The 72,089-nt window shown below is 38.2% G+C and overlaps 3 protein-coding genes across 3 annotated transcripts; 2 read left to right on the plus strand and 1 right to left on the minus strand.

Annotated features, from left to right (window-relative positions):
* The first annotated feature begins 9,929 nt into the window (after nt 1–9,929).
* LOC145773717 (uncharacterized) lies at nt 9,930–12,387 on the plus strand. Its single transcript, XM_082584851.1, has one exon. It carries the CDS (start codon nt 9,930–9,932, stop codon nt 12,210–12,212), a length of 2,283 nt encoding a protein of 760 aa, XP_082440977.1. The 3' UTR covers nt 12,213–12,387.
* A 12,591-nt stretch (nt 12,388–24,978) lies between these two features.
* On the minus strand, nt 24,979–43,008 carry LOC145774314 (uncharacterized). Its single transcript, XM_082585529.1, has 18 exons — nt 42,790–43,008; nt 40,992–41,076; nt 40,586–40,608; nt 38,367–38,501; nt 37,657–37,772; nt 37,241–37,544; nt 37,029–37,104; nt 36,637–36,715; nt 35,749–35,862; nt 33,843–33,969; nt 31,719–31,978; nt 31,089–31,189; nt 30,224–30,343; nt 29,096–29,185; nt 28,582–28,721; nt 28,209–28,407; nt 26,993–28,000; nt 24,979–26,792 (listed from the first exon to the last, which is right to left on the minus strand). The coding sequence occupies exons 1-18, from the start codon at nt 42,910–42,912 to the stop codon at nt 26,416–26,418; spliced, it is 3,477 nt and encodes a 1,158-aa protein (XP_082441655.1). The 5' UTR covers nt 42,913–43,008; the 3' UTR covers nt 24,979–26,415.
* Nucleotides 43,009–59,265: 16,257 nt separating this feature from the next.
* Nucleotides 59,266–71,470, plus strand: LOC145774282 (negative elongation factor E-like). The gene is made up of 8 exons (XM_082585484.1): nt 59,266–59,425; nt 64,501–64,602; nt 65,885–66,079; nt 66,554–66,661; nt 67,817–67,922; nt 69,720–69,825; nt 70,241–70,398; nt 70,735–71,470. The coding sequence occupies exons 1-8, from the start codon at nt 59,357–59,359 to the stop codon at nt 70,809–70,811; spliced, it is 921 nt and encodes a 306-aa protein (XP_082441610.1). The 5' UTR covers nt 59,266–59,356; the 3' UTR covers nt 70,812–71,470.
* Nucleotides 71,471–72,089: the final 619 nt, after the last annotated feature.

Genomic DNA, 72,089 nt, shown 5'->3' on the forward strand with positions numbered 1-72,089 from the left:
AGTGTTGTAATGATGGATATTATTTAAATCATTAAAATAAGCACTAAAACAACCAGGTAAAAGTCCACTTTTATATTTGTGCATAAAATTGGCATACCGGTAGGCTACTCAATTTCAATTAAGTCATTAAGCTTGGGAACATCAAATTTAACATATAATAAATTTACTGGGGTATGTCTGGGGTAACATAAACTTGCTCTAAGAGCTTTATTTTGAATAATTTCTATGGGATGTAAAATAGATTTATCAGCTCTACCCCAATTTATTAGTGAATATTGTAAATGAGATTGAAAAAGAGAAAAATAAACAACACGCAGTGTACCGTACTAAGTGGTACAAAATGTCTGAGCTTATATAAAATTCCACAAGTTTTATTTAGCTATGTGCGAAGACAAGTTAAATGTGATTTCCATGATAGCTTGTTGTCAAGGGTAACACCAAGATATTTAATTGAATCTAAACTTGTTGAATAGGATTTCCATTAATACTTAGGGTAATTGAAAGGATTTGGCTTTGAGAGAATTTTTACATATTATCATGTATGCAGTTTTTGAATAGTTAATTGAGAGTAGAGATGTACCGATACCAATATTTTGGCCGATACCGATCCCGATACCGATATCACTTTTTTAGGCCGATACTGATACCGATATTTTGGCCGATACTTTGGTGTTACAAAAAGAAGCAATTTTGGTATTTGCAAGGAATTATATCAAATGCTAAGTTTTACCTTATTTGCATAAAACTCTTAAAAAAAGCTTTCAATTGGCATAATTTATTAAAGATTCAAGAATCCAATCTCAACCGCATTGCTGTGTCATAATAGTAGGTTTTAGTAATGAAAGGCCACCGTAATTGAGGATTGGGGTATAAGGGAAGAAACATTACCGTAGCCTACATCATAATTGGGGTTTCTGAAAAAAAGTGTTTGCGCAAACTCTCCAAATAGGCTATCATCATTGATAATAAGATGTAAAATGTAAACCAAGTGATTTGTGTAGTCGTACAAAAACTATTCGACAAGTAATGTGCAACCTAAGGGCGCTTTTCGTTTGGTTGAAAATAGAGATGTACCGATATATCGGTATCGGCATCGGTATCGGCAAAATTTGGCCGATACTGTGGCCGATACTAAACGTGTGAAAAAAGGCGTTTTCTGCGGATTTTCTGCAGAAGCAAAGATATAGATTTTTTAAAGTAGTAACTAACGTCAATGTCGTCACATTGAAGTAGAAAAATAACACCCTGATCAAATTTTTGATACCTCACACTCCCATGACTTCATGGGCGCACCTTTTGGCATTGTTTGCTTACAGTGATTCTTTCACTCAAACAAAACGTTTTGTTTCAGCAGTTTTGCGTTGTTCGATTCTTAAGTTGTGAAGGAGACTCAATTTCTCCAATATTTATCATTTGTGTTTTTTTTTTTACTCTCAGCAGAGGATAAAACTAGGCCAAGACTACCCAGTACCCAGGTGGCGGGAATGTGTAGTTTTGCATCGTTTTTGCATTGCTGGACGTTTGAGGGACCCGTGTGGCTTGGTTATTTTTGGTGGGCTGGTTCTGTCAGTTTGTGATTTGGTTTCCGCCTTTCGTTGTGGTGGACTCACCAGGCTTGAACAATGTCGTGGCGGATTGGGTGGGCTCGGGGTGGGGGCGGTGGGACTGCAAATCCTCACTGAACTAATCAATAAGTGGTCTTGTTGCGCTTGGGATGGCGGCCTCATTGTGGGGGGAAGTGTCCTTCCCAGCTGTCGGCACGGGGCTGGGCGCTTACTGGTGCGGCGGGCTGTTGCGATTCGCTGGCCATAATGGTGTGGCTTCCACACTAGCCATTTAGACCATCCAATCAACTATATATATGTTTCTCGGCAGCCGTTTTGTAGCAAGAATTGACATCGACAAGAATTGAAATGGCTAGTGTGGAAGCTGCACCGTTGTGGTTGGTGGGTCACGGCAGCTCGCTGTGCTGGTGAGTGCTCAGCCTTGTGCTGGTGGCCGGGGGGGACGCTCCTTTCTTCGCAATGAGGTTGTCATCTTGGGCGCAACGGGACCATTTTGATTGTTTTTTTGAGGATTTGTGGCCCCATTGCTTTCTTTTTGGGCCTACTTATTCTGCTGTGACATTGTTTGGGCTTGGTGATTTTGTTGCGGCTAAGGGTGCAAGTTGAATTGCCGACTGGTGGAGCCGGCTTGCTGGGGGCAGCCGAGTTGCACAGGTTTTTTGAGCGTTTGACGGGGTGGGAGCGATGCAGAATTGTGCATTTTTGCTACCTGGGTAGTCTTGGCCTGGCAAAAGCTTTTCAACCAAACGACAAGCGCCCTTAGGTTGCACATTACTTGTCGAGTAGTTTTTGTACGACTACACAAATCACTTGGTTGACATTTTACATCTTATTATCAATTATGATAGCCTTATTTGGAGAGTTTGCGCAAACATTTTATAAATTTTTCAGAAATCCCAATTATGATGTAATGATTCTTCCTTTATACCCCAATCCTCAATTACGGTGGCCTTTCATTACTAAAACCTACTATTATGACCAGGGGCGCCGGAACGATTTTTGACTGGGGGGGGGCAAGATTACGAAAAAAGGGCACTTTTGTTTAGTAAAAGGCCAATTTTTTTTCAAGTTTTAAGATAAGATATAGCGATAATGCTAAACAGCTCACTATGTATTGAGTAATGATAGCCTACAAGTGTCCGGTATACAAAAAAGGGCATCACGCTATGTTATAATGATGTAACCTACTGCCAAGCCTTAAAGCAGCCGGCGGCCATGGCCGCTAAGTAGTGCTTGAATGACCGTCAGTGCTACCTCTTCAATCGGCCAAGTTTGGCCACCGGTCTCTTCTAGCCAATTATTTAATTTTGCAGTACAATGATCGTGGATTAACTGTCGAAAATATGTAGCATCAAAGAGTGACGCAAAATTAGGTTAACGCGTCATAATCGCCATTGTTGCATTGTGTGGAATATTTGTTATTCTTCTCTCGTGTTGTCGCTATATGTCACGCCTGTCAGGGCATCCGCTGGTTAGCCACTGCCTGGTGTCGTCATCAATGGAAACTAGGCCTTCCATACCATGAAGTGGTCTGTATAGCCAGCAATCCTTGATAATGTGGGCTGCCGTCTGCATTTCACCACACTTATTGATGGAATATATCCATCTGCGATCACCAGCGCTGTAAGTCTTGTTTGTAATTCCCGACGTTTATTTTAACAAAGTCTTAATCCGAAGTGCTAATTTACATCGGCTGGCAATATTGTCGTTTTTATGTCGATTCGATGTTGTCGGACATTGAATCGTTGTTAAAAAGGAGAACTAGGTTAGTTGACATCTGGGGAAAAAACATTTTTTGTTCATATTTTGCAAAAATTATGCTTCTTTTAGTACCGGTAATGTCCTTCACATCATTGAAATACTTATTTTATTACCTTGCCGTCATCGTCAACACATGTCGAACGTTGTTTTTCGTTGCTAAAAAGAATTCTAGGGGAGTGGCGAACTTCTTTAAAATCAGCCACATTGGAGACACTTGTGCAAGTGTCGTTAGATGGTCCCGCAGTACTGGATTACAATCCCCCGATAAAGCAGTTAATGCGTGGTGCAACGATTCTATTGTAGGACGTCGCCCAGGCCCAGACTTCAACAGCGCTAAGTGATCATTTTAGCATTGTTGCAAGTTTAAATCTATTTACTTGTGCTATCGTTATTTTGTATTTTGGCCTCCAAGCACGCAGATTTGGCCGCCGAGAAGGAGCTCCCGGTAGGCCAAGATGGCTGCCAAAAAAACGAGTTTTAAGGCCTCTTACCTTTGTTGCAAAATTTTGTGCCGTAAATATTATTTTGAGAAAAAAATGAAAGAATATAATTTAGCTAAAAGCGAATAGCAGAAATTGTTATATTGCAAAATGTGCAGTAACTTACATGACTTTAAAAGGGCACCATTGCCCCCCCTGCCCCTCCATCTGCAGAAAAATTGGGGGCAGGGGGGGCATCCGCCCCCCCCCCCCCCCCCCCCCCCGCTTCCGGCGCCCCTGATTATGACACAACAATGTGGTTGAGATTGGATTCTTGAATCTTTAATAAATTATGCCAATCCAAAGTTTTTTTTAATAGTTTTATGCAAATAAGGTAAAACTTAGCATTTGATATATTTCCTTGCAAATACCAAAATTGCTTCTTTTTGTAACACCAAAGTATCGGCCAAAATATCGGTATCAGTATCGGTATCGGCCTAAAAAAGTGATATCGGGATCGGTATCGGCCAAAATATTGGTATCGGTACATCTCTAGTTGAAAAGCTTTTGCCAGGCCAAGACTACCCAAGTAGCAAAAATGCACAATTCTGCATCGCTCCCACCCCGCCAAACGCTCAAAACCCATGCAACTCGGCTGCCCCCAGCAAGCCGGCTCCACCAGTCGGCGAATTAACTTCCACCCTTAGCCGCAACAAACTCACCAAGCCCAAACAATGTCACGGCAGAATAAGTAGGCCCAAAAAGAAAGCAATGGGACCACGAATCCTCACCAAACCAATCAAAATGGTCCCGTTGCGCCCAAGATGACAACCTCATTGCGAAGAAAGGAGCGTCCCCCCCGGCCACCAGCACAAGGCTGAGCACTCACCAGCACAGCGAGCTGCCGTGACCCACCAACCACAACGGTGCAGCTTCCACACTAGCCATTTCAATTCTTGTCGATGTCAATTCTTGCTACAAAACGGCTGCCGAGAAACATATATATAGTTGATTGGATGGTCTAAATGGCTAGCGTGGAAGCTACACCGTTATGGCCAGCAAATCGCAACAGCCCGCCGCACCAGTGAGCGCCCAGCCCCATGCCGACAGCAGGGAAGGACACTCCCCCCTTACAATGAGGCCCCATCCCAGGTGCAACAAGACCACTTATTGATTAGTTCAGTGAAGATTCGCAGTCCCACCGCCCCCACGCCGAGCCCACCCACTCCGCCACGACTTTGTTCAAGCCTGGTGAGTCCACCACAACGAAAGGCGAAAACCAAATCATAAACTGACAGAACCAGCCCACCAAAAACAACCAAGCCACACGGGTCCCTCAAACGTCCAGCAACGCAAAAACAATGCAAAACTACAAATTCCCGCCACCTGGGTAGTCTTGGCCTGGTTTTATCCTCTGTTGAGAGAAAAAAGAAACACAAATGATAAATATTGGAGAAATTGAGCCTCCTTCACAACTTAAGAATCGAACAACGCAAAACTGCTGAAACAAAACGTTTTGTTTAAGTGAAAGAATCACTGTAAGCAAACAATGCCAAAAGGTGCGCGGCACTGCGCGCATGAAGTCATGGGAGTGTGAGGTATCAAAAATTTGAAAAGGTTGTTATTTTTCTACTTCAATGTGACGTTAGTTACCACTTTAAAAAAATCTATATATTTGCTTCTGCAAAAAATCCGCAGCAAACGCCTTTTTTTACGTGTTTAGTATCGGCCACAGTATCGGCCAAATTTTGCCGATACCGATACTTAAAAAATGGCCGATATCACCGATACCGATGCCGATACCGATATATCGGTACATCTCTAATTGAGAGCTTATTTTGTCTCATCCAAATATCGACAAATTTCATTTCTTCATTTACTCTTTTTTGAAGGCAAATTAAGTCTTTATCTGTCATATGTAAATTGGTGTCATCAGCAAATAATGTTGTAAAATTTGTTGCATTTGGTAAGTCATTCACATATAATAGAAAGAGTAATGGCCCTAAAACAGAACCTTGAGGGACGCCACATTTTACTTGTTCAAAGTCAGATGTATTTCCCAGGGCTGGGAAGCCGGAGCTGGAGCGTTGGAGCCAAGCATTTTCTCCGGAGCTGGAGCCTTTTTAAACATTTCTTGTGGAGCCGGAGCTGGAGCTAGTGGATGAATGCTTGATAGCACTGGAGCCGGAGCCTATGCTTTTTTGCAGTGGCTCCCCTGCCCTGGTATTTCCAAGTATTTTAGTACATTGTTGTCTATTAGATATGATAAGTAGAAATTTAAAAGATTCAGAACTTTACCTCAAAGGCCATAATTGTAAAGTTTACTTAGTAAGATTTTATGATCCACAGTATCAAAGGCTTTGCTTAAATCCAGAAAAATTGAGCATGTAAATTCCTTTTGATTCATGGCAGATAACAGTTCATCATATATTCTTGTTGTGTCTAGTGAAGTGGAGTCATTACTTTTAAAGCCATGCTGGCATGTAGACAAAATGTTATTTTTGTTGAGAAATTTATTAATTCTTTAATATAGAATTTTTTCAAAGCTTTTAGAGAATGTCGACAATAAAGAAATTGGTTGAAAATCAGTTAAGGCTTTGGGATGAGGGTGTTTTGGTACTGGAGTGATTTGTGATAGTTTTAGACAATCTGGATAAACTTCTTGAGCAATGCATTTGTTGAATAGTTTGACCAGGACAGGAGTAATGACACATTTAGCTAATTTCACAGTTTTAGTGGAAACACCATCCAAACCAGGAGCTGTTTTTGTTTTCATGCCATTGATACAATCAGAGATTTCGCTTTCATTAATATCTTCAAAAGCAAATGATTTTAATTGACTTTTTATATCACTACGTGGATGTACTGATGGTATTTTAGCTGCCATTTTTGTTCTTATTTCAGTGAAATGTTTGTTGATTAAATTTGCAAAATTCATAGAATCAGTTTCATAAGTTGTGTCATCAATGATTATATGTTGAGGTAAATTATTTTTTGAGGAAGAGTTTTTGTATGTAGTTAGATCATTAATCACTTTTCACATTTTTCCGGAATCATTTTTGTTAACGTTAAACAGATTGTAGTAATATTGTTTTTTTGCAATTCTTTTTAAGTGTGACAGTTTATTAGAGTATGCTTTGTAGGAAAGAATCTGTTTAGAATCATCATGCCTGTAACACAATCTGAAAAGTTTATTTTTTGTTTTGATTGATTTGTAAATGCCTTTAGTTATCCAGGGTTTAAGTGTTAGTTTTTTTTCACGCCTAGATAATTGTCTTAGAGGTGCATGTTTGTTGATCATAAGTTGTAGATGAGAAATAAATTGGTAAAAGTTACTGTTTACATCAACATCAGTTAACGCTATGTTGTTTTCAATATTTTGCATACCATCTTGCAATTCTAGCAAAAAATCTTCAAGAATAAAATTTTTCCATGACCTTTTGTATTGAGTATGTACATTAGAGAAGCGTACAGAAGAATTCTTTACGATTGCAAAAACAGGTAAATGGTCAGATATGTCATATTTACAAATTCCACTAGAAATGTTTTGTTTGCAGTTGTTTGAGTATATATGGTCAAGAAGAGAAGGAGTGTTGTTAACAAGAAATCTGGTTGCATTTTGGATGAGACAATTACACCCAAGTGAATTCAGTGACTCTTTATAGATTGTTATATTGTTATTTTTTAGAAGAAGATTGATGTTCATGTCACCACAAATTAAGTAAACACTCAAACACTTTAACACTCAAACACAAACACTCAATCAAACACTTTGTCGTTTTCATTGTTTCATCGAATATTTGCCCCCCACCCCAATTTTTTTTCTGGTTTCGCCACTGGTTTGCACAATACCACACCACAATGTATGGAAATTCACCACGAAGCAATTTTGCCACACCATTTTTGCGACCTAACATCACAGCCGCGCCATCACATACAACACCAATCAAACAAGAAGATAAAAATGTTGTGAACATGCCGTATGATTTTAGGCAGCTTTTCAGCAAACCAAAGATGCCATTCGCTGTTAGACTAGCGAGCTCTACAAGATCTACAAATACATTCACAGGTTCGCTTTCGTCAAGACTGGTACGAAGATAGAAGATATATTATCAGAGTGGATACGCGATTAACGTGGTCGACTCATCAAGAATTATAGATATACTTTTACTGAACAGGGCAATGCACAATAAGAGTATAAAATATGCGAGCTTCCGGAACGCCATTCCGAACAAGTCAACTATTTGATCGAGCTTCCGGAGCGGCTCTCCGGACTGTTCCGGCTGAAATCCAGCCCTTGTTATTTTGTTTTCTTTCGCCACCAGTTTGGCATCGAATCCTATCACAGCAGTGCTCTGTAAGTGTTGTTCAACCACAGCTCAACCGTTCTTTGACAACGGAGTACACCGTCATGATAGGATTCATAGCTCTGACGAAATCAATCAATTTGTTGAGGTAACTCTTTGATTGCTGTTGCATTTGTAGCTAACAAGTTTATTTTTGACGATCCAGTAGATATTGTCACAAGCAAAGTGTAAAATAATCAGCAGAATTTTCTTTCAGTTTTGAATAAACTCGCACCATTCAGCATAATGGTGTGAGTTTTTAAGGTTTACGTCAGCTCCAGAGATCAGTAAGCACAACAAGACCTTTTACTGATTGGTTCAGTGAGGATTCGTGGTCCCGTTGCTCTCATTTTTAGTGAATAGATTCGTTTTCAATTCATTTTTATAAAACATTATGTAATGAAGTAATATGTGATAAGGTTGGAAGACATTAGTCGGCAGCAGTGGCCGAGTGGTTAGCGCGTTGGGCTCGCAGTCGAGAGCCTGCATGTTCGACTCCAGCCACCCGCACTTGCTGTTGTTTCTCTGGGCAAGAAACTTTACGATAATTGCCTCTACCCAGTGATCGATTTCGAGTAATAGGTAGTACCAAATTTAAGTCATAAGTAGAGTAGACAACCGGAAGCAGACATTGCCGTCGGCTGCAGCGTGGGTCAGGTGTACGTCGGAAGGCGTACGCCGTACACCGATGCATAGCGCTCAAGTCCGCTTTCCCGCAATGCAGGATAAACAAACAAACATTACGTAATGTATTTTCAATACAAATTGAAGTTTAAAATTTATTCTTTTATTCATAGTCGTAATCTGCCATGACATGATTTAAGCTTGATGAGTTTATTACAACAAAAGGTGGAAATTAAATCACAAACTGATAGAACCAGCTTACTAAAAACAACCAAGTTACATGGATTTTTTGAACGTGTAGCAACATAAAAACGATGCAAAATTTTACATTTTTATTACTTGGGTAGTCTTGGCCTGGCAAAAGCTTCTCAACCAAACAACAAAACCCTTAGGTTGCACATTACTTGTCGAACAGTTTTTGTACGACTACACAAATGACTTGGTTTACATCTTATTATCAATTATGATGGCCTATTTGGAGAGTTTGCACAAACCCTTTATTAATTTTTCAGAAACCCCAATTATGATGTAATGTTTCTTCTCTTATACCCAGTCCTCAATCATGGTGGCCTTTCATTACTAAAACCTATTATTATGACACAACAATGCGGTTGAGATTGGATTCAACCATTTGATATAATTCCTTGTAAATACCAAAATTGCTCTTTTTGTAACACTAAAGTATCGGTATCGGCCTATAAAGTGATATCGGTATCGGCCAAAATATTGGTATTGGTGAGTCCGATTCGATGAGTTCCTTACCTCTAAGCCCTAACCCCAACCCCTAACCCTAAAACGGCAATGATAATTAGGCTACGGTACCCGATAATTTTTTAAAAAAAATTGAAAAAGTCCCACGTTAAGGTATCGGACTCACCGAAATGGACCATTCCGGGTATTGGTACATCTCTAGTTAAACTCTATTATAAGCTAATTCCTTTGAAAAAACACATGCCGCTGTGAAAGTTTAGAATTCTGCAAAAAAGGTTTTCTCCAAACTGGGATTTCTCTAAATTGGCTTCTCCGAATAGTAGCAGACCGAGTGTTTACTTATAACCAGAGGTTGTTCAGTCACTAGTTGTAATTGTGAAGGCCATTTTTACCTACTTTTTCATGTTAAATTGATTTTGTGTTGTACATGTGAGGTTATTTTAAATTGTTTGTGAAAATTTTGACTTCACATCTTTTATAGGCAATTAATTAAACTTCATAAAATGACTTGGATTGGCAACAAAGTGTATCAGCTATTGGAATATGGAATTAAAAATAACAATGAATTTTTACCCAACACCACATTTGCCAGCAAACTTTCTGAGGAATGCCAAGAGTTGTTCAGTCAAGATTATGTATGTACAGCGATTGACAACTCCAAAGGAGCTCTTTGCAGCACTTATCCATTTCAAATCATTCTTCTATTACATGAAAAACAAAACGATGTGCTTGGGGAAGATTGTGACAAAGAATTGTTCAAGAAAAAGGTTTTACAGTCAAGTGGTCGCTTTGCTAGAACTAGAGGGAGATTTCCTGTCCCAGTTCTATTATTTAGAAACAAAGCTGTTTGTCGATCTTCTACACTTGCTCGTTCCCCAGAGATATACTCAAGATCAGGATATGATTACTTTGTAAGAGGAGAAACATCTGTGAAGCGAGATAATGACCTCACCAAACACAATGCACATTCTCACGCATCTTTAAATACATTACAAACTAATTGCTCTGACAAAGACCTGGTTTGTTACAGTAATAGCACTGTGTCTCTTCCCCAATCAAGATTATACAAAAATGAAACGTTAAAGACTAAACTCATGTATAAAACTCAACAAACTGCAAATAATTCAGAGAAGAATAAAGAGTGGCTGTTGGATAGAGTGAGAAAGGCAGATGTTGAACTTTTGAAGATTTTGAAAGTTAATGTGATTTTTGATTTAATGGTTGAGAACAAAAAAGTAAAGTTCGGTGTGAATGTTACCTCTTCTGAAAAAGTAGATTCTAAAAATAGGTATCAAGATTTCAAATTAGTTGGTATCCCTTATCCTGGGTGTGAGTTTTTTGTGGACTACATGCAAAATAACTACACGGGTACGGGGCTTCAGTTTAATTGGAATCAAACATTTGTTGATGCTGAGTTGCAAGTTTGTAGTGACACTTTCCAAGTTAATGGTGTGAATTGGAATGATTATATGAAATGGGACTTGGTAAAGATCACTAAAAACTACCTCAAATTACTGCTGCAGTCTTTGGTTGGGAAGAATTTTTCAGGACTTCTTCTACATTGCATTTCAGGGTGGGATCGTACCCCACTGTTCATTTCAATTCTGAGACTTTCTCTGTGGGCGGATGGTGTCATACATCAATCTTTAAGTGCTAACGAGATTGTTTATTTGACTCTGGCTTATGACTGGCTTTTATTTGGTCACCAATTCTATGACCGAGTTTATAAAAGTGAAGAAATTCTGCACTTTTGCTTTGAATTTTTGAAAGATATCACTTCTCCTGAATATTCTGTGTTGTCAAGCATGACCATCTCGGAACCTTTGAGCTCTGTTTTACCAACACCAGAAGAAAAAATGTGTAAAATGCACAATCTTGCAGGCCATTCTGAAACATGCAGCAGTGCAAAAACAAGTCATGATAGTGACCAGTTCTCGATTTTGACTGATAATTTCAAAATTCAAATTCCCTATCAAAAAGATGACATTACTGAAAAATTAAATGCCTGGCAAAACGGCTACTTGAATGAATCTGATGGATTGCAATTCAATCTGGACTCTTGTAAATCACGTTCTTTGGGTAGAAATGTTAATGGTGTAGTTGACGATCGTCATCAAGACTATATCAAACAAAGTATTTCAGCCACCTCAAAACCAGCTACTTTACCTTTGACATCTGATATGAATTTATCAAGCGATAAAATATCATCTGGTGTCAGCCATATGAATAGCAACAACAGTTTTTCCAAAAAACAAGATGAAACTGCTGCTTCCTCAACTTTTCAGGGAAGAAAATTTAGTGACATGACATTGATTGATGAGGCTATGCCCAGCTTGGAAACAAATACAAGGTCATTGGCTATGAGCAAAAGTGAGCCTATCACCATCGTCTCTGATCATAGGCTGGTAAAGGAGACTTGCGAAGACCGCACCAATAGTTTTTCAACGACTGATGATGAGTCAAGTGCGAGTTGGCAGGTGGTGCCACCTTTAGGCCAAGACGAGGAATTGTTGGTTTCAGATGCAAATTACAATTATTTTAAACAGAATGCAAAGCATGAATCCAAACCCACACCACTTTCTCAAAACACCAATGTTCCAAGACGCCAAACAACAGAAACTGAACTGGAGGTTAAATTGCAAAGGAGGAAAGATAGACTTGAATCCGCTCGTAATATCATGTTGCCAATATATTCTGCTGTTGTTCAAAAACAACGTAAAAAGCAGTCATCAACTGGTCTCTCTGGTGTACTTGGTACATTAGTTCATTTTGTGAAAGGAACTTAGGTGCCTTCATTTAATTCTCAAGTTACTAATGGCTTTCCCGTGCAATATTCTGCCATTGACTTTGTTATTTATGACGTTGTCTTCATAAGTGTTGGTCAAAAACAGATTGAATGAGGCTTAAATACATGAAATCATTTCGATGTTTTTGTGCACCATAGGAAAACAGACGTATAAAAGAATACATAAAACATTTGGTTTTGCTTAGAGCTTCCCAAAAAAGCCTTAAGTAATAAATATCTACCAATGTCAAAATGCTTTATTTCTAAAACTTGTCTTTTCTCAAATATGTAACTAAGCATAAACCATTTAGTTTTTATATTTTGTGATTATTTTTTGTTGATTGCTATCGTGGTTTGTCCTAGTTGTTAGTGGAAACTTGCAGATACTAAACCAGAAAATGAATTTGTGTTTGTATGTTCACTTCAGTCGTACTATTGCACAGTGTTTAAAGTTTTGTTTGCAAACTGTGACTGCTTGCCTTTAAAACGTTGAGGTTGCTTTTAACCTTAGAAGACCTAAAACTTGTAAGCTCAGAAATTAGCAAATGCTCTGCTTTCTTCGATGTATTGGTAACAGTAAGTGTCAGAGAAAACCAGTTTCTTACTGCAATATAACTATAGCATGAGTTTTAAAAATGGTTTTCATGATTGGTCAATGGTCCTGTTTTGAATGGTAGTTTAAACCAGCGGTTTTCAAACTTTTTAAATCACGGACCTGTATTTTTCACACAAAATAGTTAGGGATCCCAAGTGTTTTGTTTCAATTACAAATCATTAATTTTACAATGAATTAAACATGATAGTTTATTATAGTTTCATAATCCTTTTGTGGACTTTCGGAGACCCCACTTTTAAAACCTCTGGTTTAAACCATTTCAACAGTTTACCATTAATGCATATTAACTGCCGTATGTGGAACATGCTAAGAGGCAATCTGTGGGAAAATTTATATCCAGTGGGGCAAAAATGATCACTCTATATAAATGTTTGTTTTTCCATCTAACATGATGGAAAAAGGTGATGCCTACCAAATTTTAGAACTATAGCATTTATAGTTTTTAAAAAATAAAAGTGATTGTTTTTTTTGCCCCACCCGATGAATTATGTTATCAAAACAATGGAACATCAACTGTGTTTTAAGCATGGTACCGTCACATTGCAGTCATACTTATGCATCTTGTACAATGTACAGTTTTCCCCTTGTGTTTCTAATATTTTGTTGTCTTACTGTAGGATGCAATATGCTTTATTATATCAGCTGTTATTGGCCATAGTTTTGCCCATTCACTGTGTGTGTTTTTCTCGATCTGGTAATACAGTACTGTGTCTGGCAATTTTATTCAAGTTTTTTGGCTTTACTTTTATAAGCAGTGTTTTTTTTTTACTTTTTGTTTATTGAAGCTAATGTTATGCAACTTGTGCTATGCTTCTATCTTAAGTTGTGCTTTTGGAATAATAGGTTTCTAACCGGGCTGTTGCGGTTTTTATATAAATCTTTGTTATAATTAATTATAAGTCCCTTAAATTTTAGCACCCAATTTCCTTCAACTTTGTAACTCGTGAACTGCCCGGAATAGAAACTTCATTTTCAGCTATCAAGAGTCTGAATTATAACATTTCTTTCTACTCTGAAAAGTGTGGCATATCACTATCAGCTCGATTGTGTGGTGTCTAATATCTTTAAACTACGTTCAAAAGCTGTTGGCGTTACAGCAAAGCTTACATAACTTTTAATACCATGTTTCTTATATATTATAATAACATAACAGTTGCAAAAGCTTGAAAACTATTTCAGTTAGCATTACTGGTTTTTAAGTTGGGACTTTAGTATTGTGTGATCACAGAACATAGCCAACAGCCTATTTGTTTTTAAATTGTCTAAAAAACGAAACGGCCTATTGTCAGGGTCATTACTGCCAGTCGGTTACTTTGATTGCTTGCAAACGAAATGTAAAACTGTGCTCGTCTTGTATATTTTGTGTTTAAAATTTTTGTCGCAAATGCTTCCAGTAAGCTAAGGCTGTTTCAGCTAGGCTTATCTCTCGGGCATATAAATGTTTGTTTGAGTTAGATTTTGGGAGTTACCCCGGATCAGAGGCTGGCAGCTACCGGGTCGTACAAAAATCCCTTTATGGGCATTTTGCACAAAACTGCATGAATTGTCGTGTAATCACACTTGTTGTTTATGTTTAAATAATATTGTTCACTCTGTTTTCGCATTTGTTGCTTGTTTTCTCACACTTCGCTGACCAGTCCGTGAATGCTGATCAGCAACGTACGACGTCAATTTTTCAACACGTCCGCACTTGATTCTGTTGGCATTCTTTTAAACTTTGTTTTGATCAAAATTTTTATTTATCTGCTTGTGATGAACAGAAGAATCCATCCCAAGAACAGAAGAATCCATCCCAGTTCTGTTTCGTGTTCTCTCGAAAATCGCTTTCAAATTGGCTCAGCCGCTCAGTTGGTACGCTTTGGTAACCTCAGATGGCACTCATGGCTAGGCCAAAAGTCGTTCACTGTTATCGATTTGGATATTTGTAGCCTACTGTTTGTTGTGAAATTGTATTCACGCATTTGCGTTGTTTTCATGCTTTTTATGGCAAAGAAAATAAATTTATTTCTCTAACTACTATTAACGTAGTTTTTGCGTCATCAAGACAATGCATTGTGACGGAAGCAAAGTTTCTTATGAACAATAGCATGGACGGTAATTGATGTGACCTAACTGTTTTTTACGTTGTTGAATTCAGCGGTTTTCCCCAGCCAACTAGCAGAATCACTCGTTTTATATTGATTCAACGTCTTCAGACGCAAAGTCAATGTAAAATGGACGGGTTTTTCAGCAGGGCACTCGGCCACACCAAGTATAGAATCAATGACGTAGTTTTTCAATTGTTTCTATGGAAATATGAAGAGGTTGGTTTTTATTGCATGTGAGGAAAGTAGTTCAACATGGTGTTTCCTTTTGAAAACTAAACTACTTGCATCACTCAGCGGAAATTTTGGCTTTTTATAACTATCATGGACACCAAAGTTGCAGTTCGCGTTTGGAATTGTAGGGATAGAAAACATGTTTTGATTGAGCAACATATAAAAAGCGGATGTATTGTTGCAAAACAGATAACCCACTGAACAAAATGTTGCAATGGCTTCTGATTTTAAATAAGTAGCCCATCATAGAATGATAACTATGATAAAAAAAAAATAGAATGATAAAAAAAAAAGAAGCTAACTATGTATTTTTTCGTGACAATTAAGAACCTAACTGAAAAAGTATAAACAAAAATGAAAAAGTTTTGAAAGCAAGTGTTTTGCTTTCGAAGCAGAATGGGCTGCATCGGACACCTCAAGGGTGTAAAGAAAAAGTGTCTGTAAAGAAAATATAGACCAGTGGCTTTCAAACTTTTTTGGACTTCGGCAGACTATAAAAAATAAATACGGAATGGATGGTCAATGGTCATGAATTTTTGTTTGGATGCAAAACAAAGCGTACATAAAGTGTGAAACTGTGCAGCCAATGAGAGAGTGCGATAGACCGTAGCCTTAAAAATGCACAGGAGGTCGTCGCGTCTGCACTCTCTCAAGCAGGGTTGAAAGTCGTTAGTCAAAAAGCAATGACTATTTCACTATTCGATAGTGCCCAAAAAAGCAATGACTTTCCGTTATCGATACTTAAAAAAAGCAATGAATAGCAATTACTAAAAATAATTTAAAAAAATAACGAGCAACCCGCAAACTCAAAAAACAAGCCCAAACTTGCCAGAAAACCGCAAGGTTGGCAACGCTGTTAACGACTCTCACTGGAAAATTCTAGAACATCACACAACTCAGGCGAAAGAGAAATTGAAACAAGAAAACTAATCGGGAAAAAATGATGGTTTGCGAAAATGAGAGAATTGAAAGTAGTTACTTTTATACTTGTGATGAAAGGAAAAGCGAGATGTTTAATTTTGCATCTAGTTTTCTTTTTTAAATTTTCTCTTTCGCCTTAGTTGTGTGGTGTTCTAGGCGTTACCACTCTCACTGGCATGGTTTTTCTGAACTGTGCTGTCGCAAAATTTTCCTTAATCCTTTAAAGTTCGTAAACCGGAAGAGGACTAGGTCGGATAATAATCCGACAACTAAATCTCGTAAATTCGTTTTGACGACGAAGTTAGTGAACAACAAAAAAATGATTCAGCAGTTCTCCTAAATATCGATTAGTGAAAAACGAATAACGATTTCGTTGCTTGCATAAAAAAGCAGTGAATAACGCGCATTCGATATTTATTTTTAAAAGGAATGGGTATAAGCATTCGATATTCAGAAAGCAACGAATAGGCTAACGCTATCGAATAGTGACAACTAGTCGTTACTTCCAACCCTGCTCTCAAGTAGCCTCCGGTGGCACATTGACTTTGTGCATCTTCAATATTTTTCACTTCTAGATCGAAACTGCTACGTTGAACAAACTATAGGCTACATGGCAGGAAGTACTTAAAATTACAGTAGAATTCGCCTGTAACGGCCCCTCTAGGGAATCGCAAAAACTGACGTTATAGACGAACTACCGCAAACTATTCCAAATGTATAATCCAGTCAGGTTTACTGTGGAACTGACAAAAGTCACGCAGAAAATACGGTAAACAAAGAAATTGCTTATAAAAAAAAATCCCATAGCGAAAGGTAGCCTACAGGAAATTTGCGCAATGCAGCTCGTTACATGCAGTAGTAGAGAAGTTCATTGTTTATTAGCAAAAAAGGCATTGATCTTCAGCTGTTTCGGTTTTGACACAGTTGTTTAAAGGTCAACTGTAGAGCTGCTTTTTACACGTGATACCTGATTTTCGGTTTTGACACAGTTGTTTGAAGGTCAGCTATAGAGCTGCTTTTTACACGTGTTACGTGATTTTCGGTATTGACACAGTTGTTTAAAGGTCAGCTGTAGAGCTGCTTTTTACCAGGGCCTCTGAGAGAAATTTTCACTAGGGGTACGAAGAGTCATTCCGGACCCCCTTTGTCTTGAGCAAAAAGTGTGATGTTTGCTTAAGCGTATTGCACACCACACAACATTTTATTGCAGAATTGGACATCTGTGCGCAATAATAGTATCAGGCTGCAATAAAACTATTATTTTGTGTTGTGCATATCATGTGATCTGACCCTCGCCAAATTCTGTATCCTGCATTGAATTCGTGTGTCAGTTGACTTGTTGATGGTGCTGTACTGCTGTTGAGAGGTGTCGCTTGTTGTACATCTTTAACGTAAAGTTTTTAAATTCATTTTTTTATTTCTCTTAGATGTAGCTTATAATTATTTATGAAGAGGACACTATGTGATGTCGAAAACGTTGGATGTAGGCTAGTAGTTTTTTCATGTTTTTTTTTTGTGTGTTCAATGTTAAATCCGTTAACGTTACTGAGTGTTATATGTATCTGGTACAAGCCAAGCTCTCTATAAGGCTCAAACATAACATCTTGTTAAAACATAATCAAGTTAATCATCTGACCAATCCTAACCTTTTTTCATTAACTTTTGCATTCACCACATGCCCAGGCCCAGCACTAGCAGATGTGAACGAGAGAAGTCACTTCTTTTGACTCTGGCTTCGGTCCTGCTCCGAAAGTATTCTCCGGCTCCTGCTCTAACTCCGAAATTCGTTTTGAAGTGAAATAAGCGTGAAACTACCTTTGTCAAATCGATTTTAAAAAACAAAAGCACCCGGGCATTTTGCCTGGGTTTTTCTCAAACCTGCTTTTGCTACACTATGCCCCTCCCCCCCAGGACAAGAGAATAACTAATTTTTGTGATTTAATTTAGGGTGCTTTTAACAGAACATTTTTGCATGTAAAGCAATAAATTACCACTTTGGCCTCCTAATTTGCTCGCAAAACACTCGATGACTTTTTTTGCCCCTTTTGCTAGATTACGGGCCCCCCAGGACTAAAGAAGTAAGAAGTAACTTTTAGTAAAGAAGTAACTTTTAGAAAGAAGTAACTTTTATGCTTGAAATCAATCGTTTAGGATGGTTTTAACTAAACATTTTTGCGCGTAAACTATAAAACCACAATTTTGGGCCCCCCAACAAACACAGGCCTGGGCCCTCAAGGGTACGCCGTATCCTCCGTACCCCCTCTCATAGGCCCTGCTTTTTACACGTGATAGTTTTTCACGCGGGGAAAAAAGTTAATTCAGTTAATTAAAGTTCCTGCTGCGAACGACGTAACAAAATAAAGGGAAAACATTTTGCAAGCAGCAGCGCTAACTGGATTAAAAGACTGACCGTTCGTGGTGAAGGTGATGGCTTAAAGTGACGTTATAAACGAACAAAAGACGTCTGGGGACCAATAAAGGGTGCTGTTACATGCGAATTGACGTTATAGGCGATGCTGTTGTAGCCGAACTACAATGTACATAAAAGATAGGAATTCTGCCGGGACCGAGCGAAATGTGACGTAATAGGCAAATTGACGTTATAAACGAAGCCGTTATAGGCGAATTCTACTGTATCTTTATTTTAATCAATGTGTGCCAATAAAATCATTTAGCTTTAATACAATCTGAAATGTGTGTCACGCGGCGCAAGTTCGACTCTCGGGGTGTGCGCTTGAGTAACGCATTCAGGACCGTTCTCCGTTCAGCTGCACCTGGTGAATGGAATAATTTCCCGGAAACAGCACTTCAACAATCGGAAACCTCACTCTGCCAATCTCGGTAACCGGCCCTGCGTCAAGAGCCACTACAAGTATGCGAAACTACCAGGAATAACCAATCAAGGCTTTATCAGTCCGAAGATAAAGATTCAAAACCAACTAACCACTTTTGTCAGAGACTTTTTGTACGCTAATAGTCTTGATCAACGCCAGTGCAGAAAATGCCGATTATCACAAGTGAGCTGTGGTAAATAATAATAGAATATAAATCGCCAGCCAAGCAATATCAAGACACCCTTAAAGCATGGCCATCCAAAAATTACCGCCCAGTTAGCTCTATTGTTACGCGCCCGGCTCAAGATCACGCGCGTTGGTTCAACTCTCTGGGTGCACGCTTGAGCAACGCATCTCAGGACTGCTGTCCGTTCAGCGGCACCTAGTGAATAATTCCCCGTCAACAACACTTCAACAATCGGAAAAAATTCACTCTGTCTATCTCGGAAATCGGCCCTGCAAACTCATGAATAGCCTCCACAACAGTGACGTTCGGTGGCTTAAATCATTGGGAAAGCAACTTGGAAATATGCTGCAGCAAGGTAGTAGGCACGAAGGGCGTAACCGTCGGGCGAAGCCCGAAGGCGTGTTGCCGAAGGCAACACTTCCAGCGCGGGGTCTGGGGGGCCTCCCCCAGAAAATTTTGAAAAACTCTTCCGATTTGGTGCGCTCTGAGAGCATTTCCAAAACAAAATCTTCGGACTTTCCCAGTCCGAGGATAAAGATTTAATCAATCAATCAAACTGGGACTAGTCTAGAATGTTGGCTGCGTTTTTAGACTGAGCACAAAAACTTATTGTCAATGTCATCTGTAAGCATTTAAGACATGCATTGGACTGGTGCACTAGTAAAGAGCAAATTTAGCCTATAAATAGACCGATCCATCGCCTAGCAACGCTCAGCCAATCAGAGCGAAGGAGAGCAAGCTATCTTTCCAAGCCCACTATCTAGCATTGCTTTTATGCAGTTTCCATCACATTTATGTTGTGATTTTTTAGAAGTAGAATTTTCTTCTGCGGTACTTGCAAGGTTTGACAGCAAATACCTATTTGAGATGTCTTCAAAAACTTAAAATCGTAAATCTGCTGCAAATAGTGCTTTCTAAGACACAGTTTAACTGGGTTGTTAGAGCCATGCAGTGTTATCAATGGTTTGAATAGTTGATCATATTTTTATAGAAGAAGTTATATAGCCTGGATGGTGCGCTGTGCTGCAACTGCTACGTTGTTTGTTTGATTTGTTACAATTCACTGGAGTGAAAAATTAATCTATAGGCCAAATCTTTTAAATGAAACCCACTTCTTAGCCTGCAAAGAGTCAAAAGTGGCTGATTTTCCAAAGACAATTTCAAACATTTTTCTTTGCATTCTTTGTATTTAATGGCACTTGTGTCATTTTACATCAAAAAATCAAACAGGGTTTTAAATTGCACGTGACTTAAACTAGTATAGGCCCAATATGCAAACAATTCACTAACAGGAGAATTTAAAATGGATCTTACACTAAAAAATGACCCTTCTTGCAATTGTAGCAAAAGAAGAGATTGTGATTCATATTGCATTTTTAGAGCACAAAGTTCTTCTTTCAAAGCTTGATTTTCAGTTATCAGCTTGCATGATTCTGCAATGAATAGCATAGCCTGTAAACTATGGTTGTTTAAATTCAATGGTTGCATAAGATAAAAAAAAAATGAACTGAAACATATAATACCAATGGTAGCCTAGTAGTCTACCGTAAGCTACCAATAGCCTAATTAATTCATACAAATCAAGAAATAAACCATAGCCCAACCCATTGCAAAATGACTAAATGAGATGTCATGGATAATTATAACCTACTAGGCTAATGTTTTGTGCTTTTGAAATACTTTTTTGCTTCTTTTGTAGCCTACATAGTACATAGTCATCTCATTCACTGTTCATTGCATCATTATTATGCAATGCAATAATGCATCATGTAAGCTGATAACTGAAAATCAAGCTTTGAAAGAAGAACTTTGTGCTCTAAAAATGCAACATGAATCGCATTTCGCAATCTCTTCTTTTGCTACAATTGCAAGAAGGGTCATTCATTAGTGCAAGATCCATTTTAAATTCTCCTGTTAGTAAATTGTTTGCATATTATACTGGTTTAAGTCACGTGCAATTTAAAACCCTGTTTGATTTTTTGATGCAAAATGCCACAAGTGCCATTAAATACAAAGAATGCAAAGAAAAATGTTTGAAATTATCTTTGGAAAATCAGCCACTTTTGACTCTTTGCAGGCTAAGAAGTGGGTTTCATTTAAAAAATTTGGCCTATAGATTAATTTTTCACTCCAGTGAATTGTAACAAATCAAACAAACAACGTAGCAGTTGCAGCACAGCACACCATCCAGGCTATATAACTTCTTCTATAAAAATATGATCAACTATTCAAACCATTGATAACACTGCATGGCTCTAACAACCCAGTTAAACTGTGTCTTAGAAAGCACTATTTGCAGCAGATTTACGATTTTAAGTTTTTTAAGACATCTCAAATAGGTATTTGCTGTCAAACCTTGCAAGTACCGCAGAAGAAAATTCTACTTCTAAAAAATCACAGCATAAATGTGATGGAAGCTGCATAAAAGCAATGCTAGATAGTGGGCTTGGAAAGATAGCTTGCTCTGATTGGCTGAGCGTTGCTAGGCGATGGATCGGTCTATTAAGCTAGTCCATTCTTGAAGAACACAAGTAAATTTGCTCTGAACTTGTGATGTCAGTCTATTGACCCAAAAGAATTTAAAAAAACACTTGTGCTGTTTCAGTAGCCTACTGGTTGGTTAATGTACCCTTTGGAATTGCATGTTTTATTGTAGAATCTATGTTTTTTTTGGTAAGAGAACCAGCTTTATTTTCAGCGTACTCAGTAGCCTATAGTTACAAGCGCGCAAATCACTCATGCGTAGAGGTTGTATTCCTTTCGTCTGAAACCAAAAGCAGCCGCTATGAGATACGCATGACGTCACTGGGAAAGCACAACTAACCGTACCATAACCATAACACATCTGATTGGCTAAGCAGCTAGTGACGTTTTGCAAAACGATTGATGATTGGATAAAACGAAGGCGTTTTTTGACATTTTTGAACCTGGGAAAGCAACTTTGAAAGTTGATTTCCCTGGAGCTTCAGTGATGGTTTCTGACAAAAGCGTTTGCGTTAATTGGCATTTATAGGCAAAACATGCGGTTTGGTGAGGACTTAGACTACTCACAAGCGTTACGAGTAATTCTAGTCACGAACACAGTAATTTTCAAGTTAAAATAGACTTGATAAAAATAATAAGAAGTTAAACCTAAAATTCAGTCATTATATTTTGCATAGTTTTCGCTCAGGTAAGCACTGCTTTCCTTGCTTTCCCTCACCGATCGTCACTGCTCCACAAGTATGCGCAACTATCATGAATAACCAACCTACCAAGGCTTTGTCAGTCCGAGGATAAAGTTTCAAAACTAAACCAACTACCAATGTCCGTTGCATTGTGTCTCGGCTGTCAGGAGCTATTCATGCTCAATTTGAACAGTTGCTTTCAGACTGCCAATTTCAATCTGGTGACATAACGCAGTACCGTAATGCGAAAATTTTTACCACGCAGTTAAATATTGGGAATGATCAAGGGATTTACGCAATTAATCGCTTCAGTAGATATGCTTGAGCGTTCATTAAACGAAAACTTTAAATTGTTATTTCGTGCATGCCTGAACTATTGCAACTGGTTGAATATAGAGTTCAGTGAGCGATAACTGAGCTGATCAAAAAACGCTGTCCGGCTAATTCTGATCACTTACAAACTCAACGTAAGAAGGTCATTGACTAAGTTTCAAGTTAAAGGTAGATTAGACACATTTTTTAATCAGTTTTGGCAGATACTTTACGTTAAAAATAACGTCTCTACACAATGGCGCGGGAACTATTTTTCTCTAGGGGGGGAGGCTGAAGCTGCCGTAGTGTTGTCAGCTTCTGGGGGGCGAAGCCCCCCAGACCCCCCTTATGTGGGAGGGTTAATAACAAGTGAAGAACGGCAACAACAAAGCTGCTGTTTAGGAAATTAAAACGCAAACGAACAAATTGAAAAGTGATATGAAACCGACGGTTTATGGAAATGAGCTTTCACACGCTTCCGAAGATTGATTTTCGCTCAGGTGTTTTCTCTATGAACTGTGTCATGAGTTCTTTGACATCGACAGTGTCCAAAATGTTTTGGTGGACATGCATCAACGCAAGATGAGTAAGTCTTTTTTGTGTCATTGAGCTTCTCAACCACGTTTTCAGGCGTCTAGAGCAGAAAAAGAACGTTCTGATGATGCAGCTGAAACTGGGAGGCAAAGGCAGAGCTCCACGAATATTCGCGTTTCTTTGAAAAGATACGGGATAGTGTTTAAGGGTTTTGTTGCGATAATATCTCAGCAACCTTTTGAACGGATTTGCGGTTTTTCCACGTACAACATCGCTGAGCAAAGTAAGTTCCGTTTGTAGGCGATCTTTTCTGATGGCATCGGTCAAGTCAAGTCAATTTATTTTGTTTTAACAGCGCCATATATTAACAAATAATCAGAGTAAAATGTAATAAAATAAAATAGCAGGCTCATCTCAAGATAGCTGATACTTTACGTGAGTACTCAATTAGTCATTATTTGGCAAAGTAGTGGTAAGCATCACAAAATATTCGTTCGAAGCTAAAGTTGCCACTGCGACAACTACTAAGCTTATGGGTGACATATCTTCCGAGAACATTCAAGAGTAGGCTAGACTGCAAGAAAAGTCTCAGTAAGCTGATCTCAGTATCAGATCTTTCCTCATCGTTTGCACGGCTCAGAAGGGCCTTCTATCTGTTGGCTGCTGTAAGCAGATCCGCCTGGTCGAATTTTCGATCAAGCTCAGCTTGAACCAAATCAAGCGCTTCGATGTAGGCATTATTGCCGTTTCCACGCCCTTCTCCCGCAGACGACAAAGCATCCGATTCTTCTGTGTTACGAAATCGAGTTTTGATCACTCGGGGATCCTTTGGCGTCTTTAGGATGATTGAATCTTTATCCTCAGACTGGGAAAGCTTCTTGCAGAGCTTAATCCTGGCAGTTTCGCATAACTTACTTGTAGAGGCTTTGGATCACTGATGCAGGCCCGGTCACCGAGATTGACAGAGTGAAGTTTCCGATAGTTAAAGTCATGTTGCCGGGGAATTATTCCATCCATTAGATATGTCGCTGAATAGAGAGCAATCCTTAACGTGCGTTGCTCAAGCGCACACCCCGAGAGTCGAACCAGCGCCGCTTAATTTTGAAGTTTCTTCGTTCCAGAAGTCACGCGCTAACCAACTGAAATTGACAGACGCAAAGACGTTCGCTACTTTCATAAGCTTAGAAACGGATTCATCTTTTCTGAGATTTTTGATCCGTTCGCGGAGAATGGTATTGATTCCAAAGCTGAAGTAACAGAGATTTTCTTGCTTTGGAGCTGTCTTGCAACGGCTTCTGCAGGCCGAAAAACTTCGCCGCTGCAGGTAATCGCAAAATAAAACCGCATCGTGCGTGCTTGTTTTACCAAGCCAAATATGTTTGCAAGTGCGTCTCCTCCCATTGCACTATCTTCTGTCATGTCGGTCAGATATGACAAAGCAATATCATGTATTATTGTATTGTTCAGCAGTACGCGTGAAATGAAAACATTGCAGAATGATGTCCAATAAACGATGGACCACCGTGTTAGTAGGGAGGGTCGCTACGCTAGTACCGCTACCGTGAGGTGCTCCCTGTGATTGACGACTCTTTCTCGCGAATGATGAGCGCGACTGCACGTAACAGGAACTCGATTCCTCGTAGCAATTATTGTTCGAAATTTTTTCTAAAAACATGTTATGTACCTTAAATTGTAAGAATTTTCTAAGGGGGCTGAAGCAAATATTGAAAATTCCAGGGGGGGCTGCAGCCCCTTGAGCACCCCTACTTCCCGCGCCCCTGTCTCTACAGAAACGTGGCTAACCAGTCGTTGCTCACACAAGTCTTGGTAAGTCACTTGATATGTGTGAATTTCAACGCGAAGATGGACTTTCTTCAATTTCGTTTTAACAACAATGCAAGGATTATACTCTTTATTATCATAGCATGAACACAATGCTTGCTAAAGTGCGAGAATAAAGATACTGTACAATTCCAGTCACCATATGTAGGAGCCATCACAAAACCATACATTTAAAAAAAATTTGAGACAGACCCAGGCAACAAAATCCGTCATTTTTACATTGATTCAACGTTTGCAAACGTTGAATGTAAAAATAATGGATTTCGCTGTGGGGGAGTGCCACTGAAGTGATCTCGTAGATTTCTGAAGCAATATGCACAAGCTGCATTTATTAGAAGCAATTAAAACGGCTGAATGGTGTAGTGTAGGAAAAAGGCGGTTTAATTGATATATTTCCATTTGATTGATCCGCTATCTGGACCACATGGTTTGCACACAAAAGTTACTGGGAATTTAATGAATTCCGCGGGGTAACAATCAGAATCAAGTCACCATGCACAAGCTCTTACAATCTTACAAAAGCAGTGAAAAACTGAAAGGACACAAAAACTATTGAAGGAAAATGCACACAATTTAATGATCCAAAACAAATAAACTTCTAGACAAGAAAAACTGATTTCGAAAATTTTCAAACTCTGTTTTGTAAACTCAATCAATCTCCGCAGTCAAATCATTTTTGTCTCACTTCAGAGCTAAACAAGAATACATTAAAAAGCATTTTTACAATCACACTCGTCAAATATCGGTGCAAAGTTTTTACAACATAACGTCATTAAAAAAGTAACATAACATCAAACTAAACCGCATCGGTTGATTCCATGGTAGTGAAGACCAATGCAAACCAAAACACCAAGAACATTTTTCAACTACTGTGTTCCACCAGCCAAGAAATTAATGTTGAGATACTAAGCTGGTTCTGGTTTGTTGTGAAAAAGGTTTAAAGACAGCAATTTTAAAACAAAAGGAATTTCAAAAGAAAACAACCACTCCGTCACACGTGCCATCACAGATGACAAATGACAAAGTCCGTCACAGATGACAAAGTGTGGCAGGCTCGCCAGACAGCAAATCAGTCGCTTTTTACATTGACTCAACGTCTGCAAACGTTGAATCAATGTAAAAAGCTACTAACCACAGAAACAAGGTCAATTGCATTATGGACAGTGGCCATATCTATAAACATATTTACAAAAGCGCATTGTAACAACGTCAATTAAACCATATCATGATGTAACTTAAATCAAGTGCTGTCAACATGATTTCATTTGGCAACCGCAGTCACACTGAATTCAGATTACCAATAGCAAATAAAACTACTCTTTACTACATGTTGCTTTGTTAGCCCAGCCGGCAAAAGTTACATTTTTACATTGTCTGGCTACTTTGACACGATGTAAAAAAAGGCAACTTCTAGTGGCTGGGACGTACTGGATTAATAACAATTTACAAGCAGTTGAGCTTAGCAAAAAGATCTCAAGCTACGTAGCTGCCGTCATCTCTATTGCCGCCCAAAGAGAGGGAGTTGGTGTTGTCGTCGCCTCCCTTATAGACAAGAGCGTTAATGACCCGAGCGAGGTCCCCCTGGAAAGCGGCGAGGAGATCCTTGTTCATGTCGATGTCACAGAAACCCATGTCGATGAGTTGTTCCATAGGACCTGGGGTAAAAGGGAGGCCGTCATGGGTTGTTGGGGGTGTAGATGGTTGCTGTTGAGAGGGGTAGGCAGGGCTGGATGGAAAGCCGACTTGGAGGTCGGCAGGCTCGGGGGCTAGAGTGTATTCTTCTGTTTCATCAGCAGGAGGGTAGTAAATATGTGGCGCATCGATTTCCTCATTACGGTGATGGAATGAAGCTGAAAATCAAAAAAGTTATGTGATAACGCAAGTTGATCAATATCAATAGACCAACTTAGGACGGACTGAAGGAGGAAGATACGGAACAGAATGAGATGGAGAAAAGTGGTGAAAGTAATCGCTGCAAGGAACGAATTGGCTACCCCACTAGAGGGGAACAAACAGAATTTGGATGACGATAAACAAAAATATTTCTTACTTGAGCTTTCCAACGACAATCTGGCATCCCATGCTCGTTCTGAAGAGTGAGTCAACGGTTGAGGAATTTCCCCACTGCGTGGCTGAGGGATCGTCGTGCTGCATGGTTGAGGGGCTGTCACGCTTCTTGGTTGAGGGGCTGTTGCGCTACGTGATTTGGGAACTGTTGCGCTACGTGGTTGGGGGGCTGTTGCGCTATGTGGTTGAGGGGCTGTCGCGATACGTGGTTGGGGGGGTTGTGCGCTACGTGGTTGGGGAGCTGTTGCGTTACGTGGTTGGGGGGCTTGTGCGCTATGTGGTTGAGGGGCTGTTGCGATACGTGGTTGGGGGGCTTGTGCGCTAGGTGGTTGGGGAGCTGTTGCGATACGTGGTTGGGGGGATTGTGCGCTATGTGGTTGAGGGGCTGTTGCGATACGTGGTTGGGGGGCTTGTGCGCTATTTGGATCAGGGATCGTCGTGCTTGGTAGCTGAAAGTTTGCAGCACTGTGTGCTTGCAGACTCTTTTTGGGGTTCTCTTTAACCCATGGTTTGTTTGCATCAAGTACTCCTCTAGGGAGCGGAATGGGTGGTTTGTTGTAACCTTCAGTGTATTCTGAGACTGGACAGGGCTTGTCCATATCGAGAACGGACTGGGGCACAGAAAGAGGGGTCTGGGGGGAAAAAGGTTTGTCAAGATCAATGACAGATTGTGGCACTGGGATGGGACATGGCGCCACCAGCTGGGCAACAGACGATTGGGTCAAAATTGAAGGGTTCGCGATATCTTCAAGTGGTTTTGAATTCTCTTCCTTGACCAGGGGGGACTTTTTGTCGGCTTCGGATTCATTTCTTTGTCTCTCATTGAGTACTTCGACAAGTTTTCTCCTGTTCATATCGTCCTCATTGTTCCTGCTTGCATCTTTTTCTTCTTCGCTGGTTTCGCGATTTAGTTCACTGTCTTCCATGGATAGGACGTGCTCTTCTTCTATCAGAGTTGAGTTTGATTGGAGGCTGCTTGAGTTTTCTTCGTCTAACCAAAAATTGCAAGAACGTTAAAACGATTTCGTCGTGAAAATTATATGAGTTTGTATGAAATTAACATAGCGTACCACAGTCACAGAAGATATGTAATAATACGTTGACCTTGACTAATTGTTAGCCAATAATTGTCCTTTCGTCATTCAAAAAGTGTAAAAACTTTTTAAAAAAGTTCCATTATAAAAATTACTTTTTCTCACCTATATCCACAGGACTCTCAAATTCAGCCAAAGGTTTTGTGGTGTCAAAGCATCCAGGAAGAGGAATGACTTCAAAGTCGCTCATCATGCTGCTGCTGTCGTCAGCATCCAATTCCTGCTGTCTCTTCTCTTGACTCGAAGTGTTGGAGATTACTTCTTCCGCTTCAGACATGCTCGTGTCTTCTTCTTGTCTTGCAACCTAAAAACAATCCAAAGGTTCATGACTTAGTTGAGCACTCAAATACTCCTCATCATGAAATACTAAACAGTAAGACAGGTTGTTGAAATTGCTGTATATAGGTTTAATTTTCTATTTTAGATAGCAATCCTTCAAAGCTTTCATGCGGTAAGATTAGGACGATTTGGTACTCACGTGATCTACGAGATTCTCTTCGTCATCGACATCGAGTGACGTGAAACCAGTGATCGCTTCTTCAAAGCTGTCTCTCTCCACAGTATCATGGGATTGAGGTTGTTCCAACTGGTAAAGGTCATCTTCTTCACTGCTGTCTTCTATCGTTTGAAAAAAAAAACGTATTAATTTATCGTTGTGTAGGAATGTTTTCAGTGTTTGTTTTTGTTTTATTAGTTAAGCCTAAAAAAAGGAAATCAAAATAAAACTTACAAAATATGGCGTACGATATGGTATGAGTTTGATATGGCAATTATACAATGAGAATGTAAGCGATCTTTCTGTAAAATGACAATTAAACTCGTATTTTGCCAAAATGGTGAAAAGCTTAGTTGATGCAACTTCGGATAAACCCTCGGCCCCAGAAGTTCACATGACGACGACCCAGAAAATCAGTCATTTTTTACATTGATTCAACGTCTGAATGTAAAAAGGACTGATTAAGTAGACCAAGTTAATGGGTCAATGCACATACCAGCTTGTTGCTCTTCCGTTGCTACACTTGAGCGTAGTGTAGGTGTGTCGTGGACTTGACTTGAATCAACGCTCGATTCTGCTTTAAAATCTGGTAACAAATGCGCAAGTTTGATTATTTGTTTTGTTAAAAAAAATGAAATTAAAAACTTTTAACCTACAAATTATCGATTCAACATTTAAAGATCATGGATTTATGTGATATATTACACTCAACACACCAGTGAGAGCTGGCTACGGCTCTATAAAGAGATCATCATTGTATTAATATATGAAAACATAACATTTAGTTAGTTTATGGTGAAGTAGCTCTACGATAAGTTGGTATTTCTTTTCATTCATCTGCTGCACGGAAGCTTGAAAACATACAGCACTTAAACACAAAAACTCAAGTGATTTTTACACAGAAATATTGTCCTGTGACAGACAACAAATCTAGAAGATTGAGTAGTGAGTACATTCTCCAAAAGGGGCGGGAACATGATAGGCTGTTGCACTAGTATGCTACTACATTGTGCAACTCGTGAACGGAAATGTTGGTAACACCTCACGGTGTGTCACGATTATAAACGGTGATCTAGTTTTGACATGTATCCTCAGCACCTATTCTTGACTCTTGAGGTTGTAGATTATCCCATTGTTCGGTATCAATAGTTGTTTCTGACGTCATTTTGAGTGAAAGGTTTTTTCTGCATTTGCAAGTGTGAAGACACAAGATCGGAACAAACCACTGTGAAGTGTGAACCTGACATGCGATGCGCATTGTCTTTAACTAAGCCGCGAATTAAACTGCTGGCTTCAAGAAAGCTGCTACATCCTTCTCATTAATGCGAGGAAAAGTAGATTTTGATCCACTTTATCTATTGGTTTATGTATGATGGAAAATAAAAAATACACTTGGTTTGTTTTAAAATCCAAATATGTAAAATTTATGTAGTACAGTATGACTTTGATTTATGTTTTAAAAGAGAAAAGGGGGGCATAAATTATTACAGGTGACGTCAAGGGGGGAACAGTCTAAAAAATATAAGAACTCCTGGCTTAGATACTTCTCAGCCCAAGACTAAAGAGTGGAATTGCATACAGGTTTGAGAAGCAACATGATGGAGCTACCAAGCTTAAGTCTCACCCGGTGTGGTTGTTGTTTCAGGCGATCGTGCGCTTGCTGGTGTACGTTCCTGCGTCTCCATGACCTCTCCATGAGCTGGATGTGTGCTTGATGGGAACTGGCTAGACTCCAAAGAATACTCTGGAAGATGAACAGTGTGAAATAAATTAAGTGGCCTTAATGAGTCGTAGAATTTAAGTCACGCAATCACGGGATCACCACATGATGCCACGTGATTGCCGAGACGTTTTGCACAAACAATTATGATGAAACTTCTCTGAAATCATTTAAACTAATGCGAAGAAACTATTTCTGCAAGCTGAAAAAGAAACTACAGTGCGTTTTTAACTTTCACCACTGCATGACACTTTAACACATACATGTCACAATGTATACAAAGTCTCGACACATACAAAGTCTCGATGACTAAAACAACAAAAACACTTTACCCTCTTTGAAACAATCAAAGTCACCTGATATATAAGTACATTATGCCATATACGTGCGGTAATAATTGCTCTACTGAGATAACTTTCACGTTTAAAAACTACAACTTGCACTGCTTTGAGGGATGGAAAAAACACCGTGTTTTTAACACAAAATAGCGATTCGATTTATGCCAAACAAGCAACGTCACGATCACGTGATTTTCTGATAAGCAACGTCACGATCACGTGATTTTCTGATTCGAAAACTTCGCTTTCAAATATGTCTGAATATTTAAGATGTCAGAACTTCCCGGATCTAAACTGTAGATTTAAAGGCCCAGCTTAACATTGAGGCACGACGCGGAAGATCCCAAACAGCAAAAACCATCTGTAGACGTTGAATCAATGTAAAAATGGCAGATTTTGGTGTTTGGGATTGTTATGAAAAGCTGTCATACCTGCAGTGTGGGATGATGCGATTGAGGACAACATGCTCATGGACGGCTGGTCATCTCTGTGAAACTGTTCACGAGTGTTTACATACACACTGCAGCAGATCCTGTCAAATTTAAGAACAAAATTACGCTGCAACGTTTTCTAAATTTTTTAATCAACGATAAACTTTTTGGGCTGATTTTGAATCGGCATTCGTTTTTTTCAAGCACGACGGATTTTTCAAATGTTATGGGACTGGGAGCTATAACGTTCTGTAATAATGCTTTGAAACGAAAACTAATGAAATAATATATGTTGCCGAATGTTTTGCGACAAAGTCAAACCAAAAATGTAAATATACCCTATTAAAAATGTGCTCATAAAACAGGAAAGCTTTTTTAAAATTAGCGTTAGAAATACGTTTCACCTCTGATGGAACTTCGCTGTTGACCAGAATTATTTACAACGAACATAAATTTTATTCCAGAATGTTCTCTGCAGCGATTAGGGTATTGCCAACAAGGTAGTGTGATAGGCGAATCGCAATGTCGCTACAATGTCGATAGATGATGAAAAGTTTGCGTGATAAAAAGTAAAATTGAGATAAACAACAGCAATGATTGTTTAGCTTGAGTATGAGATAAAGCTTTTACCTTGGACCAAACAATTTTCCATTGTGTGACAATCTCCATGCAGATGCGTATGTGCAGGGAAAGTCGGGGGCAGTATGACTGACAGCAATGACAGCTACGCAGTTAGATTCTGTTGGCGGGACAGGAGCACAATTGTCTTCTGGACCAAAGTCGTGAAGAGGTCTGTTCTCTTTGACCGATACGGACTCTTCTTTCGGCTCCTGTTCGAGAGAAGCGTTCATCTCGAGCCGCTTTTCAGGAGTTTCTTCGAGAAGCTTCAGCTGGATGAGAAATAGAAAATTGTATTTTGTGATCCATAACATCAGATTGATGCATAATTTTACCGTGTGAAGCAGCAAATAAATGCATGTATTCGTAACAGCTTTGTCTGTCAAAAGCCAGGTGAGTACGTCTGCAGATCGAGACGTTGAATCAATGTAAAGAACGAATGATTTGCTGTCTGGCAACTGCTTTGCCGAGATATATCCGCTGCTTTTCACGGGTGCCGAACCGTGGTCCTCGGATGTCGGTCGGACGATCTCACCATTTCGCCACGCAGCAGAAAGTCAAAATGTTTCAGTTAAAGCAACCAGTTGTCAACGAGTACAGCAGAAAGCCTATTCTTGTAGCAAAGAAACTCAGCAGTAGTTCAGCAGTCACTTGGCACCTCACAATACAGCCACCAATTGTCAAATATATCCATTATGCTGTGTTGAACGTAAACAGTCCATGGAAAGTCTTTTGTCGTTGTTCTAATTCTAAGTTTGTTTCAATTCTACATATAGAATATAGATGCAATGCTACTAAACGTCCAGCATGGGCAAATCAACTTTAAGCTACAAGAATTTGGCAATTTTGCACGAGACTCAAACGAAGCCCACTTAAAATAAGAGTTTTAAAATTCACATTGATCGTAAAATCAAGAAATCTACTAACGCATTTCGGATATTAAACCCATACAATTATGCCAACACACAACTATAGCCGGTAGTTCCATGTACTTCCCCTGTGGGTTTTCACTTGCTGGGGGACATTTTGTAGCGTTTGTAGCCGTGTTTTACTACAAGACGGGGTAAAGTTTTCTTTATCTGTTGACGACCAAACAAAAAAATAAAATATCCAAATTAGTGAAAATTGTTTTTTCCACTGCATACTAACTGAGATGTGTGACTAAAAAAGATGTATTATGTATATTAAAACTCCAACAGACCAAAATTATCAAGTGAAAATAAAGTAAAAATTTCCTTCAGGTTAAAATAAAAATATTAAAATAGCTTCAAGCACGATACAAAGTTTGGTCACACTCCAGTGGTTCAGACAGCGCAACTATGACGAAAAAAGAATTAAAAAGTAAATGTAAAAAAAGAAACTTTTTGCCTGGATTTGGCACTTTGGCCTTGAAAAACAAGGCCGTATTTTTTCGAATGAATACTAAACCCAGGTTCGCAAAATTGATGGCAAAACGACTGTTCATACCAAAGGAAATTTAGGCTTGTTCAAAACTAACAGCTATCAATGGAAGTTCGGCTATGAGATTAGACTCCATGGTTTTAAAAGCAATTCAAGCGTATAATTTTGCAATACAACACGTCACGAAGCAACAATTGGGGCGTAACCACAAAGTTTGACTTCAAGCCTTGGTGTTTAATGTAATTCCTTCGGGGAAATTTTTGTCAAACTGACGACTCTCTTCAGTTGTCAATTTCCTGGTTTAATTTGAATCTTAAAAGCTGTTAGATGTTCCAATACAACATAATCAACATTTAACTGGTTGGTTTCTTTTAAAAACAAAACATTCAATTGCTCAGCCTTGATAGAAACTAGACAGCAAATACAATTTATACCCGTACGGAACGAAAAATCTTTTTCATAAATTAATTATTAACCTAATGTTAATAAGATGGCATTTACAAAAAGCAAGCCCAAGATCGAGTATACGTTGAAAAGAAATCTTTGACGTAAGATCAACATCTTTGAATGTTGTATTTTCATCTAAGGTACAACAAAATATGTGCTGACAGTAAACAACATCTGAAATGTCAGGTTATGTAGGCTATTATATTTGTTTACACAGGTCTTCAATATTCGACGCTGATGAAACAATGCCATATGGTAACATCAGTAATTAGCAATGGGACTGCGCACCTCTACTATGTGGTTCCATTTGGCCGTTCCTTCGTTTTTGAGAACCCAATATTTGACAAATTGCTGACCAGCCAAGACGCAATTTTCGTTCGTTAGATTCTCGCATATGAGGGTTGCAGAATATTTTCTGAAACAGAACAATGCAAAAGCTAACGGAAAATATTTCATGCAACAACACAAAATTTGAAAAGACAAACAAAATTCTTCAAAAGCCGCCAGCATAGGTCACACACCAACACTTTTGTGGCCAACGCTGCAATTCTGGCACCTCGTTCCGCCTGAGTGGTCGCAATGACGCTCTGTGACGTTCGCTCAAGTTGCACATAGCCAACTTCAACAACACGAGCCCCGGTGGAAAATTAAAATTGAAACAAGGGAAAAAAGAAGCTGATACCTACTGTAGTTATTTTTCACTACGACTACAATAACCTAAAACATGTGCAATCGTAAGCATATCATTAACAGAAACAAAATATTAACATTGATGTTAAGAATGTCAGAAAGCATTAGATACAATATTATATTAAAGACACGAATACTATATTATATCAAAGAGATATTGATACATATAAACCTTGCATCTTATGGTTTTGCACAAAAATGAAATGACGTCTGTATGTGTGCATAATTTGTTTGTTTAAAAATCCACAGGGGATGCAATTTTAGGCAGATTTTACCTGCAAAAATTGCATTGGTAAAAAAACAACCAGCCCTTGCTGCAAACTCTGCCAGTCTGCTGTGATAACAACCGTCACGGTGGCGTGACATAACGTCAGCAGAAACTATGTAGGAAAAGACATACGTGACAACCGACAAACACACCACAACAGCCACAACAATAACAGGACTAGAGATACATGGCTGCTGGAAGGCGATGCCTCTCACACATGCTAAAATTTAATACAGTATACATTAGTTTGATGTGGTCAACGTTTCATTTATTAAAACGAAGGCATACTTCAACTCAATCAGTAAATCTGTCCTTTTTGCATTGATTCATCGTCTGCAGACGTTTAATCAATGCAAAATATACAGCTGAACCATACATCATATATAAGAGCCATATATTTTGAATTGCAGAGGAGGAAACAAATAGAATACTTCTTCAATACATTGGTCAACAGTAAACATGTATGAAGATGTTTCATGTTTTTAATGCACTGATTGTTAGCATAATTAATTATTGTGAAACGCAGTAGTGAGCCATTAAAGTAGTGGAGTGGACGAGTGGTTCTAAAACTTTTTCAGCATGAGGCACACAAAACAAAAAAATTCACTCATCCTTACTTTAATACAAAGTTATTTTAAAAAAGTTATTCTACAAATTTTAACACGATGGATGTTTGCCTGCTGATTTACGCGACAATCACTTGACGCGACAACTACTCGCATTATATCGGCAAGGCAGTGGATGAATAGTTGAATACAATAATATTGTCATTTATTTACTTTAAAATGGATAGGGTGCAGTCAAGCTCCAATATCAAGTTTTCAACATAAAATATTTATTCTGTAACTTTTATCCCAATACTCTAGCCAAAATTCAGCCAGATAAATTATCTTACAATTTAACTGATTATTATCAAAGACAAGACGAGAACAACTTCTTTAAGAAATAACATCTCACCATCAATTGTAATATGAAATTATTGCGCAATATACAATTATAAATGTAATAGCTCAAGTGGTGACGCGTCATAGCCACGTGACGCAATAGTGAGAAAACAAATATATAACGTCACATGACCTCACGAAATCGTTCAAACGTTGGGAAAACACCATCGACAACATTATCTAGAGACTAGACAAATTTTTCACTTTTCTAATCTCGCTGCAGAGCAATATTAAAAAAATACCCATTCAACCACAAGTCCAATTCTAATGCAAAGTTTTCAAAAGTTTATACCTTGCTTGCTGGGGTGAACTTCCAGTCATCATCAAGTCGGTTGGTGATGTGACTCTGGCTTGCTGATTTAACTTTTTGAGCTCCCTTGCTGCTTTCATTTCTTCCCGAAGTGACCTAAACAATGAATTCTTTAAATGCTACTACTTACCTTAAAAACTGTAACTTCAATTATTTAGGCTTAAAAATCTCTTGACACGTAAAATCATTGATACCTTTTCGTCGTATGAAAAGATTCAAAAGAAAACTATTAAAACTGGCCGTTATCAATGCAAATGAATTTGTTAGTCTTTAGAAGCATGGCTAACCATCACTACACAGATAGCGAAATCCGTCATTTGTACATTGATTCAACGTCTGCAGACTTTGAATCAATGTAAAACGACGGGTGTTGCTGTGCGGGTAGTCATCCTACGATGACCTCCATTTTGTCGGCTTCAGATAGCTTTGTTAATTTAACATGATTTTGCTATCATTGCGGAAAGATAACTCAATCAGATCTAAATAACGATACTTAGAAATTTCAAGAAAATAAAGTATCTTCTGACAGGTGTCAAACCCACAACAATGCTTGATATGAACGACTCGGTTACATGTCTTGTAATGCAAAGAAATTTATTCTCACACGAGTCAGTTCAATCATATATTGCTAAAATCGATTTCGATCAGCTAGAAGCTAGATCATCTTCAGTTAAGCTAAGCTTATTCAAATAGAATCTATTTCTATTTTATATTCTTTGAATAAGCTTAGCTTAACTGAAGATGATCTAGCTTCTAGCTGATCGAAATTGATTTTAGCAATATATGATTGAACTGACTCGTGTGAGAATAAATTTCTTTGCATTACTTAGAAATTTATTTCAAAGACAAATATAGTTGAGGAAAACGTACTTTATTTCATTCTTGATTTGTTTCGGAGTTCTTGGTCCTTCAAGTGTCAAGTCCGCGGTTGATCGGCACATTCTCTGCTCTGGATGGACAAACAAATTTGAAATTCAACTTTGTTAATAAAGTTAAAACCTACGCGAAAAAACAGCTGAAAAAAATTAACAAACGAAAGACCAGAAACTGAAATAATTGTACCAAACAGAAGAGAAGGCTTTCGCTTTGACAGGAACAATCTCTTGTGTTGAATTGACACAGAGTGCAGAATGCCATACATGGTAAGCGATTTTATGGCGACGTGAAGGCTGCCAAGGCAGACGTGCATCGGGTGGTTTGACGTAATGCTGGCCATGTGGGAGATTTTATACTTTGTTAAAATCTACCGAAAGCTTACTTGCCTGGATTTTGTAAGACACTTTCACGCAGTTCACTTCTAAATACAGACAATTCTTGTGATATTGCCATTCGAACCTCCTGTTGAAAAGAAATGATATGACAGTTATATTTTGTGATGCAATACATTAAACGTTATAACCTTTCAGCTCTGATAATAAGTACCGGTACAATAAGTAACCGGTATACTTGAAAATATTAAATATATGTACGATACCTCTTTAATTTTATGTAAAATCTCATCACGACTTGTTAAGTTTGTTTGGGTCTCTTCTGATGCTTGCTGCTGCTGAGACGGAGATTGGCTTGAAATTTCTGTGCTCGAATTCTGTTCTTTTGATGGTGACGAAGAAGGATTTCCGCTTGCTGAGGTGCCAGCGATCTCTTTAGTCGTAATTTTGCGGAGTTTACCATCTTTGGGTGGTCTACTAGAATCTGTCTTGGCCGGCATCTGTGGGACTTCTTTAGGGTGATCGGGGTTATCGTCTACCAAAGATTCAGTGGAGGCCGAAACAGATTGCCTAAAGAGCACACAGAAATAAACTATCAAATTTAAACCGCTTTGACAACGTACAACTTGTCTGACTGTGATCTAGAAAAGTAAGTAGTGGTTAGAATCACACAATCTCTTACATGCTGATCTCGGCGGATTCGTCGGCTTCACCAAATCGTAGACTTTCGGAATTAAAAGCTGACCTCACTGCTCTGCTAGCCCAATCAGTAACATCAGCAACTGCAGCTCTTGCAAGCTGAAAATCATTAATATGTTATTAGCCAACCAGTTACACCAGGGTTACATCAACACATTGGTCAATGTTTGATGAGTTACAGTCACCTGACTGTTTGAACAATAGAAAAAGTATATATGCCCAACTTTTTTTTACATATGACGTGGTTCAATAATTATGGTAAACTTGATGATTAAATCTCCTGATTTAAAAAATTGAAAGAATCTATATAGCTTTAGAATTAAAGACAGACGATAGTTAGTTAGTTACCGAACCTTTCATAAAATAACTTTAATTAAAGCAATATGAGAAAGTAACACAATCTATAAATTGACTTCGCTGCAGAGACTTCGCCGCACACATGCATGGTTTCACAAGTATATTTTGTCTGTCAAACAGAATCCTCTTTTAGAATTTATATGTTTACACAAGTGAAAAGTGTTGCTTTGATGAGTTTTAAAGTTTTCGCAAAGACAGTTTTCCTTCTACCTCTATTAATAGCAAAAAAATATCACGACATTTTGTAAATGTGCAAGAACTTTCGTATTTCCATAAAGTACACATCAAACACCCGGAAACGCCATGTAAAAAGCACAACGTCAACAGTCAACACACCTCAATATGTGGTGTTGTTCTCGCAGCACTTCTACTTGAACCCGATGAACTGGACTGAGACTTTCGGGGTGGGATAACGGGGGGTGTTCTCTTTTGCATTTGTACATGTAGTACATCACTGTTTTGTCTAGCAACCTGTAGAAGGATCATTTTATTGTTTCATGTATTATCCTTTGGTTGCACATTAAAAATTAGTAACATAAACGAAATGAAACTATAACTGAGAACAACAGAACTCCCAGTTCACCATATGTATTGAAATATCCTCATTCTCAATTGGCTGACGTGCATTCGTTTAGCAAGGTAGCTAGCTTATGCTGCAATGCCATATGCTTAGTTTTACCAAAGAAAACAAAACTAGATAACACGGTCACAGAAACATTTTAACCTGAACATAAGACAGGGCCTAAAGCATCGTATTGGAAACATTCCAAATTAAAATTATGATTTTGTCTACTAAAGTGAAAACCTATATATATACATACTTAATTGGCGTGCACACTGACAACACATTATTTTTTTATGATTACAGCAACTAGTATAATCCAGTTCATAACTGTTATTTTGCACATTTTGTTTCAAACGTTCTCACGAAGTACATTGCCAAGTCTTTGTACAAAGCATTACAAGATATAGTAAGTATAGTATCAAAATAAAAACCTGTAAAAACATTTATATTCTGCTTTATCCTCACCAAAGAGGCTTTGGTTTTATACGCACAACGCAGGGTGAACAGAAAGTCCTTGGACCAACTTACGAACAATTTATTAATAAAAATTATATAAAATTTTATCAAAAAGTATCACAATGAAAGCTTACAATAGGCTACTAGAAATAAATTTATTAATTTACAAAGTAGCCGCCCTTCACATGGATAACTCTCTCAATTCTTTATCGGAAGTTTTCGTTCAAGGCACTTAGCTCATCCTGGGGTATTTTGGCCCATTTCCGCAGTCCTGAGTGATTGCTTCGGAGCATCAACACTTGGGTGAGCAACGGAACAAGTCTTTGCCTCCAATAACGACCACACTCAAAAGTACATGGAATTCAAATCAGGCAATCAGGGAGGCCACATTTCCTTGCTCCAGAAGGCGGTAAACTGTTCTCACAGAATCTTTAATATCTGCTGAAGACTTTGCATAAATTCTATCATTCTGATTTTTGAACTGAGCTTCAATTGTGAAGAGCTTTTCGTCTTAAAACATGATCTCTTGCCCTGCCACGCCTGTCTTCAGTTCTCTAAGAATCTGTGCTCTTTCAAGTCTCTTTTGCTTTTGAAGAGGTGTAAGGAGCTATAGTTTTCTCAGCTGGTAAGGAGACAACTGAAGATCCTTTTCCACAATGGTTCTCAATGAAGTGTTACTAACATTCATGTCTTTGGCCATTTGACGGATGAATCTGTTTGGGTTTCTTCTCACATTCTCAGCCTTTACCACTTTCGATCTTTGTTCGAGCAATGTGAGGTCTTCCACTTCTAGGACGATATTCAGATGTACCAAGTTCCTTAAATCTATTCATAACATGGTAAATGGTGGATTTGGCAACTTTTAAGAGCTTAATGATCTCAAAGTTGGTTTTCCCTACGCGACGGAGTTGGATGATGGCTTCTCTTGGGCTCATTTTAGATTTTACAATTAGACTTAAATTTTAGAAAGTTTAGCAAGATATTTAGCATATTAAAAGGCGTATATATAAGTAACATTCAACATAAATACAATCAATCAATACGGTATTACAAAAAGTGCTCAATGCCAAGCAAAAAGCCAAGCAGAGCAAATTACATCAAATTAATATAGTTATTAATCTCTAAAACCTCTACAGCCTGTTTCACCTTAAAAGGGGGATCATCAGAAGGTCCTTAATTCAATATGATTAATTAATAAATAATAATCATACAGTAAAATGAAAAAAAATCCAAAGGTTGTCTGTTCACCATGTAGAAAGCGTCAGTGCATTTGTTGTAGTACTGTACCACAATCGCTTTAACCTACAGGGAAATCCCCTAATCATTTTATGTTGGTGGAAGTGATGACACATAAGTACAGTACCAACGCAGATATGGTCAACAAGACAGGCAGCCATATCACATGACACTTTTCAATGGCACTATTGGTAATATGACTCATAGACACAAGACAGCAACAACGCAAATATTTTCTTCATCATTTTTGACCAGTGTAGCAAAATACACTTTTGCAAGCACAACATTCAATGCTTACCTTCAAGGCTTCTTCAAATGCTTCTGCAACCCAAAAACAAAGTTTGTAAGTTTTGTTTTAAAAAACATACAATGAAAGTTTATACATGAAAATAAGTAGTAAACAAAATCAGTTAGGTTCGGAAATCTGTATAATTTATTGATAAAGATTTTGCCACCATAAAGGCGGCTTCTTCAGTATCTTAATTCAAATGGACTCATTATATAATTATGTTTGCAGATGGTCTGTGAGCAAGCTATGTTCATATACAATAGGTGATTAAGACTACCATAGACAGTTATCTCAAGTTGAGATACAGTGTTTCCAGGTAACCAAAATGCACACATATGTTTTACAGTCCTACAAATTTAATGTCCTGAGCATTAGCATTTAATATGTTGTCTTACTGCAATTAGAATATAATTACCTTGACTGTCTAATATTATAGTATCTTCTTCTTGGTCAGTATAAGTAAAACTTGGGATATCTTTATAGTCAAATTTAACTTGAAGCTGAAAACACAAATGTTGTTTCTGTGAAAATGAACAAAATACACAAAACAAGCCTCTAAGCTCCTTAATTTTTCCGCGAGCAAGCATGGCCTATCGGAAATTCCTAGCGACCAAATGCTGATTTCCAGCAGCCCAGCCCAAAAAAATCCGTTAAAAATTTCTGTTTTTAAAAACGCGTTAGTATCATATTTTAGCATTTACTCATGTAAAAACAACGTAAACAAGGCCCTGAAACATATTTGCAGTTGTAAAATGCACTGCTTCGATACAGTGCTTGCCTAGTAGTGCAGAGCTAGTCATTGATTTTTTGTAGATTGACACTCAGACTTGTTGCAAAACTTTTATCAGCAATATTTCTTGGCGGCGTGTGAGATTTCAACTTCAACAATCGGCTTACGGAAGTCCGCGACCAAACATGTCCTACCGGCGCGGTAGTTTCGAAGGCCATTTAACAGCCAATGAGAGCTTAGAGACCTGCCAGAAACAATCCAATACCACTAGCCCACTACAGTCCACAACGTTTTGCAGCTTCAACAAAATGCAGACCAGGCCTATACATTTATGATTAGCAATAGAAATGGTGGATTACTTTCCAGAATGGACCGTTTAGGAGAATTTGATTCGGCAAAGCCGATTCAGAAAAATCCTAGTTTGGAAACAGCCGTTTCAGAGAATACTGATTCAATGATTTCTTAAATCCAGCGACGACTTTTGTTTATATATTTAGACAATTTATAGGGATCATTTGGGTCAGAATGGCCCGTTTCGGTGAGTCCGATTCGGTGAGTACGATTCGGTGAGTACGATTCGGTGAGTCCGATCCCTTAACGGGGGATTTTTTCAATTTTTTTTTTAATTATTGGGTACCGTAGCCTAATTATCATTGCCGTTTTAGGGTTAGGGGTTAGGAACTCACCGAATCAGACTCACCGAATCGGACTCACCGAATAGAAGCAGACTCCATTTGGGTAGGCGGTTTCTGTGTTTACCATACCCATGCAAACGAGAAAGTTATTATTCCAGCAAGGTAAATGTAAATAAGCTGCTACCTTGGGAATATAGGCTATAGTGATATCTAGCAAATTTAGTTGAGACATTTTCGCTTAAACTTCATTTGATGACACTCTATTGTTAATCACGAAACACTGTTTTTATTTTTTCACCGAGACTTTATTTGATTAACCTCTATGATAAGTTAATTATTTTTAATAAACAGATATGGCAATGAGATTTTCAAAATCTCCAAAAAAGGCTTTCTCCAAATTGGATTCTCCGAATAGCAGCAGACTGATTACATTCACAATTCACATCTTAATCAGTCAAAAGAATTGATTTCAAATTATGCCAAAGTCAATACTGAATAAGCAGAGGCTTGTATCTGGTATAATCAACATGCAAATAATATGAACGGGTCTTATGCACTAAAAACTTGTAAAAAGCAAAATTTGTCAACAATAATATCAAAACGAAGGTAGCTGGAAAAGTTAAGTGTGAAAAATGCCCTCAAGCATGAAAAGTTCACACAGCTGTTACACTAGATAGAAATTGAGAAAGCAACCAATCATTGAAATAAAATAAAAATAGAAAGTTAATGAACTTGGTTAGAATTCATTTGCAGTTGAAAAATCCCAACAAGCATTTTTACAATCTGACTATTATAGGAACATTGACAACAGTGTGAATTATAATAGACCACTAAATCAATAGACTTACCATCACAGAAACATCCTGCCAACTGAAATCATAAGACAAATTCAAAATATTTGTGTCTCCATCGTTGTTGACAACAATGATGTATGTTTTGCCAGGTGTATTCTGGCCTGTGTAGCTCTCCATAGTGTAAACTAGTGGCAAAAAATTCAAAAGAACAATCAACAATAATTGTATTACATTTACAATATCAAATCTGAAATGTTAAATTGCATTGAAGTGTTTTCATTTCTGAAATACAAGAACAGATTAAAAATCATCAAATGAAACACATTCATTTGGAAAGTAAAAAACTAACGTTCCGGAAGCTAATCTTCTGGAAATCCACCACTGTTTACAAGGGTCTGCTACTATTCGACGAGTCCGATTCGGCAAGTTCCCTATTCGGCGAGAGCCTTTTTCGGCAAGTGTCCTATTCGGCGAGTTTTTGAAAATCTAATGACGCCTTCTGCAAATCCAACGATTGAATATTATTGAATATTCAGACATTAAATCAATGTAAAAATGAACTGTTAAGCTAACTGGGTTCTTGGAACAAATCGAAGGGCTTCTGTAAATGTTTCTCAGTTTCAACGTATTCGCAACTCCTGCCCCACGCTTCCGGCACCCCTGCTTCTGCATTATTGTGTCTCGGCTATACAGCCGACTAATTGGATATGCAGGCTTATGGGTAATTGCAGGCTTATGGGTAACCCCCTAATGTGACTTTAGGGCTTATTCGACATTGTTTATGAGTAATTTGACATGCGTGCAACCAATTTCATCCCCTGAACACTTCGTACCCTTATTTCGCCCCTGAAAACATTGAGAGAAAAAATAGAACAAAGCCGAAGTCGCTGATCGGACTTTGAATACTGGCAAATCAAATAAAGTCAAACTCGACATTCCTTCTAATTTGAAACTTTTATTTCATTATTAAAAGAAAAGTTTATTTAACACATCACTTAAGGTCGGTACACGACAACTGGGTGATAACCACTTGGACGAGACCAAGTGGGCGACGAGCCAAGACAGTGGGCGACGGTAGAGAAAGTTCAGCCGTTCGGAACGGTGGTGACATACCGTATATAATTTATCTAGTTGCTTTGCGGCGTCACAGTTTATCGTGAAGCTTAAGAGAAACCACTCAGAAAAGAGACAAATGAATGGCCAAAGAGTGGTTGAAGTCATCGAAGCTTGTCAGTTGTTATAAAGTCATATTTTTTTGTTTTAGGTCATAAAATATGACTTTTCATTTTTACTTTAAAATACAATGATTGAACCCATAGGTGCCGAGTTTTCAAAATAGTTGGGCGGGGGAACACATACTGTCACGTCATAAAGGTTATTTTGTGCGTTTTTCAAAAGGCCGATTTTGCTAGGTTGTTGGGCTAGCCTAGTTTTACATTTAAGTCTATGTCTCCTCTAACACGATTTGGAAACAAGGAATAAATATAATTGGTACGCAACAATGTCTGGTCCTGGTAATTCAGTTCCGCATATTTTTTGTGATTGGTATGTGCGGGTTGCGTAACAAAAACTGCAATACTGTACTAGTTCTAGGGGTGTTCAATTTCGATTTTCGATTCGATTTCGATTAAGGTGATATTCGAAATTCGTTTTTCGCATCGGACATATTCGAAATTATAGCCGCCCTTTCGGCTGAACGCGGTTGAAAGTAACGCAAGTGGCGCGAAATCTGTCTTGTCGCATTTTGCAAGCGAAAAAAGACTTCAACGCATGCGCATCGTCGATCACATGACTATCACACGCTCTCGCGGGTCCAACGGCCAGTCCTGCACCAGGGATGCCATGTTGGCATTTTTAATGCCAAATTTCTCTTAAGAATGAAGATAGCTAGGTTGTGCAATAGCAGAAAGTGTAGGCTGAGCTTTGTCGCAGTTTTATCCATTTTTACCGAATCCCTAGGCGCCTAAGCCGTGGGGGCAGGGCCGTAGCCAGACCGCAGAGCAAGGGGTAGCCAGACCGCAGAGCAAGGGGGGGCAACTTTTTTTAGGGGGGGGCTGAAAAAATTTAAATGGGCAAAATCATTATCATTGTAGCTGTTGCCCGAGAATGTTGAGATTTTGCCAAGGGGGACGAAATTTTTTTCAGGGGGGAAGGCCCCCCTTGACCCCTGGCTGGCTATGGGCCTGCGTATATTTCTGTGTGGGGGCAAATTTTTATGCTGTATTGATACATAAAACAATAGATAAGCTAGCGATCGGCAGCAGGAACACTTTTTGAATGCAAACCGCAACAGCTTCGCGATAAATAATCACTAGAACGAGTTGCGACGGTCCACGACATTAAGGCGCGAACAAAACGGCGCGAGACAAAAAGGCGCAGAAAAAGGGGCGCAGAGACAAAATGGCGCAGAGGCAAAACGGCGCAGACAAAACGGCGCCAAAGTCAATGTGACAATTTTTTTTTCTTTTGAAAATACTTAACTCAAGCGCTATAGTTGATCAATAATAGTTTTGATTCAAACGCGTTGCTCACTTCAAGTTCATTTGGGAAGCACGAAATAACATTATTGTAAAGAGAAACTGCTGTGCAATAATATCTAATTTGTGATAATTAAATGAATTCAATAACACTCAATGACATTCTTATTCAAATGCGTTGCTCCTTATATTCGAAGTCAAGTTCAGTCGGGAAGTAAAGACCACATTTGGTCGGGGAGCAATTTGAAACAGCGTACATTTGTTTGCAATAAGTTTAAAGATTATGTCGCATCATTTTCAAGACAAAATACGGCGCGATTAATATTCCCGCATCACACTTTGCGTTCTGTCTCTCACACTAACAACCGTGACGGCTTATCAACTGCCAAGAAACTATTTATTCTGTAATTATCCAGCTGGCAAAAGTGCGACCACAGTGCTCAGACGTGAAAATTGTTTGTTTTGAAAGGTACGAAGATCGGATTTAACAAATGTTTGCTTGAGATGTAGGCAGATTTGGCTACAAGCCGCAAAAATATATTCTTACACAGCTAACAATTCCATTGATTTTGCATTGATGTTGATTCAAAGTCTGGCAACGTTGAATCAAAGTTATAATGGCGGATATTGTTACCTGGATAATTGCTTTGTAGTACAGAATTAGCGCACGTGACAGTTCAGAGAGATGGGTGTCAAAGATAGGATGCAAATCAATACCACAATTGGACGGAATCTATGACAAACCAGACGGGTTTTACTTTTCGAGCTGGGTACAAATTGCAACGGTTTGCCGATGATTAGTGAAATCAGGAATTGTTTATTTACTACGTTTCTGCAGTAATTGTGAATGGGCGTAATTGTTGAGAAGGTGTCTGTGCTGACTAGGCAGCAACGCACATTACAACTGATACTTCATACAACTGTTTACAATTCTGGTTAAACTTTAAAGAGTTTACTAGTTCTGTGTCACATTAACACTATGATGTATGTTCCAGCCAGCAAAACTGGTCCTTTATACATTGATTTCAATGTAAAAAAGACCATCTTTGCTGACTGGGAGAGCATGTACGATCAAAGCATTTTTCTACAAACTGCGGCAATCGGACTTGTTTTCATCTCACCGACCTCTGTGATGTCACAACGGGAACTTTGACTGTTGAAGTTTTTGATTCAAGCGTGCTATTTTTAGCTCCTTACCAGCTGTGTAGTTTTGAGAATGGAATGTGGCCTACCAAAATAGTGGTAAGGTAGAAAAACACGGTTCACACTCATTGTTTGTTTTGAAATCGCCAAGGTTTTTTTTTTCAAGTCTTTTGCGCTGTCTGGTAAAATAATTAATTTGCAATGTTCCTCAACTGAACGAAACTGCACAAATGAAATTACGCACTGCATTTCACAACAGTAGGCTACTTTTTTTCAGCAATTTAAAAAAAAATTTCCAAAGTTTTCTGGTTTAAACTTTTGGACATGCTTTCCAACACTTCCCTCCCAAGCCGAAACAATTTGTTCGTGTCCATTCCTTGGAGGCCAGTCGCCGACGGATGACATCAAAAGCATTTAAACTTCTTTAAGGAGCAACGCATTTGAATTAAGAATGTCATTGAGTGTTATTGAACTCATTTAATTATCACAAATTATATTGTTGCACGGCAGTTTCTCTTTACAATAATGTTATTTCGTGCTTCCCAAATGAACTTGAAGTGAGCAACGCGTTTGAATCAAAACTATTATTGATCAACTATAGCGCTTGAGTTAAGTATTTTCAAAAGAAAAAAAAATTGTTACATTGACTTTGGCGCCGTTTTGTCTGCGCCGTTTTGCCTCTGCGCCATTTTGTCTCTGCGCCCTTTTTTCTGCGCCTTTTTGTCTCGCGCCGTTTTGTTCGCGCCTTAATGTCCTGCTTCGGAGTTGCGATGCTACAATCCAAAACCAGACAACAAAATCTGACATTTTTACATTGATTTAATGTCTGCAGACGTTGAATCAATGTAAAATGACTGATTTTGCTGCCTGAGATATAGCAAAAATCTACCATATTGCGTCGATTCAATGTCATCAGATGTTGAATGCACCCAAAAACAACATAATTTGCTACGTTGACGCAGCGTGCGTTTAGCTTTATGCGCATGCAAACAGACTCGATGTCGCTTTCGAAAGTCGAAACCTCTGCAGAGAATTGTCGCGGCAGTGAATCGCTTGCTGTGAAAATGAACTTGAAGTCTCGGCCCGAGGTAACCACTAACCAACGTAACAAGGGCTGGTACAAACCGCATTGCGCACACGTGGCATAATCAACGCAACAATGGACTCGCGCAAACTGCATGGCGCACACACGACCGTTGCCATAGAAACCCGATCAAAGGCGGGGAATATGCGCATCTTTTGTTTCATCTGCAACACGAAAACGGGCGTATTACAGCGAATTGAAACTTGAAAGCTGGTCAGCCATAAGTTGCAATATTGTAGTGAAAAGGGAGCAATGTCAAGTCGAAAACTTAATCAAGCGTCTCTCCGTAACTATTTTTCAAGGGCTGTTTACGGATGTCAGTAACTTTTAAATTTATTCAAGGTGACGTGCTGTTGAATTGATGCAACTCACTTCGGTCTCAAGCACGTTTTAACGTTTGCGTTTTGTCGCTTCTACCTTTTTCTCGACCTTTGCTATGCTGACGTGTATTGTTTTGATATGATGGTCAGAAATAAAAACAACTGAACTGAATGATTTTGCTTTCAACAGGTATATTTTCAAGCGTATGATCAAGTTAGTATTTTCATTCCATTTTACAGACAATACCTTTTAGTAAACCTTTTCGTCTCTTGTTTCATGCTAATAAATCTAGTTCGTTGCTAAACTTTATGTTGTGCTTAGCTTAAAGAATCGCAGTCCATCAACCGCTAGCCAACGCAGACGCATAGCATGTGTTTTGGTCGAGTTTTGTTTATAATAATTAACGGTAGGTCGAACGTAGCGATAACTCCGAGTGTGGCAATAAAAGCAATTCTAGTGTGACGATATAATTACGTCATCCATCAGCATGACATTTCGCTGAATTTACGTTGCTGCTGGTGAAACACGCTTTCGCCCCCACGGCCAAAAAAATAGTTAGGCGCCAATGGGCTTAAGCCAGTATTTACTGAGCATTTGCAGAAGTTGCAAAATTTATTTTAAAACTACTTTCCTGAACAAACGCAATATCTAGCATAGATAGGTCAACCATTTACTTATGATACTACAACAGCGGATATCAACAGTCCATACTTGGATGACATTATCGAGCTTCAAGAAAGCGAGATGCAAAAAAGATCCTTCAGGATTACCTGGCAACCCTGCAACGTGCAGAGACTGGTTTGTGTGCTTACAATAGCAGTTTTTTCTTGCAGAATGACTAATTGTTGTTGTTTTATGTTAAACAATCATAAATAAATAAATACGTTGAACATTGTTGTGGCACAGTTTATTATTAGTCTAAAAACGGATCAACAGTGTACACTATGGCCTACTAATGGCAGATCCAGGGGGAGCGATTGTCTCTCCTCCCCCTAAAACACAGAAGAGTAACTTCATTCAAGGTGTATTTGCAAAGTCGGATTACTGTAGACCTACATAATTGTTTTTGTTGAAATCCCCCCTCAAAGGTTACTTACTGGATCCACCCCTGCTAGGCCGCACAAGTACCTCTGCCAAACCAACAAACTGCATTTGCAGTTGCATTGTTGCTATGACGCTTTTTCACGCTAGATTGATCACAGAGTTTCCAGAGAGTTTCCTTTTTTCATCATTTCTCTTTTCTTGGCGAGAAACGTGATATGTCGTGGCTGACAGATCAATGTAAACAGCTCAAGTCTGAAAACGGCGTATGCCCTTGGTGTCAGTTCTAAGTGAACAACTGTAAACGGCTTATGCAGTTGGTGATGCTTAACAGGTTAACGAATCCCATTGTAAACCTAACAAATGTAACAATGACTTATGACAAGCATAGTCAAGTGTGGCAAAAAAATGCAAAATTGACAAACTTTTGATTTTCTCGCTGAAAAATTGGCCAAAAAGTCAAATTTTACCAAAAAGACAAAAAGTCAAATTGATCAATATTGATACTCTATTGATGTATCCAAAAAATTGGAGCATTAAGTTTATTCTTTTTATTTTTATCGAATATTTTGTGTTGTTTTTTTTCCCCAGTGTTTGGGGCAATAAAAACCATGCACGGGGTAAAAAAAAACAATCAATTTTCACAGCAAATTTAGTTTGTTAAAAGCTACACAAAGCAGAAGAAATAGGTATATATACAGATGAGGATGAAATTGTAACATCTTGTTCAAACAAACAAAGAAGTTTATGCATTATGAAGTCCATATTTGCTTAGGAACACAAGTTTTTCTTTTACTTCTTTTTCTTCGGCAAAACTAAAATATGATTGTGCACGTCCGGCAGCAGTTGACACTGCAGTTGAAAGGCCCCAAAAACAATTTTCAACATTTGAGGATATCTGTCCTCCTTTGCTGGCCAGTCCCAGTACACTGCATCTTCTGAAGTTGATTTCTTGCACAAAAACTGAAATTCAGCTTGCTCAATTTTTCCATCAACCTCGTCTCTAAAGACCTTCAGGAGTTTTTCCCAATAATATGTTCTTTGCTTCTCCCAAAACACTGCAAAGTACTTTCCAACTTGCTCTTTGCTTATTTCCAATTTAATTGTTCTCTTTTCTTTCCTCTGTTTATTTACACTTTCTTCAGTTAGATCTTTTCTCTCTTCCTCTACATCTTTTATTCCAACATCTATGTCTTCTCTTGTTTCGTCATCAATTTCTTCATGTTCATTGTCAGACTCTTCTACCATCTTATCCTTTGTATCTACTCTCCTCCTGTCTTCATCCATTTGTCTTTAAATTTCTCTCTCTATCCTTTTTTCTATTTCTTCCTATTCTTCCAGGTCTTATCTTATTTATTTCTTATCTTAGTAAATTTATTTCTTATCTTCGTCTGCGTTCCTTTTCCTTCTCCCAGCTTTTCTCTTTTTTGCAATTGTTCCATTTGCTTCAAAGTTTTCAACTTGCACTTTATATTCTTCATTTGTTAAAATGCTTGCATTCATCTTCACTCTTCTTGTCATTGGTATGTCGTCTCCTTGATGTTAATAACACACTTTCTATCAAAACCGATTCATCTTCTGGCACGTCATGCGAGTACTTTAGAATTTATCTAATCAGAAATTATCCTGAAACGAGCAAACGACACTACATTGCTCAATTTTTTTTTTTTTTTTGCTCATTGCTCAATTGAGACAAACTCAAAGCTAATCATATTGATTAAGGGCAAGTCAAGTTAAAGCATTTTACTTGCCTCAACGAAATTTCCTATTTGCCTATATACGAAACATAATGCTACCAGGACTGGTTAAACCAACACTGAACTGAGACTTCTGAAACTGGTAAATGCTGGATGAAAATTAAGCTTTTGAATGGCTACTTGACAGGAGTTCAACTAGTGGAATGGTACATAAATCAATTAACTACAAAGAACAAAACAAAACGATCGGAGCACGAAAGCTTAACTTCGTTTTTCCTGTCATGAATCATCAGTACATTGGGATTAATGTATTTATTATAGATCAGGAAACTGAAACAATGCAAGTAAAACATTAAAATGTTAGTTTAATTCCTTACATAGCAACCAAAATCGTTTTAAAATGAAATTAATTAAAGATGGGGTAAAAAAAAAACAAGCATAGGGAAAATAAAAACAACTGTTTTTTTTTGCCCCAACACATTGTGTAGTTTTGGGGTAAAAAAAGACAACATAGAATAGAATGAAAGGTTAACAGCAATCAAAATTGAAGTACTGGAGTACAATCACACTAAAATATCATGTAAATACACATAAAAAAATTGTGATTGTCAACAATCGTTTTCGATCCACAAAAAGTTTAGTAAAGAGCAAAAAAAGTTTTTTTGGACAGTTTTTAGGTCAATTTAGTGATTTGTATAATACTTAAAGATTACTTACCTCTAAACCTGTATTGTATGTTAAAAAACTATGCAAATAAATGATGTTTCTAACCATGCAAAGCTTTAAAAAAAAAATCATTCTTAGGGGGAGTTGGGGGGTTGTCCTTTTTTACCCCAAGTACCCCTATGTTTTTTTTTGCCCCAACTGACTATAACAACTAAAACCATCGCAACAACAACAAGGAAAAAACTCATAGCCATGTGTTGCATAATCTTCACGTAGCTTGCTTGATGTTACGCGAGTATCATGCTTGTGACGAAAACAATCATTTTCTTCGCAATACTGTATTGGTTCATCTCTTGCTTTACGTTGACTTGAAGCGAAAACCAATTATCAAAAAAATATTTAAACGTCTGTTCAAATTACATTCATTTGCAGTAAGTAATGTAACCTAAACGGGATGGCTGCCACCCGCCACAGCGGTTGGCAGCCAGCGCCACAAGTCGGCACCAGTGGTTACAGCCACCAACATAGCACGCACAACCTGTTTTGTTTTTTTTTTTGCTGAGACTTTTCAGTTATTTGTCCGAAATGAGTTGTAAAAATTCGGTCATTTTTTATTGATTTTGGTCATTTTTTTCTGATGAAAATATTTCCTTTCATGTAGCTGATACAAACCAAAATTGCACTTCCTGACTAGCTACAACGTTAAGTTTCGTTGAGAAATGTTGTCGTGTTTTATCTGAGAAAAGTTAGAACAGACAAACGTTTCTTCAACGTTCATCATCAACTCAACTTGACAAATTGACTATTGCATTCAGTTGCATTCATATTGTGTCAAACTTACAAAGTTCTAATGTTAGGTGCTGATAGTTAACGATAAAAAGGCTTAAAGAGTATCAGTCTACATTTAGCAAATTACTGTACAGTACACTCCAATCAACTCTAGGAATTAGAATTAATAATTAATTTAATTAGATTTAGTGGTAATAATATAACTGCAGTGAAATATTTGCAACTCCGACCAGCGACTTTGGCTTTGTTCTACTTTTTCTCTCAATCAATCATCAATCATTTTATTTTTCGTCATTAACGTGTCCGGGACGAAAAAGATACCAAATACAAAAATCGATATAAACCTACCAGCACGTTAACGAACGGGAAAAGGTGGCAAAACCTTTAAAGGTTTAAAACGTGCCTGAATAAAAATTATGTAGTAGGCTATATATCAGGTACCGTAGTTAGCACAGCAAACAAACCCAATCTCGATCTTTTCAAGGGGAAAATTTTAAAGAAAGTGGCTATTTTTCTACACTTAATGCCATGGTTACAATCAGGTGTTGCCAGAGTCAGGATTAAAGTTAGGAGGGGTTCAGGTAAGGGTTAGAGTTAGGAATAAGATTAGGGTTTTGATCTTTGCCCACAACTAAAAATTTTTTCAAAAATACAAGTTTTTGTTTTCAACAGCTTTAAACTTTTTCTCAAATTAGGGTAGAATTCCTTATCTGGCAACACTATTGAGGCTACTATTACACTATTTTGTGTAAATATAGCCACAGCCAATTTTAAAATGTATGCGGAAACTTCGATCAGCAACTACGGCTTTGTTCTATTTTTTCTCTTGATATTTTTAGGCGACAAAATGAGAGTACAAAGTGTTTAGGGGGCGAAATAAATAGGTTGCATCCATTTGACGTTACTTATGGGTAATTTGACGTGACTTATGGTGCTTATGAGTTATTTGTGGGCCCTCAATATAGATGCCAAGACTGGATTTCTACCTTTTCTACATCAGCATTAATTCTTCACTTCTCAGACAACGCACCATTTCATGTCAGGAAATTTTCCACATTCCCATTTTTAGTGGTGCTCCAAGGTTATCGAAATGGGGCATTAGCCAAGAAGATGCACCCTTTAAACTTTTCTGAACCACTGACTATGGTAGTGACTTATGTATAGAATAAAATATAAGCCAAAATCTCAAACTTATCCAAAAAAGCTTTTATTGACAAAAAAAATTTGTCACTTGGATTTCATTCAAAATTTGACTTAGAATTCCTGTACACATTACAGTTTTGATTTTTGAATCTATTTTTCTGCATATTTTTCACATTGATCACAAACTTCCTCTTTTATGAACTTTGAAAAGTTTAAAGACAGATTTTCTCACAAAAGGGCCACTTAAAGTTTTGAGTTTCGATACATTTTGAATATTACCTGCTGATATGAAATGATAAACCTTCAAGAAGTTCAAACTTCAATTGCTGTATTTATAAGATTGTAAACGTAAACACCAGTCTCCAAGAAAGTATGCAAAGCCAACGACGTCATTGTGTCTTGTGTTTGACAATATTTTAATGCGTTTGTAGGGTAAAATAACAGGTAATTCATATCACAGAAAGCGGTTATACAAGATGCAAACTATCCTGATTGATTGATTGAATCTTTATCCTCGGACTGGGAAAGCTTCTTGCGGAGCTTAATCCTGGCAGTTTCGCATACTTGTAGAGGCTTTGAATCACTGACGCAGGCCCGGTCACCGAGATTGACAGCTAGTGAAGTTTCCAATTGTTAAAGTCTTGTTACCGGGGATTGGGGAATTATTCCATCCATTAGATGCCGCTGAATGGAGAGAGTCGAACCAGCGCCACTTGATCTTGAAGCTTCTTCTTTCGTTGTTGCCGGGGAATTGAGTGCAGCTGAAAAGGGAGCAGTCCTGAAATGCGTTGCTCGAGCGCACACCCCGAGAGTCGAACCAGCACACTGTGATCTTGAGCCGGGTGCGAAACTAATGAGCTAAGTTTGGTTTTTGAATCTTTATTCTCGGACTGACAAAGCCTTGATTGGTTATTCCTGGTAGTTTTGTATACTTGTAGAGGCTCTTGCCACAGGACCGGTTACCGAGATAGGCAGAGTGAAGTTTCCGATTGTTAAAGTGCTGTTGTTACAGGGGAACGTGCAGGGGAATTATTCCATTCACTTGGTGCCGCTGAATGGAGAACAGTCCTGAAAGTGCGGTGCTTAAGCGCACACCCCGAGAGTCGAACTTGTGCCGCGTGGTCTTAAGCCGGGCATGTAACCACCGAGCTAACAGGGCGGACATGATCGTCGTAAGAGGTGGACTGGCATATCCAGGTTTATGGAGACTTTCTTTACTTTACGGTTCGTATCGTTGCTCATAAGAGGAAATTCAAAATGCGTTGGGTTATGTGGTGTTTGGGGATTTGTCTATTTTGCTGGTGTCGTCCCGTCGTCTGGGTAGTTATTCAAACAACGTCTGGGTGTTTAGGGTTTTATTTACTCTATTTCGTCGTTGTCCGACAAATTGTTCGTAAGCAATTGTTCGTAAAGCAATTATTCGTAAGCAATTGTTTGTAAAACAATTGTTCGTAAAATTAATTCTTTGTAAAACAATTCTTCCTAAAGCATTTTTTCGTGCATGCAGTTAAAACTTGATGTATACGAAGAAATGCTTTACGAAGAATTGTTTTACGGGTTTCATTTTACGAAAAACAGTTTACGAACAATCAGGGGCGGATCCAGGTATTCACGTTAGGGGGGGCAATGTCATTGACTTTCAGGCAAGTGATCAGCCAGGCACAAATAACGACGGGGGTCTCCCCTAGAAAATTTAGATTGAGTTTGATGCGTTGAGAGCATTTCCAACACTAATAATAAGAAATTGACATTCTATAACTTAAAAAACCTTCAACAATGCTGTTGTTTAACAATGGGAGGGATGAAGAGCTGATATGCCCTTGCCATGTCAAGTTGAAGCCTGAGCAACCTAGCCGCATTTATAGTTGAGACTGAAGGTTTCACTCTTGATTGTTTCACAGCAATTTAAAAATTGACCTCGGAAAGATAATAACAGGTAATTTTGTCTTCCCAATATTGATGCAAACATTGAGGTTATAGACTTACTGTATAACTTCGAGGTTTTATTCCTCTGACAAGTTTTGAATTGTTACAAAGAGCAATGAGGAAAGGTTATGCATACATTCAACATAATGAGCAACAAAAGTGGGAGCCAGGTCAAAACACTGGGTTATGCTCCACCTCCCGTAAAATCGCCACTATAGGCTAAGTATAGATTGTAAATTTTTATTTTGGACGAGCGAAACACTACAATTTGTGCAATAGAATGGCAGTTAAACATAGTTAAATGACGACCAAAAGATATAGTCCTCCTTAAAACGTGTCATGCACTGTCGCTGCACCAGACAAAAAAAGAAACTAACAATAACAGAAACAACTATTTCTGTGGACTTCACAAATAAAACAAAAATAAAAAGCTACTTTGCCGGTACGGGTAATACTAACAGGTGTCGTACCTTTGACTACAACACTAAGTTAAGTTTACGGTTTCTACTGTTAGCAAATCGATTTATCACGGATTCTGTGTCAATTAAAATGTCCCGATGCTGGTATCGTAAGGCCAATCCATTCAGTCTTTCCTCGCCGATGCTGTTCCTCAGCCAGGTTTTCAACGACCGAAGAGATAAAAAGCTTCTTTTGGCTGATGCTACGCTGACTGGCAAGGTTAATAGTATTTTTAGAAGAGAGTCTACGATTGTGTACACATTTTCATCACACGGTTGTAAAGCTTCTTCGGTAAGACTGCAGCAGTCGTCATCGGTAAGAATGCAGCAGTCGCCGGAACAGTTTTATTTTCCCACTTCTCCTTCCATAGTTGGATCTCTGAACCTAGAGCAGAGTCCATACTATATACATGACGTAACAAGCCGTTGTAGGCATTGCAAATGACTTTTGTCAATGCTATCGGGTCGGTACTTGAGCAATTTCGTGGTAGCAATGATGTTAGGTGTCAAGATGCTAAAGTCTCATTGAAAAAAATTGAGCTTTGCTGTTTCTAGATGCAATTTCAAGGTAGAATTTCAATGGTTTTAGTTCCACGTCTGACCGTCAAAGTTGCCAATAACCTGCTCTGTCCAACCAATTTATCTAGGCTAAGGGATTTATCGCTATGCTCTACAGTGCCGGCAAAAAGTTTAGAAACTTTTTAAATTTTAGTAATTTCGTTCGGTAATTAGACTCTGCGACGAAATAATAGCCTTATAGGCCTACTATGTTATTATTATAGCCTAGCCTAACCTAATCTTTGAACATGGCGAAAGACTTGTTCAGCATTGCTTTCGATATGTTGTTTTCCAAATCGTATACATATAAATGAAGAATAAAACTACTTTCTTGGGTTTTAGGGGGGGCGATCGCCCCAATCGCCCCCCTCTGGATCCGCCCCTGCGAACAATTGTTTTACGAACAATTGCTTACGAACAATTGCTTTACGAACAATTGCTTACGAACAATTTGCCTATAACCATTTCGTCAACCACACTGGTAAGTCAGGGGCGGATCCAGAGGGGGGCGATTGGGGCGATCGCCCCCCCTAAAACCCAAGAAAGTAGCTTTATTCTTCATTTATATGCATACGATTTGGAAAACAACACATCGAAAGCTATGCTGAACAAGTCTTTCGCCATGTTCAAAGATTAGGTTAGGCTAGGCTATAATAATAACATAATATAAGGCTATTATTTCGTCGCAGAGTCTAATTACCGAACGAAATTACTAAAATTTAAAAAGTTTCTAAACTTTTTGCCGGCACTGTAGAGTAGAGCATAGCGATAAATCCCTTAGCCTAGATAAGTTGGTTGACAGAGCAGGTTATTGGCAACTTTGACGGTCAAACGTGGAACTAAAACCATTGAAATTCTACCTTAAAATTGCATCTAGAAACAGCAAAGCTCAATTTTTTTCGATAAGACTTTAGCATCTTGACACCTAACATCATTGCTACCACGAAATTGCTCAAGTAGGCTACCGACCCGATAGCATTGACAAAAGTCATTTGCAATGCCTACAACGGCTTGTTACGTCATATATATAGTGTGGAATCTGCTCTAGGTTCAGAGATCCAACTATGGAAGGAGAAGTGGGAAAATAAAACTGTTCCGGCGACTACTGCAGTCTTATCGATGACTGCGGAAGAAGCTTTACAACCGTGTGATGAAAATGTGTACACAATCGTAGACTCTCTTCTAAAAATACTATTAACCTTGCCAGTCAGCGTAGCATCAGCCGAAAGAAGCTTTTCATCTCTTCGGTCGTTGAAAACCTGGCTGAGGAACAACATCGGCGAGGAAAGACTGAATGAATTGGCCTTACGATACCAGCATCGGGACATTTTAATTGACACAGAATCCGTGATAAATCGATTTGCCAACAGTAGAAACCGCAAACTTGACTTAGTGTTGTAGTCAAAGGTACGACACCTGTTAGTATTATCCGTACCGGAAAAGTAGCATTTTATTTTCGTTTTATTTGTGAAGTCCACAGAAATAGTTGTTTCTGTTATTGTTAGTTTCTTTCTTTGTCTGGTGCAACGACCGTGCATGACACGTTTTAAGGAGGACTATATCTTTTGGTCGTCATTTAACTATGTTTAACTGCCATTCTATTGTACAAATTGTAGTGTTTCGCTGGTCCAGAATAAAAAATTACGATCTATACCTCCCCCTATAGTTGCAATTCTACGGGGGTGGAACATAACCCTGTGTTTTGACCTGGCTCCCACTTTTGTTGCTCATTATGTTGAATGTATGCACAACCTTTCCTCATTGCTCTTTGTAACAATTCAAAACTTGTCAGAGGAATAAAACCTCGAAGTTATACAGTAAGTCTATAACCTCAATGTGTGTATCAATATTGGGAAGACAGAATTACCTGTTATTATCTTTTCGTGGTCAATTTTTAAATTGCTGTGAAACAATCAAGAGTGAAACATTCAGTCTCAACTATAAATGCGGCTAGGTTGTTCAGGCTTCAACTTGACAAGGCAAGGGCACATCAGCTCTTCATCCCTCCCTTTGTTAAACAACTGCATTGTTGAAGGTTTTTTAAGTTAGGCTATATAATTTCAATTTCTCGTAATTTGTGTTCAAAATGCTCTCAACGCATCAAACTCGATCTAAATTTTCTAGGGCAGACCCCCGTCGTTGTTTGTGCCTGGCTGATCACTTGCCTGAATGTCAATGACATCGCCCCCCCTAACGTGAATACCTGGATCCGCCCCTGTGGTAAGTGGTAAGTGGTAAACGATTAGGCTACACATGACCATAAAATTATCAAGGAAAAAACAGAAGTATGAACTCTAAGAAAAATGAAGAAGAAAGAGAAGCATGAACTGTATGAAAAAACTGTGGGTTTAGAAAACGCGAATCTATGGTCATGGTCATGTGTTAATAATAGTTCATCAACCACGATAACGCCTAGAACATCATACAACTAAGGCAAAAGAGCCATGTCCATTGAGTCCTGTCTTTGTCATGAGTTACCAAGGGGGGTGGGGGGGACTTATATACCAGTCCCCGGTATACAAGTTCTCTCATTTTCACAAACCATCATTTTTTCCCGATTAGTTTTCTTTTTTCAATTTCACTTTCGCCTGAGTTGTGTGATGTTCTAGGTTTTTCCATCAACCACACTCCTAGTCAGAGTTGCCAGTTTTGCTGTTTTCCTCAGAAATGGGCTAGTTTTGTTTTGGCGTCTCGGCAAAGTTTTAACAAGAACTCGCGTTTTTTTCGTTTGGTTTCTTTCCATTTTCACAGAAATTTTTTTTGATTTTGACTGAATGTTGTGCGAATTTGTCATATTTTGTGCTTGTTTCATCGCTTGTGACTGTTGTGAGAACATGCATTTCAATCACATAGCTATCAGTTGCTTGAAATGAAATCGTGTACGGTAATCAAGCTTGAAATAGTGAAAAACTAGCGCATTAGCTACGGTTCCTTCCAGACCTTCCTTAAAACATTTTCAGTGGCGTAGCTAAGGTGGGCGGACTGCGCCGGGCGGACTGCGCCGGGCGGCACGTCTGGGGGCGGCAATTTTAGACTACGATTTTTGATTTTGAATATAATCTGATAAAAAAATGCATTTCATTTTCACATGCTTTTTCTTGCAGGGGCAGCAAAATCTGAATCCGCCCCGGGCGGCACATTCCCTAGCTACGCCACTGAACATCTTATCTTCTTTCAATTAGAATAAAGTTAAATAATTGTTTCATCTAGAAAGTTGAGTTGTTTAGTGTTTACCACCTATTTTAACAGTGGGGTAAAATTTACTTGCTTGATAAAATAGCCTACTCACCCTAGTGTGTGTTAAACTTTACAAAAAGCATGGTTTCGTCAAAACTCACTGAAGAGGAGGAATACTTAAAAAGGCAATTTCAAGTTTTGAAGAATTTGGTAAGTTGTACCAGCTTGTATATGGTAATATTGGTAGGGTGCAACCTATTTCGTCCCTTAACCTTATCTGTAGCGACACCGGGTTTTATGGGGATACCCCACTCTATTAGCGAAATATTTCACAAAAGGAAATATGCTAGAAATGTGAAATGTCTTGACTTTTAGTTTTTATCTTTGCGAATTTTCTACACCTAAACTGGTCTTTGTTTTGTTTGTTTGTTTTTTCATATGTTTACCCTGCATTGCGGGAAAGCGGACTTGAGCGCTATGCATCGGTGTACGCCTTCCGACGCACACCTGACCCACGCTGCAGCCGACGACAATGTCTGTTTCCGGTTGTCTACTCTACTTATTACTGAAATTTGGTACTACCGGTACCCATTACTCGAAATCGATCACTGGGTAGAGGCAATTATCGTAAAGTTTCTTGCCCAGAGAAACAACAGCAAGTGCGGGTGGCTGGAGTCGAACATGCAGGCTCTCGACTGCGAGTCCAACGCGCTAACTACTCGGTCATTGCTGCCGACTTTCTCTATCTTCCTGCCCTTTGCAATAAGCATTTCGTCTCAGGTGGCTAAATATTTTCGTGCAATGATAGTTATATGTTAATGTTAGTGCAATGTAAATGATAATGCAATTACTTTGAAATGTAGAAACGTTCAAAAATGCCTAATGAGCAAAAGTACGGTAATTTTTTGTTTAGTTATAATTAGAGATGTACCGATACCAATATTTTGGCCGATACCGATCCCGATACCGATATCACTTTTTTAGGCCGATACTGATACCGATATTTTGGCCGATACTTTAGTGTTACAAAAAGAAGCAATTTTGGTATTTGCAAGGAAATATATCAAATGCTAAGTTTTACCTTATTTGCATAAAACTATTAAAAAAAACTTTGGGTTGGCATAATTTATTAAAGATTCAAGAATCCAATCTCAACCACATTGTTGTGTCATAATAGTAGGTTTTAGTAATGAAAGGCCACCGTAATTGAGGATTGGGGTATAAGGGAAGAAACATTACATCATAATTGGGGTTTCTGAAAAATTAATAAAATGTTTGCGCAAACTCTCCAAATAAGGCTATCATAATTGATAATAAGATGTAAAATGTAAACCAAGTGATTTGTGTAGTCGTACAAAAACTACTCGACAAGTAATGTGCAACCTAAGGGCGTTTGGTTGAAAAGCTTTTGCCAGGCCAAGACTACCCAGGTAGCAAAAATGCACAATTCTGCATCGCTCCCACCCCGCCAAACGCTCAAAAAACCTGTGCAACTCGGCTGCCCCCAGCAAGCCAGCTCCACCAGTCGGCAATTCAACTTGCACCCTTAGCCGCAACAAAATCACCAAGCCCAAACAATGTCACAGCAGAATAAGTAGGCCCAAAAAGAAAGCAATGGGGCCACAAATCCTCAAAAAACCAATCAAAATGGTCCCGTTGCGCCCAAGATGACAACCTCATTGCGAAGAAAGGAGCATCCCCCCCGGCCACCAGCACAAGGCTGAGCACTCACCAGCACAGCGAGCTACCGCGATTCGCCAACCACAACGGTGCAGCTTCCACACTAGCCATTTCAATTCTTGTCGATGTCAATTCTTGCTACAAAACGGCTGCCGAGAAACATATAGTTGATTGGATGGTCTAAATGGCTAGTGGGTCATTCCATGCCAAATGAGCAAATTTTTTGGAAAAATTACACCACATGTCATAGATTTTATTGAAATTTGGCATACTTGTAGATGTCAAAGAAATATAAAGAATGCAAAAAAATTTTTGAAAAATTTCAAACATTGGTGGAGTTATGGACATTGGAAAAATCACCATTTTTGCCTGTTCCACTTCAGTGATTTTGTCCAATTTCTTGTCATATTTCTAATTTCTTATCCTATGATCATACAATATGGCTGAAAATTGCTAAACAGACATTTTAAGATCCAAGGAATCCAAAAATGTAAACTAAAAAGTTGACAGAGAACTTCTTGATATGATTATAAAGGTTTCAACTTGCTACATGCATTTTTCGGAGGCCAAACTTTGAGGGCCTATAAAAAAAATGGGTATAAAAATTAAGAACTGAAATTCACATGTTTTATACTTATACCAATACACTTTCATGTCAAATAAAAAAATTGAATTAATTTTGATAACTACTATGATAAAAGTTAGATTTTCTGACTTGCAAATTTTGACCTTTTTTACACTCATTGTTCAAGATTTTTGTCTATGACATCACAATTTACATTATTGCTTGTTGATGACATCACAATTTACATATTGTTTGTCATGACAATTGTTATGTAGCTCATGACCGAATTGAATACTGGTAATACACTAAGGTTTAGTGCAGTAGGCCATGCACCATAGTAGTGGTAACTTGTAGAGTTATTGAGTTAATTACTCTTTTAACTGTGATTTCAATTTTAGGTTGTCCTATTAGCAATGTATTATTCCTAACATGCTCCACAGATCTTGCAACCAGAAAAGATACTTTTCCCACTGTTCAAGTGTTCAAAGCCCGTCTACCTGCTTGAAGCAGAGAAATGTCAAGGTTCATAATAAACATGTTCATCTGTTTCTGCAAGTCCACCAATGTCCAAAAACCCAATGCTTCTAGCAAAGTGAATTTTTATGGTACAATACCTTATTTTTTTCCAATGTCATAATGCTGTGATGAATCCATAACAATTGTGTTATTGTAAAACTAATGTAGTATTATACTAATAATATGATAACTACTATAGTGCATGGCCTACAACGTTAAACCTTAGTGTATTACCAATATTCAATTCATTTATGAGCTGCATTATGACAAACAATATGTACATTGTGATGTCATCCACAAGCAATAATGTAAATTGTGATGTCATAGACAAAAATCTTGAACAATGAGTGTAAAAAAGGTCAAAATTTGCAAGTCAGAAAATCTAGCTTTTATCATAGTAGTTATCAAAATTAATTCAATTTTTTTATTTGACATGAAAGAGTATTGGTATAAGTCCAATACATGTGAATTTCAGTTCTTAATTTTTATACCCATTTTTTTTATAGGCCCTCAAAGTTTGGCCTCCGAAAAATGCATGTAGCAAGTTGAAACCTTTATAATCATATCAAGAAGTTCTCTGTCAACTTTTTAGTTTACATTTTTGGTTTTCTTGGATCTTAAAATGTCTGTCTAGCAATTTTCAGCCATTTTGTTTGATCATAGGTTAAGAAATTAGAAATACTATAGGAAATTGGACAACATCACTGAAGCGGAACAGGCAAAAATGGTGATTTTACTAATGACCATAACTCTGCTAATATTTAAACTTTTTCAAAATTTTTTTTTGTATTCTTCATATTTCTTTGACATCTACAAGTATGCCAAATTTCAATAAAATCTATGACATGTGGTGTAACCCATTTGCTCATTTGGCATGGAATGACCCTAGTGTGGAAGCTACACCGTTATGGCCAGCGAATCGCAACAGCCCGCCGCACCAGTAAGCGCCCAGCCCTGTGCCGACAGCAGGGAAGGACACTTCCCCCCACAATGAGGCTGTCATCCCAAGCGCAACAAGACCACTTATTGATTAGTTCAGTGAGGATTCGCAGTCCCACCGCCCCCACCCCGAGCCCACCCAATCCACCACGACATTGTTCAAGCCTGGTGAGTCCACCACAACGAAAGGCGGAAACCAAATCACAAACTGACAGAACCAGCCCACCAAAATAACCAAGCCACACTGGTCCCTCAAACGTCCAGCAATGCAAACACGATGCAAAACTACACATTCCCGCCACCTGGGTACTGGGTAGTCTTGGCCTGGTTTTATCCTCTGCTGAGAGTAAAAAAGAAACACAAATGATAAACATTGGAGAAATTGAGTCTCCTTCACAACTTAAGAATCGAACAACGCAAAACTGCTAAAACAAAACGTTTTGATTGAGTGAAAGAATCACTGTAAGCAAACAATGCCAAAAGGTGCGCCCATGAAGTCATGGGAGTGTGAGGTATCAAAAATTTGATCAGGTTGTTATTTTTCTACATCAATGTGACGACATTGACGTTAGTTACTACTTTAAAAAATCTATATCTTTGCTTCTGCAGAAAATCCGCAGAAAACGTCTTTTTTTACATGTTTAGTATCGGCCACAGTATCGGCCAAATTTTGCCGATACCGATGCCGATACCGATACTCAAAAAATGGCCGATATCACCGATACCGATGCCGATACCGATATATCGGTACATCTCTAGTTATAATTCAAAAGTTTCAATTTTAAAATTATTTTCGGGAAAGTAGAATAAAAACCGACTTTCTAATGTTTTTTATCTCAAACACTTTATTTCAATAAATTTGTTGAGTAAAAATTTAATTTCTATACGCACAATACACATGGCTATTACCTTGTTGTAAAATATTTTGGTTGTGTGATTTTCATACCTCCCGTTATTAGCGATTAATTAGCACTGGGCTAAGATAGCCCGTGGCATGCTTTCAGCGTACAAAAACAGCTCGTACTAAGATAAGGTTAAACACTTCGTCCTCTGAAAAGATTGAGAAAAAAAAATACAACAGAGATGAAGTTGCTGATCGGAGCTGCCACAGACTTTTCAAAATTGTTCCCTTGAAAAGATCAAGAGAAAAATTAAGAAGCGCTAAAGTCGCTGATCGAAGTTCAGTTTACAAAACAGTTGACCACTCTAAGTATCTTGAAACAATCTAGTTGATAAACCGAACCTCACTTTCTGGTTAGGGTTATCGAATTAAGATTGTACTTTGTAGCCCCTCCGCCTCCATTACAAATGATCACAAGCTGCCACACTGGAATGATCTATTCACTTTCAACTCACATTTCTAGTTTCTAGACAAAGTTACAAAAAAAACGTCAGCACTTATTTTGTGGTGGCCCATAATAATTCAATCTTTAATTCAAGTGGAAAAATTTAAAATGTTTGCGGAAACTCTAATAAGCGATTTCGGCTGTACTCTATTTTTTCTCTCGACCTTTGTCAGATATAATAAATGCCTTTGTATCCCCTGCTTTAGATATCCCTACTTATATATTATAAATTTTAACAGAAAAAAGAACTGAAACAGTTGACTTTGAAGCGTAAACAAGAACAAGCTGCTGCTGCCGAAAATGGGCCTCCCAGTGCGAAGCAAAAGAAAGCTATTATTCAGGTTAAAATTTAATTATGTTATGTATAAGCTTATCCAGGGTCTACGAATATAAATGGTTTAGGCTTCCTTCTGAACTGAAAGCTATAGTCAATTAGAGACAATTTAAGTACAGTTAGGTTTTATGATTGACTGAATCTTTATCCTCGGACTGGAAAAGCTTTGTGCAGAGCTTAATCCTGGCAGTTTTGCATACTTGTAGAGGCTTTGAATCACTGTCGCAGGCCCGGTCACCGAGATTGACAGAGTGAAGTTTCCGATTGTTGAAGTCTTGTTGCCAGGGAACTATTCCACCCATTAGATTCCGCTGAATGAAGAACAGTCCTTAACATGCATTGCTCAAGCGCACACCCAGAGAGTCAAACCAGCGACACTTGATCTTTAGAATTTTTAACACCAGACATGGCACATTTATCAACAAATGTATAAACATGATTCAATAGATGGATTAGGCTTTGAATGGAAATGGAATTACATTTCTATTGTACATTTCTATTTTCAATGTTTAAACTAGATAAGTTATTTTTTCTAGAATTTTCAAAAGCCTTATGTGTTCTGTTTTATGGTACAGTTTTTGCTATGAAAAAATAGCAAGCATTCATCTCTGTTCATTCACTCTAAAACAGAAAAAATCAGACTGCACTTGGCTTGTCATTTTTGCTTGTTGTACGGGTACGTCGTTCATTGGTCAATGAGGTTTATCTGAGCTCAGCAAACTTTGTTGAGTTAGTTTAATTGTTTTCTTTCCACCAAGGTAAGGATTCAATTGACTGACAAAAGCAGCAGTTGAGAACTCTGTGGCATGAATTAGTGGTGCGTTACTGATGTCCAGCTGCATGTTGATTATTATCACTCTGTGTTATTGCTCTGTATATTGCGCTATGTGATTAACAAATAAAACAACTTATTTCAAAGAAAAAAAATAGCCCAGCTTCATGGGTGATACACGTGTCTATCCCTGTAAATTCTTGCTACACTCGACTGCCAAGAATCACATTGGCAGACTTACCAAGTTTACCTAGGCGAATTATTGTGGTGCCGTAGATCTTTATGTTGTGGAGCAAGTATCTTTTTATTCAATACAGTTTTCCTTTTTTGTATTAATTCAAAAAGGATATTTTTTTATGATTTATATGCAACTTTTCACATTATAGAACTATTTCTAAAAACACGTATTTACTTATGTTAACTGCAGTATAATTAAGTATTAAAACATTTTTATGACAAAATGGCAAGGTGTGTCATGAAACTGGCTAGTTTTTTAACTCACTAAATTTTTTTTCAGGGAAATAAAACACCATCAAAGCCGCTTGAGTTTTCTTTTGGTGGAAAAACTAATCATCCAGTGATTCCAACATCGTTTAATGCTGCCGCCAACACCGAGACGGCCAAAAAGTTGTTAAAATCTGGAGCAATTCAAGTAAAAGTTGAAAAGAAAACTTCATTTAAAAGATCTTCAACCTTTAAAAGCAGGAATCTTGTAAGTTTGATTTGGAATTTTGTGGTTGGTAGTGCTGCATACCTCACATAATGCAATTACCTTGATTACAACAATAATGACAGAAAACAAAGAAAGACCAGCACAAACTTTCATGCGAAGGGTTCAATTGCTCACAAAGCACAGCCTGGAAGAATTGGACAGTTGGCTGAAAATCGCCAATTATGGAGACTTTTATTGACGCTATTTTGCACTCTACTGGTGCAAAATAAATTATAATTATTAATACAACAATAATTATCATGACAACCACTTACAAGTTCGTATTAAAACTAACTCCAGTACGAAAGGTCTGTCTATAAAGCGACAGTGGTTACACTATATCATGCATGTTGACGTTTCATTAAGCCTGTAAAAAGAATTTCTACTTTTTTGATTGCTAATTTTTGTTAACCTTTTTACCCAAGTTGGAATATTTTCCACAAACAAATGAAACAATGTGTTACTTTTAATAAGGATGACGGCCAGAAGAAACCAGTCAAACATTTCGGCACGGGTAGTGAGAGCACAGAGGAAGATGCAAGTGACGAGCCTGATCCACAACCGGCTTCGAAAGCAAAAACGGTATCACCTTCAATATACTATAATTAAACGGTTAAACCGGTTGCCTCTCTGCTGCTGGTCAAGCAGAAAAATTACGTCTTATCTGTTTTATGAAAACTGTAGTCACTGTTTGGTTCACAAACTAATATGGTGCATTTCAAAACCTGCTCCACTGCTCAAACCTTATTTCCAATAAACCAATTTCTTTTTTTTGGTTGGTTTAGCGCAGTGGTTCTTAACGTTTAGTAACCTGCCGAACCCTTACGCTAATCTGCAAGCTTTCGTTGGACCCCAAATTTTCGGTGAGTCACAAAAACAAAAATCTACCACATTTAATAGTAATACATTACTGTATCAACGATACTTCAGTTGTTTTTTTTTTAAGACCAATAGTGAGATTCGAGGCTTTGTTTCGGAAACAGCAATCCTCATTCCTCATGTCATTTTCGCATGCAAACCGGTTTCGTTTTTTTGCTTTAACATCCACCTGAATAGAAAACGCATCCACGCATATAATAAGTGGTTACGAATGGCATGAGAACTTCAAGGACAACTGTTGTGATAAGAGGATTACTTTTCATTTGTTTGCACCAAAACGTTTGAAGATTTGTTGTGTTGAAGTTTCTTTTTTGCATCTCGCTTTCTTGAAGCTCGATAATGTCATCCAAGTATGGACTGTTGATATCCGCTGTTGTAGTATCATAAGTAAATGATTGACCTATCTAGTATCTATGCTAGATATTGCGTTTGTTCAGGAAAGTAGTTTTAAAATAAATTTTGCAACTTCTGCAAATGCTCAGTAAATACTGGCTTAAGCCTATGAACTTCTGAAATTTATTAATTACTGTATATTAACGGCTGTATCGCCATTAATTACTGTATCGGAACTATTTAATACCTCGTCCACACGTAGAAAGTTAGCGAAGTTGTTATTGCCAATCGCTGCCACCACAACTGCAATTTCCTCTGAAAAGCATTCATTTGCTCTTCAGCTTCTATTACATTTTTATCAATTCAAACACATTTTTATCGTCAAACACACAGATGTTTAACTGTTTATTTACCATCACGTAAGCCGCAAGAGCCAGGTTCAAGTTTAGTAAAGATTTACTAGTTTATTAATATCTATCATCAGTTCATCATTGATGCACCGTTGAAGATGGTCTTCTTTGACAGGAACTGCCCAAGACATTTAAACCATATGGAGGGGGTGGCAAGAGAGAGGGAGGATCGAAGTTTGTCCGAAAAGATAGAAAGTTTGAAAAGAAAACCCCAAGACGAGGTACGTTGGTGCTCTGAATCATACACGATGAAACCTTTTCCGAGACTCAGTTGGTGTTATGTTTGTATTGAATTAATATTATAAATTATCGTCATAGCACACGACTAGAGAAATGTGTTCCGAAAGCTAGTGCAAACCGCCACTACCACAGCGAACTCGCAGCATCAGGCTAAAACAGGTCGTTAATATCTACATTGTGAAGTAAGCAACGATCATGCTACTAAAAGCGAAACTCAATCTATTGTTGTGAAAAAATTTGTGATATCAATTGCTATGACCGTGACGTAGCAAAACATATATCTTAGCTTTTCCTGTGGTTAAAAACACTAAACATATTCAAACAAATCTCAATCAGATATTTTATGAATTTGAAAAGAATCACTTGCAGTTTTTGTGAAAAGGGCCAACATAGGCTACAACCAGGGGATGGAAGGGAAGGAATATTTTGCCATGGAAAATGCGAAAGGTCGAAGGTTTGGATGATGGGATAGAAGACAGTCTTCCATCATTCCTTTCTAACATGTTTTTTTAACATAAAAAAAATTGTGTAGTAACTTGAGTAAAAGTTGCCGTTTGATTACGTTTCGTAAACTAAACTAATTCCATTTTCGATTCGTATTAAACCAATAATGCGATGGTTGTTCGAGAAGTCAACAACACACAGACAAGCATGCTCGTGAGTAGCATAGTTTCACTTCAGTCGTTTGCAGTAAAAGCACTGCATCGTTCTTTAACCATTTGTATGAAAATCTGAACAATCAATCAAACAAACAGTCCGAGAAGCAATAATATTATGTGGAACAAGCAGAGCACATTGAAAATCAAAGCGCTAACTGTGAAATAAATCAATCAAGTTAATTTCAGTAGGTTATATAGCTTCACATAACGGTACAGTGGATAGGAGAAAAGTCGGAGACAGAAGTAGTAGGCTATATCAATATATAGCCTAACTTTTTAGCCATATCGAAGCTATATCTGGAGACACAAAAATAAAAAAACATGCGGTTATCTAAGACAAGGTGCCTCCACAAATATATATAAAACTTAAGCGATAAAATAGAAAATAAGCTTGCCCCGCTACAAAATCCTAACACACACTCGACATAAATCATCGCAAGAACGCATAACGCAGCCGCTCCTACGCTCCACCAACCCACAAAAACATTGACGATACTGATACATCTGGAGACATAAAAAAAAGGCATCCAAGTGATGTTTCAAATGACTTGGCAAAACACACCATTCCAACGCATTCCATCTCGCTATGCTCCCAATACAACAAGCGTCGCACCGAAACAAGACCACAGATATAGGTCTTGTGGTTTTAACTTCACACACCAGACGGAATCTACGTAATTCTTAGAAAACTACACTACCGGTACTGTTGTTAAATTTTTAGCTTACTTGTGGCATATAATACAATACAGTCAGAAAATTTCCTAATGGACGAAATTTTGGAGATGGGTGGAAAAAAATCTCAGGATGGAAGATGGAAAAAACGTTTTGGAATGGATTTGTATGATGAAATGGAAATGAGGTGGAAGAAAATCTCAGGATGGAAGATGGAAAAAATCGTTTGCCGATGTGCAAGAGTTAGTCAGTGTGATGAATGATAGCGGACAGCTGTTTGCCGTCATAGCCATTGCCTTCGATTTTTCACTCATGTTTTCACTTGTAATCTTGATCATGAAGGCACAAGCCTTGCCACCATGACAAAAATTCGCGGTGGTGCTTACCTCGCATATCATGCTGGTGGCTTATACGGAACTAGTCTCACATTAGTTTGGTGTTTTGCAGGAAACACTTTGTACGTCCTTGGGTTTGCCGTCAATGAAAAAATGGTGAAAAATAACTTCACAAAATTTGGCAATATTATTGATATCAGCATAGAGAAAGACAAAAGGTATTTCATATCCAGACATTTATGCAAATGTGTAAAAATATGTTCATTGTTTCAGTATACAGGAAAAGAAGCCATTGCATACAAAAGTAACTTATCTACTGTACATTTACACAACTTTGATAAGTTTTAATTTTTCCCTGAAAATAAAAAAGGCAGCATAGCTTGGTCAACTATATGTGCTGATTTTCAAACATGCCTAAGTTTGCCTTCCTTCTTCGGCCTACCCTTGTTTCACCTTTCTTTTCTCAGTCATTTTGTTTTGCAACAATACATTGATATGCTGTGCTGTGCCTTTTTTCTTAAACATGACACCACTTCACGTTCAAGGCTTGATCGGATAATTTCTATCGATTCGAACCAGCCCTTTGTCTTAAGACTTAAATTTGATCTTTGTTCTTGAACTATTCTTGCTCAGCTCTGGTTTCGTTAGTTACGACACTTACAAGGCTGCAGAGGAAGCGATAAAGGAGATGGACGACGCTGTTGTTGATGACTGTCGTATCAAGGTGTCACTTGCCCGTCGCCAGCGAATGCAACAGCACGTGAAGGATGAAATACCGTGGGCAGGAATGGGTTAGTCTACTGGATTGCAAAAGCTCTAGTTTGTAGATATTTTTTTCCGCTGTTAAACTTGTGTGCATCGTTGTAGTTTTCGTCATATTACCTGGGTTATCTGACTGAACAAAAGTCGAATAAAATATGGTGTCATTGATTCATTTACTGCCTAGTAAAAGCTACATTAAAACATTTTCTTTTTCATTGAAACAAACTTTTCACGAACTTTCGCGTTCACTGACAAACTACCCAACTATGAACCCTATAATTTCCAATTTTATTGAACTTGTTTTCCCATTGCGATGGCTTAGCACAAATAACCTTCCAGAATTAACGCAGTCCTCATTTCTTCAGCGGATAGAGGTGACAAGGGGAGCATGGAGAGCGAATCAGCGCGGTCGTTGGTGTCATACAACAGTGAATACATCTGAAATTGAATTCCGTGATAATCTATCACACTTCGGCAAAACAGGATTAGCTTCCTTCACAGAAGACAGAGAACCGCTTGTGGCTGTGAGAAGCTGTTGCCATCCACACCAGGCGCTAAACGCAGTTGTTTTCACGCGTTATGGAATGTCAGCATGAAGTAGCAGTCTGACCAACTTTCGCATTAACATTGCCAGTTTGTTTTTGTCTGCAGTTTCACACTGTGCTTATTCTATGGTCGTACTTGTAAGTTGTGATGCACACAACGCAACTGAAATTCAGTTTTATCTTTCATTAAAAACTTGTCTGCTTTTTCTCGATGCAGTGACTGTTTTGAGAGGAAGCATAAAAATAGCATTTTTATACTAATAGTATTAGAAACCTTGAATAGTTTCTAATAATAAAAATAGTAATGATAAAAAATGTAATCATGAAAATGGTTTGTAAAACTTCATCTTCACCATCTTCTGACAGCTGTTTCTTCGAAATGACCGAATGTACGGTATGCTGGTTTCACTTTGACAAGTTCTTTATAAGTTAACTGATTGTGGCCTTTCTGTGATTGGCATCTCGTCAAAGCTTTTAAATAAAGAGCATGGTAGCCTACTTATTTTGGTCACTTGGTAGAGAATTTATGATGACTTCTAAACTTTTTACTGTAGCACAAACGCTTCGAAAATATTCTATTAACCTTTGTGTCAATACTACAATCGGTATTGTTCAAATTTCTTGTCACTTAGCCTAAAATATCATGCTAAAATATTACATTATAGGCCCTAATCGTTTTCCGCTGAGGCAAGACTATGTTCCTGCAAGTGTAGCGCTGATAAAGACTGCAGACCAGTCATCAACAAAAGGACGCTACCGTCCATCAAATGGGGTGTTAGTTCAAGGAAAAACAAGCAGCATGGGGCGGTAAAAGAGTGGACCCGAAGCCTTGGTTCCATAGCCGTACGAGCCAGGGGAGCAGCTGCCCCTCCCCTGTTGTTTCAAAACGTCGCGAATTCTGGTAAAATCTTGCAATTATTAGTGCAAAAATTGCTATATGAAAAGCTTCAACAGTGCATGAATTAAGAAAAGCTACAAATTAATATTTTTTACCTATCAAACTAAGTACGGTACAGCCTCTTATTTGCACAAGAAATGTGTCGCAAAATTTTCATTTGGCACACCCGTATCCGTATTGATGTATTGTATGGTGATCAACTTGTAGTACGAAATGCATTTAACCAACTGCATCATGCCAATTTGGGCAGCCACCAAAATATGTCTCGAATACTTTT

Source organism: Aplidium turbinatum, chromosome 7 (genome assembly GCF_918807975.1).
Source record: "Aplidium turbinatum chromosome 7, kaAplTurb1.1, whole genome shotgun sequence".
NCBI classification, from domain to species: Eukaryota; Metazoa; Chordata; class Ascidiacea; order Aplousobranchia; family Polyclinidae; genus Aplidium; species Aplidium turbinatum.

What these genes read in the sequence shown, in the direction of transcription:
- LOC145774282 (XM_082585484.1), top strand. Translation starts at nt 59,357, where the DNA reads ATGGTTTCGTCAAAACTCACTGAAGAGGAGGAATACTTAAAAAGGCAA. An exon ending in CCTTTAAAAGCAGGAATCTT is followed by an intron (nt 66,080 to 66,553) that starts GTAAGTTTGATT and finishes ACTTTTAATAAG; the next exon opens with GATGACGGCCAGAAGAAACC. An exon ending in AAAGAAAACCCCAAGACGAG is followed by an intron (nt 67,923 to 69,719) that starts GTACGTTGGTGC and finishes GGTGTTTTGCAG; the next exon opens with GAAACACTTTGTACGTCCTT.
- LOC145773717 (XM_082584851.1), top strand. Translation starts at nt 9,930, where the DNA reads ATGACTTGGATTGGCAACAAAGTGTATCAGCTATTGGAATATGGAATT.
- LOC145774314 (XM_082585529.1), bottom strand. Translation starts at nt 42,912, where the DNA reads ATGGAGAGCTACACAGGCCAGAATACACCTGGCAAAACATACATCATT. An exon ending in GGAAAATTGTTTGGTCCAAG is followed by an intron (nt 31,190 to 31,718) that starts GTAAAAGCTTTA and finishes TAAATTTGACAG; the next exon opens with GATCTGCTGCAGTGTGTATG. An exon ending in TGAAACAACAACCACACCGG is followed by an intron (nt 29,186 to 30,223) that starts GTGAGACTTAAG and finishes ATTTGTTACCAG; the next exon opens with ATTTTAAAGCAGAATCGAGC.